The sequence below is a fragment of the Medicago sativa genome, chromosome 2 (genome assembly GCF_051527215.1).
Source record: "Medicago sativa cultivar Bolivia chromosome 2, Bolivia_mono, whole genome shotgun sequence".
NCBI classification, from domain to species: Eukaryota; Viridiplantae; Streptophyta; class Magnoliopsida; order Fabales; family Fabaceae; genus Medicago; species Medicago sativa.
The window spans coordinates 29,407,737-29,479,825 of record NC_140750.1 but is presented as its reverse complement, the minus strand read 5'-3'; the positions used below and the strand labels follow the sequence as shown (position 1 = coordinate 29,479,825).

At 35.9% G+C, this 72,089-nt stretch overlaps 2 protein-coding genes, 4 long non-coding RNA genes and 2 other non-coding genes across 9 annotated transcripts; 1 reads left to right on the top strand and 7 right to left on the bottom strand.

Annotated features, from left to right (window-relative positions):
• Positions 1 to 831: 831 nt before the first annotated feature.
• On the bottom strand, positions 832 to 2,573 carry LOC146946072 (uncharacterized). Its single transcript, XR_015028222.1, has 2 exons — positions 2,283 to 2,573; positions 832 to 1,250 (listed from the first exon to the last, which is right to left on the bottom strand). It is a non-coding gene; the product is annotated as an uncharacterized LOC146946072 (long non-coding RNA).
• A 19,679-nt stretch (positions 2,574 to 22,252) lies between these two features.
• On the top strand, positions 22,253 to 22,359 carry LOC146946071 (small nucleolar RNA R71). Its single transcript, XR_015029529.1, has one exon. It is a non-coding gene; the product is annotated as a small nucleolar RNA R71 (small nucleolar RNA).
• Positions 22,360 to 33,390: 11,031 nt separating this feature from the next.
• On the bottom strand, positions 33,391 to 35,164 carry LOC146946070 (uncharacterized). Its single transcript, XR_015028221.1, has 2 exons — positions 34,871 to 35,164; positions 33,391 to 33,798 (listed from the first exon to the last, which is right to left on the bottom strand). It is a non-coding gene; the product is annotated as an uncharacterized LOC146946070 (long non-coding RNA).
• A 4,099-nt stretch (positions 35,165 to 39,263) lies between these two features.
• LOC146946069 (uncharacterized) lies at positions 39,264 to 40,069 on the bottom strand. Its single transcript, XM_085748139.1, has 2 exons — positions 39,728 to 40,069; positions 39,264 to 39,617 (listed from the first exon to the last, which is right to left on the bottom strand). Exons 1-2 carry the CDS (start codon positions 40,067 to 40,069, stop codon positions 39,264 to 39,266), a joined length of 696 nt encoding a protein of 231 aa, XP_085604265.1.
• A 2,862-nt stretch (positions 40,070 to 42,931) lies between these two features.
• Positions 42,932 to 48,629, bottom strand: ALDH7B4 (aldehyde dehydrogenase 7B4). The gene is made up of 14 exons (XM_085744285.1): positions 48,440 to 48,629; positions 47,820 to 47,906; positions 47,574 to 47,705; positions 46,492 to 46,564; positions 46,292 to 46,314; positions 46,134 to 46,197; positions 45,885 to 45,930; positions 44,874 to 45,054; positions 44,334 to 44,510; positions 44,072 to 44,236; positions 43,771 to 43,911; positions 43,590 to 43,687; positions 43,277 to 43,426; positions 42,932 to 43,154 (listed from the first exon to the last, which is right to left on the bottom strand). Exons 1-14 carry the CDS (start codon positions 48,575 to 48,577, stop codon positions 43,100 to 43,102), a joined length of 1,530 nt encoding a protein of 509 aa, XP_085600411.1. The 5' UTR covers positions 48,578 to 48,629; the 3' UTR covers positions 42,932 to 43,099.
• A 2,832-nt stretch (positions 48,630 to 51,461) lies between these two features.
• LOC146946066 (uncharacterized) lies at positions 51,462 to 64,486 on the bottom strand. Its single transcript, XR_015026602.1, has 2 exons — positions 63,408 to 64,486; positions 51,462 to 51,960 (listed from the first exon to the last, which is right to left on the bottom strand). It is a non-coding gene; the product is annotated as an uncharacterized LOC146946066 (long non-coding RNA).
• On the bottom strand, positions 58,688 to 61,709 carry LOC146946067 (uncharacterized). 2 transcript variants are annotated; one of them, XR_015026601.1, is made up of 3 exons: positions 61,161 to 61,709; positions 60,443 to 60,904; positions 58,688 to 58,923 (listed from the first exon to the last, which is right to left on the bottom strand). It is a non-coding gene; the product is annotated as an uncharacterized LOC146946067 (long non-coding RNA). The 2 variants fall into 2 exon arrangements; XR_015026600.1 differs by lacking the exon at positions 61,161 to 61,709 and having other exon boundaries at positions 60,443 to 61,154.
• Positions 64,487 to 70,265: 5,779 nt separating the features above from the next.
• LOC146946065 (small nucleolar RNA R71) lies at positions 70,266 to 70,372 on the bottom strand. Its single transcript, XR_015029396.1, has one exon. It is a non-coding gene; the product is annotated as a small nucleolar RNA R71 (small nucleolar RNA).
• Between the last annotated feature and the right edge of the window lie 1,717 nt (positions 70,373 to 72,089).

Sequence of the window (72,089 nt, the reverse complement as noted above, 5' to 3'; positions counted from 1 at the left end):
GTGTTACAATAAACATATTCACGATGTATTGTTCCTCTACTCTCTACTCTCCCTATTCTTTTATTTTGTCATTTGGTTCAATTGTGAACAGGGATGGCAAAGTGGACCGCCTTGCCCCGTCTAAGCCTGCTTAAAATGGGACGAGACGAACTGAGTCAAATTAGGTGACCGTGTTCAAAATCTCGCCCCGCCTCGTTTAGTGGCGGACATACGAGTTGGTGGGCTGGCCCGCCAAACAAAAAAAATTATTGAGAAAAAAAAATTAATGCATTTTTTTACAACATTATTGTTACAAAAAAAAAACTATGTTGCTTTTATCATAAAAAAGAATAGGTAACAAATAAATTTGTGTTAAAAACATGATTATTAATAAATTTTTGAACTCAACATCATACTTAATAGCAATATAAGGAAAATCCGTCAACATAAAACAAGTCATAAAATAATTCGAACAACCAAAATAAATCCACAAGGATAAAATAAGTCTAAAAAAAAAGCATTTAAGCGGGCTAGTCCGCCCTACCCCATGCCCGCCCCGTTTTTACAATGAGATAAGCGGGCCGAGCCAACTATAAAAAGCGAGTTCAAAACTTTGACTCAACCCGCCAAAAATAACGGACTAAACACCCGGCTTGACGAATTGAGCTCGTTTTGCCACCCCTAATTGTGAATATGTTTTCCATTGCTGTTATATATGTTTTTGTCGTTGTTGCTTAAGACTGTTTTGATTATTGATAATCAATAAAATTTTCTCTACACATCTAAATTTACTGTTATGATTTGAGTCTGAATTCACAACGTAATAAATTTGTTTTAGGACTTAGAAAATTGACTTAATGATTTCTCACATTTTATTGAACGGACGAATATTGAAATTCACACTTTGTACAATACATTGAGTCTTATTTAAGCAATCAAAACAGTTCAAACTAACTGAAAATAGAAAACTACACCTTCCAGTCATTATTATAAGTAAAAATTACATTTTATCTTCATTCATTTAATGATATATGTGGTCTTTATTATAGACCACGTATATCATTTAACAAATAATTCTAAAATGTTGATTTTAGCTTATCATAGTAACATGAAGGTGTAACTCTCAATAACAAACTAACTATAATAAGCTGAATTAATATTACAATACAACAACATTTTTTTTTTTTGAAAGGATACAACAACAATTATAAACAAGAGAATTTGCTGCTGTAAATTTTATTCCCATGTGAAATTTGCACGCGCCAAAGGTCCTGCAATTTTCTTAAATGATGAATGTCCAGATACAAAATATAAAGGTTTAATAGTTAAACGATAAAACATTCCTTAAAAAGCTTAATTAATAAACTATGTCGGTGTACGATTAATTTGCATATGTAATGATGTGTTACGACATTAATCGATGAATATGACAATTCAAGTGTTTTCATACTTATTAATTGACGTTCCTTCAAAAAAATATTCATTAAAACGTGACAACCTATCACCAGATACATGTGTAAAATAATTGTACATCGATAAAATATACTAATTAAATTCTTCCTTGAATTAGTTGAGAATGTTTTATTAAATTTTCAAACTAAAATTCATTATGATTGAATCCTTGAACTTGCAAAAAAAAAAAAAAATTGTAAGACTTTCTTTTGACAATAAATAAAATGTAAAGTTGAATATTTGTATTTTTATAATGTTTTTATAAGCTTTAGCTTAAAAAAAATTACGCCCATCGTTTACTTTTAATTGATTTAAAAATTCTGTTTTTCTTAATTTCTTAATATCTTTTATGATTTTAAGTTTATTAAAATAAAATAAAAACTAAAGCAATTTTGCAACGTTAATTTGTTTGTAAGAATGAGATTCGTTAGCAACAAACAAATCAAAACTTTTATTGAAATAACACAAATCGAAGTAGAAACTTTTTGTTTTTTAAAAAAACACAAATCGAAACTTAGATGTCGCTATTTCTTTGACGACTCATTTCAAAATCATTATAATCAATGATTATTTTTTTTTTTTAAATTCAAACTTTTTAAAAAATTTAAAACATCTAGGAAACAGGTCAATCCTATGTTGAGATAAGTCTTGCATCATTCACAAATTAGTTTTAATTATTGGATCTTTAAATCCTACCATTAAATCACATGGTATGACGAGATTTACTGATCCAATGATAAAAAAACAAACTTGAACATATGCAAAACTATTTTAATTGTGCATATGTTCGACAAGTCTCAAAATATACATAGGAAAGAAAAATCAAATACAATCATAGTGTCTTGATATACCTCTTGGCCATATCAAGTGTTCCTATAAGACTGATTTTGAGCACTTAGTGGCTGACTTCTTTGAGAACCATTGTTTGCATTAGGAGGAGGACCAGAATAGCCCAAACTTTGCCCTTGGTTTGAGATAGGAGAATTTGTATTTCTCGAATTATTTGCATCAGGAGGAGGACCCGAATAACCCATATCATTATTGCTAATTGTACTCATTTTTTTGTATGTTAATGCAAATATTAGGTTCAAGTAAAATGTGCTAGATAAAAATAATAATGTATTTTTTCTATGTCTTGGATTGGATAAATATGATTCAGTCTGGTATTTATAGGCATTGTGATCCTGGCTGCATTATACAAGAAATGTACCATGTATTTCATGGTAAGTTTAAGCAATATTCATTTAAGGGTTTTACAGACCACACGTAACAGATTATAGTTGATGGTTGAATGACATGAACTTAGTCAAAATGATTTAAATTATTAGTGTTAGATTGCAATGTTAACTTCTTTAATTTTTTTTTTTTTTGGAGAAGGCAAGATTATTATATTAATAACGATGTTACTATCACCATTTTATAATTGTCTCCGGTGAGATTTGAACTCGATTATAAAAGTTAAGTTCTTACTACCGATACCACTCGGACAAATTGCAATGTAACCCTTCATTTGATCTACGAAGTTTGTAGTACAATTTTTTTTTTCTTCAGATACTTAGGAAATTATCTGTTTTGTTCATAAGGAATTTCTCTGCCTGTTTTAATTTTGTTTATCGATTACACGTTAGTCATTTTGAAATGTTCAAATTTTAATCAATAAAAAAAAGAGGGAAAAGATTGGAGAGATTTTGCACATGGAAGTAAGAAGAAAAAAGGATTGGAAACCAATAGCCAATTTCGATATAATATCCATGGATTTTCACTCTTTATTGTTGAGAAATGCTGGTGATTAGTTCCTTAATAAAAAATAAAATAAAAAAAAAACTTAGTTGGGATTGAATATTGGACCTCCTATAAGATATTTTTTAACGTTTCAACTCAAATCCTCTAAAAAAAAAAGTTTCAACTCATATAGATAGGATACCTTAAAAAAAATCATATAGATATTTCCGGTAATTTACTTGGGGATCTTTATATAATGCAAGAAAAAGTATGGAAATAGATTATTTCATATGCACGAACAAGTAATGTGTGATCTATTTTTGGTATAATAGAGGGCAAGTGGCTCAAAAGAAAATTAATAAGTCAAATGCACATTTTTACGCATGCAAGTTCCAGCAATATCATCGAAAAGAAGTATGTGAAGATATCTAAGAGTGGACTACAAAACAAGAAGATTCCAAAAATCTATAAAAAAAAAAAAAAAGACTAAAGTATGTGCTAGCCTTTCTGAAGAAAATCTTGAATACGCCGAATCAATGAGGGGATGTTCTCATTGATTTTTCACTTGTTAGTGACCATTTTTTTAAGGGAACTTGTTAGTGACCATGTCGACTAGAATATTTGAGCCACTCTTTAATTAGATGAGAGATACATTTTCTCTCCAAATCATGTCAAGCCCCAATTACATACCCCACATCTTAACATGCAGAGCATCAAAAGCTCCAATTTTGCGCCTTAACCTCTTAAGTTCCAATTTTGATTCCTTGTTTTGGTAAAATCGTAACTTTGGCTCCCCATTTTTAACATGCAAATTTGGTCTCGCATCTCACAAGATCAATTGAAATAAGCATGAACAATTTATTACCACATCATCAAATTAGATGGTCAAAATCATGAATTGGTAAACTTTTTAGAAATGGGTATCAAAATTGCGCAATTAAAAAAGGAGGGGTCAACATTGCAATTTTTGTCATAATAGGGGATCAAAACTGCGTTTAAGCCTAAAAATTTATAAAAACGCTGTATTGTTCCTCCGTAAGACCTACCTCAATTGACAATGGCAGCATTGTTATACCGGACACTTTCACCCAAGTTTTAACCCGAGTATCATAGTAGCATCAAAATTTAGCTAGTATAATTGAAATAAAAAAAAGTCAACCCAAAATCTCCAAAAACCACTTATTCTCTTTATATATAGATATGCCCCTTCATCTAGGGACAAAAAATTTATGACATCTTATCCCATTTTTTCAATATTATAAACGGCACAATTTTATTATAAACATCAAAAGTCCACCTTTAACTCTGTTTTCGGAAGAATTGCTAATATGATAGAGTTATTTCATTCAATAGCGTGTAACAAGAGATTATCAAGGAAGAATTGGGGTTAACAATTTCGAAGTTCCCCTCAAAACAATTTCGAAGTTAGTTTATGAATTGATTTTGCCGGTGAGAAATTTGATTTGACCATGTCGCTACCGTGCTGATATAATTGCGTGTAACTTGAAAGAAGCTCAGATTGTAAAATTCATGTTATGTTCTGAGAAGAAGAACATATATGCAATATATCAATAAACAACGTATATCAAAATTTTGACGGTTTCTGCTGTTCATTTCTGAATAAATATTTTATAAATAATAAAATCTCTTTTTGCAGAAATTCACCATTGCTTTTATTTTGAATCACCTGTAGAGCTATGGTTTTAATGTTTTATATTAGCTCCGTTTGTAAATACACATCGCATTTTGACAATGTACACTACTTATATAACTTCAAAATATAAATAGTTAAAGTTGTGTTTTGACAATCTACTTAGGTTGTCCTAGTGGTTTTGACTTCAGACTTTAAAGTATGTTCCTCTCAAAGCGTGTCAGATTCGATTCTCCACAAGGACAATATTAGATTCAATTTCTCCACGGTAAAAAATTGGATCAGATAATTTTAAGCAGTCCAAAGTGCACCATCAATCTATCTCATTTAAAATTTAAATATGAAATTTATATTGATGAAACTGATGACACACGTCGTAAGTGAGTGAACTCACTTAAGACGTGCAGACTTCAGGACCAACTCGTCATTGGCGAGCTTGGGGCGAGTTGTAAACCTTTTTCTAAAAAAATTTAGTGACTCGTCCTGTGGTTCTGCAGTACCGTTATGGTCTCGGTTTCGCAATGTCCTTTTTAAAAGTCATGCATCTATTCGTTCCAAGAACCCGTATACCAATGTTTAGAAAATTTCTTGAAGCAAGATGTTAGAACAAGTATCATTATTACCTAACAAGATGTGACACTTGAGAGTATGTACGACACCATGGAAGTTAAGGTTTGATGAAGTGAACAACAATGTTCGCTTAAAGATCGTATGGAATGTACGGATTTTTGCTATTGATGTTCAAGTGCAAGTGTGATAAGTGTTTAAAAGTGATATATTTCATATAGGAGTTTAGGCATTTTAGTGACTTGTTTTGCAAGATTCTCTATGGAAAACTCCAATTATTGTGTAAATATGTCATTTATGCTTTTAAACCTTATTCTACCCTTTTTGTGCAGGAAAATACAAGCAAGGAGCAAGAAACGTCAAAGTTCAAGGTCCCACGCTATTAGCGTGTCCTACGCTATTAGCGTGATGAAGAAATGGCCAAGGTCAGAGAGATACGCCATTAGCGTACCTGGGGCGTAGGATCTGGAGCACTCTTGAAGGCTACGCTATTAGCGTATACTGCGCTATTAGCGTACATTGTCCAGAGAGCTACGCCATATGCGTACCTGGAGCGTAGCAACCATGAAGAACTACGCTATTGGCGTAACCTACGCTATTAGCGTAAATACTCCAGAGAGCTACGCTAATGGCGTGGCTGGAGCGTAGCATCAGGGCAGGGCCAACGTGGCACACTCCTATTGGCCAGAAAATAGGCCGCCTTACCACGCTATTAGCGTGAGTTGCGCTATTAGCGCAGGTGCAAAAATGCAGGCCCATTTAAATAGCATGCTTCCCTCTCTCTAACATTATTCACTATTCCATTAAAACATTTTATACATTTCTAGAGAGAGGTTAGAGCTATTTCATAGAGAGAAACACAAAGCAAGTGATTAAGGAGTAGATTCAACCCTAGATTCATTGAGACATCAAGGATCTTGGCATGGAATCTTCATCTTTCCTTCATTCCTTGCATTAGTTTACATGTCTATATGTAACTATCACCTTCTTTGTAGTATTGAGGTAACTATCAAGCTATTATGTAATCTTTTGATCTTTTAATATATAAGGTTCTAGCTTAATGATTCAATATTGTTGTTATTCTTGCTTTTAATGCTTTCAAAGAGATTCAAGATGATTTGGACACAAACTCTTGAATCTAGAACTAGAATAACAATCTATCTTATGTTATATCACTCTTGACAAGTTTGTAAACCTTTGATAATTACTTTTAATCAAGATTTTAATGCTTTCGGATACTTAATCAGGCTGGACACGGTCGATTAAGTTATCCGATCGACTTTGTTATCGTTTAAGGAATTTGGACACGAATGTTTAAACACTAACTTGGAAATAACGATGTCGCTTTGGACACGAAGGATATTGTAGAAATGATTGTAATAATATTGGTTATAAAGCTAGAGTCTGTTAATCGATCGAGAGATTGCTGCTGTTATGCTTGCTCGTTATCTTATACCGCAAGCGAAATAGTTCGATCCCCTCTCGTTTTTACTTTAGTGTCAAATATGGATATAGTGTTACAAACAAACAAATTATATCCAAACCCTTAACTTGAACGATTGTGAAAATGCTTATGATTAACGTAACTCCCTGTGGAAACGATCCTATATATACTCACGTGTACATAGTTATATGACATGTAGGAAAAATCTTACATCAAAATGGCGCCGTTGCCGGGGAGTAACGGAAATTTTTGTCATAAGTATTGAAACAATTTTGTCATGTTAAGTCAATTTTGCACAAAATTCTTTCATGCATATACATATACACATATATCATTCATTATTTTTTATGCTAACCACTTGGTATAGTCTTGGTGAACTTTGTTTATGCGAGGTACCGTTGCTCACGAAGACCTACAATTTGATCCAGAGATTGAGAAAACTGCTAGGTTACTTAGAAAGCAAGCAAAGGAAGCTAGGAGATTAGCCAGGCTGGCTCAGCCGGAATCTTTACTTTTTATTCCTTCTCCGTCAGGTTCGGTGCATACTATTTCACTAGGTGATTCTTCACATTCTTCTGCACATTCATCTCCGAGGAGTGAACCAGAAGTAGACATGGCTAATGAAGATGAGAATGCTCTACCTATGTGGGTTAGTCCGAGGAGGCTAGCTAATCTTGGCAATCGTAATGCCAAATCAATTGAGCTGAAGTCGGGGTTGATAAACTTGATAACTCATAACCAGTTTACCGGTATGGATCATGAGGATCCATATAAACACCTTACCAACTTCTATGTTACCGCCGGTACACTTGGTATGAAGGAAGATGAGGAAGAGGGTGTGTTTGTGCAATTGTTTCCTCATTCTTTGATCGGGAAGGCTAAGGAGTGGTATCTTGATCAACCAACTTCTTTGATGGAAAATTGGGGTGAGCTAGAGAAAGCATTTCAAGAAAGGTTCTTTCCGGAAGATAGGCATCTTGAGGCTAAAACTTCAATTACAACTTTTGCTCAAGGCCAAAGTGAGACTCTTTGTGAAGCTTGGGAGCGTTATAAATCATTGCTAAGGAATTGTCCAAAGCATGGTTTTGATAGCCAAATGCAACTATATCTTTTTCGTCAAGGGCTTCAAGACATGTCCAAGACGATGCTAGATGCAAGTGCTGGAGGTTCTATTGCTATGAAAAATCCAGCTGATGCTGTCAAAATCATTAACCAAATGGCTCTTAACACAAGAAAATCCTCTCACAACCGGAATCCTAATCAAAGGAAAGTCGGTATTCTGGAACTAGAAGCAAATGAGCGGTCTTAGCTCAAAATAAGCTCCTCACTCAACAAATAGAAGCTATGCAAAAGGAGATGAGAGCTATGCCTAAACAAATTCTTGAATCTCTCAAGCAAGAAGGAGGAACCGCTCAAGTCAATACTTGTGGACTTTGTACGGGGGATCATCCCACCGGCTATTGTCCCGAACCCGGTTCTTTTGAAGAGGAAGAGGTCAACTATGTGGGAAACCAACAAAGGCCTAACCAACCACAACATGCCGGAACCTCACAACAATCCCAAAATCCGGGTACTTCCAATTCTCAAGGAAGATATCCGGCCAATCAAAACTTTCAGAGACCGTGGAGAGCACCTTACAACAATAACTACCAATATCCTCAATCAAATTTCTACCAACAACCTTTCCCCCAATTCCAACAACCCTTCAATAATCAATACCAATTCCCACCACCAAATAACCCCCAACAACCTAACAATTCCCAAAGCACCGAGGAGGTCTTGAAACAATTCATGCAAGTGTCCATGGCTAACCAGAAAAACACCGACGCGTCGATCAAAGGCCTTGAGACACAAGTTGGTCAGTTAGCACAACAAATGGCTCAAGGTCCTCCGCAATTGGGAGCTTTCACCGCTAACACTCAACCAAATCCTAAGGAGCACCACAAAGCATAGCAGTCAAAAGCTATAGCTACAAGGAGTGGGAGAGTAGTAGGTAAAGGGGTAGGTGATGATATTGTTGTTGAAGAGAAGGATGATGAAGTTGTTAACGAGGAGGATATAGAGAAGTTCGAGGAGGATAGTGTAGAGATAGAGGAGGAAGTGTATATAAAGAATAAAGAAGCATTAGTTGAAAAAGAAAAAAATCAAAAAAGAGATCTAGAGGTACAAGAGGAGATGGAGAGGAAGAATAAAGATGTGGGGAAAGATAAAGGGAAGAAACAAGTAGTTGAGAAGCAAGTGGTGGCTCAACGCTTACCATACCCACATGCTCCATCGAAGAAAGACAAAGAGCGGCAATACGCAAGGTTTCTTGAACTCTTCAAGAAGTTGCAAATTGATATACCATTCTCAGAAGCCTTGGAGCAAATGCCGGTCTATGCGAAGTTCATGAAAGATATCCTTTCCAAGAAAAGAAGAATCAACGATGAAGAGACGATCCAAATCGATGCCAATTGTAGTGCTATTATTCAAAGAACGTTGCCTAAGAAAGAGCAAGATTCGGGAAGAGTCACTCTACCGGTAGCTATTGGCGCAACACATGTAGGTAAAACACTACTTGATCTTGGATCAAGCATCAATCTTATGCCTTTGTCCGTTGCCAAAAGAGTTGGTGACCTTTGTATAAAGCGGACTAGGATGATGTTGCAATTGGCCGACAAATCCTTTGCAAAATCACTAGGTATGGCCGAAGATGTTCTTGTAAAAGTGGACAAATTTATTTTTCCGGCTGATTTTGTGGTTATGGATGTCGAAGAAGATGAGGATGTGCCTATCTTAATGGGAAGGAATTTCATGCAAAAGGCTCGGATGATGATTGATCTTGATGATAATATCATGAAGGTCAAGGTAAATGATGAAGAGGTTACCTTCAACATCCGAGAAGCTTTGAAGTACTCGAAAGACAAGGGTGCATGTTTCAAAATGGATGCAACCGAAGAAGTCATCTTGACTACTCGGAAGCAAATGCACAAAAGAACACCCCTTGAGAGTGCTTTGGTGGACGCACTCAATGCTATTGATGAAGACGAAGCAAGTGCCATTGAAGAGTGTTTGAAGGAGCTAGATTCCTTGAAGGAAGTTCTTCCTAATCAAGCCATACTTGAAGATTTGAAAGAAGAATCCAAGGAAGAAGCGAAAGTTGATGACACCAAGGTAGAATTAAATGTTTTACCATCTAATTTGAAGTATGTTTTTCTTGAGAAAGATGGTACAAAACCGGTGATCATTAGTAGCTCCTTGTCCATCAATGATGAAACCAAGTTGGTAGAGGTTCTCAAGGCCAACAAGGAAGCAATAGGGTGGAAGTTATCCGACTTGAAAGGGATAAGTCCATCTTATTGTATGCACAAGATTATGATGGAAGAAAACTTCAAGCCGGTAGCACAACCACAACGCCGCTTAAATCCAAATATGAAAGAGGTGGTGCGAAAGGAAGTAGTGAAGTTGCTTGAAGCCGGCATGATCTATCCTATCTCGGATAGTGCTTGGGTAAGCCCGGTTCAAGTAGTTCCTAAGAAAGGAGGAATGACGGTGATCACTAATGATAAAGATGAGTTGATCCCAACTAGAACCGTCACCGGATGGAGGATGTGTATAGATTATAGAAGACTCAATCAAGCAACAAGGAAGGATCACTTTCCCTTGCCCTTCATGGATCAAATGCTTGAAAGACTCTCCGGTCAATCCTTTTATTGCTTCCTAGATGGTTACTCCGGTTACAATCAAATCGCCATGAACCCAGATGATCACGAGAAGACGGCTTTCACTTGCCCCTTTGGTATTTTTGCTTATCGAAGAATGCCATTTGGCTTGTGTAATGCACCCGCAACTTTTCAACGGTGTGTTCAAGCAATCTTCTCCAAACTTATTGGAAAATGCATGGAGGTGTTCATGGATGATTTCTCGGTTTTCGGTTCGTCATTTGATTTGTGTTGGAATAGCTTGGATACCGTGCTGAAGCGGTGTATTGAAACTAGCTTGGTGCTCAATTGGGAGAAATGTCACTTCATGGTTACCGAGGGTATTGTCCTTGGTCATAAGATTTCTTCAAGGGGTATCGAGGTAGACCAAGCAAAGGTCGATGTCATAGGAAAGCTTCCTCCACCGGTAAATGTCAAAGGTGTGCGGAGTTTTCTTGGTCATGCCGGTTTCTACCGGAGGTTCATCAAAGACTTCTCAAAGATTGCAAAGCCTATGAGCAACTTGCTCAACAAAGATAAGTCTTTTGTTTTTGATAATGAATGTCTTGATGCATTTGAATCTTTAAAAGAAAAGTTGACCACCGCACCAATAATCATTGCTCCTAATTGGGATTTAAATTTTGAATTAATGTGTGATGCAAGTGATTATGCTGTTGGTGCGGTCTTGGGTCAACGTAAGGACAAAATTTTTCATGCTATTCACTATGCAAGTAAGGTTTTAAATGAGGCACAAATTAATTATGCCACAACTGAAAAAGAGTTACTTGCAATAGTATATGCAATGGAGAAATTTCGTTCTTACTTTGTAGGTTCCAAAATTGTTGTTTATACTGACCATGCAGCTATCAAGTATCTCCTTACTAAGTCCAACTCAAAGCCTAGACTCATCCGGTGGATGTTGTTGCTTCAAGAGTTTGACTTAGAGATCAAGGATAAGAAAGGCACGGAGAATCTTGTAGCTGATCACCTTTCAAGGTTGACAAACAATGAGGTAACCAAGAATGAACCGGAGGTTCGTGAAGAATTTCCAGATGAACGGTTGCTAGCTATCAATGTGAGACCGTGGTTTGCCGACATGGTAAACTACAAAGCAACCGGGTTCATTCCGGAAGATTTTGAATGGCAACAACGCAAGAAGTTCCTTCATGATGCTAACCACTTTGTGTGGGATGAGCCTTATTTGTTCAAAATTGGAGCGGACAATCTCTTGCGTAGGTGTGTGGATGATGAAGAGGCAAAGAAGATCCTATGGCAATGTCATAATTCGCCCTATGGAGGTCACTTCAACGGGGAGAGAACAGCCGCAAAGGTACTTCAATCCGGGTTCTATTGGCCAACTTTATTCAAAGATGCCAATTTACATTGCAAGTATTGTGATGAATGCCAAAGAACCGGATCAATGTCAAAAAGAAATGAGATGCCTCTACAACTCATCCTTGAAGTGGAAGTGTTTGATTGTTGGGGTATAGATTTTGTTGGCCCTTTTCCTTCATCATATTCAAATGAGTACATCTTGGTAGCTGTTGATTATGTTTCAAAGTGGGTGGAAGCCGTAGCATCGCCTAAAGCCGATAGCAAGACGGTAGTGAAGTTCCTAAAAAAGAATATTTTCACCCGGTTTGGTACACCAAGAGTTCTCATTAGTGATGGAGGGTCACACTTTTGCAACACACAACTTGCCAAGGCCCTAGATCATTATGGAGTCAAGCACAAAGTAGCATCACCGTATCATCCGTAAACGAATGGACAAGCCGAAGTTTCTAACCGGGAGGTCAAACGCATACTTGAGAAGACGGTCTCTACATCTCGGAAGGATTGGTCGGCTAAACTTGATGAAGCTTTGTGGGCATATAGGACTGCATACAAGTCTCCTATAGGCCTCACTCCTTTCCAAATGGTCTATGGCAAATCTTGTCATTTACCGGTCGAGCTCGAACATAAAGCCTTTTGGGCATTGAAGTTCCTAAACTTTGATCAAGAGAAGGCCGGTGAAAGAAGAAAAGTTCAAATGCATGGGCTTGAAGAATTGCGAAATCAAGCTTATGAATCTTCAAAGCTCTACAAAGAAAGGACCAAGAAGTATCATGACAAGAAGATCATTCTGAGACAATTCATGCCGGGACAAATGGTATTACTTTTCAATTCAAGACTGAGGTTGTTTCCGGGCAAATTGAAGTCTAAGTGGTCCGGACCTTTCATGGTTAAAGAGGTCAAACCGTACGGAGCTGTTGAACTTGAGGACCCAGTCACCAAAGCCAACTGGACTGTTAATGGGCAAAGGCTTAAGCCCTACTTCGGTGGTGAAATTGATCGGTGTTTGACGACGATTTCACTAATCGAGCCATGATTTCTTCAAAATGCGTCAAGCTAAGGACGTAAAACAAGCTCTTGCTGGGAGGTACACCCAATTTTGTAAGTATTTTTATGTTTATTGCATATAGTAGTAGTACATAAGCATTTACAAGCAGAAATGAAAAACTTTGAAAAACTGATCCTGAAGCCTCACGCTATTAGCGTATTTTTCGCTATTAGCGTGAGAGCTCCAGAGAGCCACGCTATTAGCGTGAGTTTGGCGTGGGAGAAAAAAAAATTTGTGGGCCCAGGGGATTAACTCCCCTTAACTTCCCACAACCCCTCATTTTCCCCTTTTACGGTTTCATTACTTCATTTTCTCATAACCACACACAAAAACTTCTCTCCCACTCACTAACCCTAGAAATCAAACCCACTTTTCAATTGGTTTCAAGCATCCATTTTTGCATCATTTCTTCTTGCATTTGTGTTGCTTCTCTCTGCATTAACAAGGTTTGATCTTCTCTTCCTATCTTTGTTCTTGAATTTAAAAAATCCATGTTTTTGACATGATTAGAGATGGTTAGGTTAGGGTTAGAGTTTTGATTTGTGAATAGAGATTGTTCTTCATTGATAATAGTTGGAAAAGGAACAATAATCATAACCCACATGCAACAAACATTCATCTTTTGATTTTGACCCATTTTGTAAATTTGAAAAATAAGGGTTTTGAATGATTTGTGTACCAATGTTGTGATTCTGATTCCTTTTCATGATTCTATTGTGTTTTAGAGACATAGGATGAAACCTAGGGTTGAAATTTGCTGGTTGGTATTGTGAAATTGCAGGAACAAAGATTTTGAAAATTTGAAAATTGCAGGTACGAAGAACTACGCTAATAGCGAAATATACGCTAATAGCGCAACTTTTCCAGAAAAATTTCGCTAATAGCGTACCCTACGCTAATAGCGAAAGTTTCCCAGAAAAATTTCGCTATTAGCGTGGCAGGCGCTAATAGCGTAGATCTTCATACTTGCCCAGATTTTCAAAATTTTTGATGTTTTTAAATAACCAATTCTACTTTGTGCTAATATTTTCTATGCAATATGTTGGTGTTTCCTGGTTTTGTTGCAGATGGCACCGAAAAATGTTGAAAAAACTACCGGGACTAAACGTCCTAGAGGCAAGGGTGCCTCTACCTCTGCTGCACCTGCAATCCCAAACCGTTTCCCCACCCCTGCCCACTCTGCCAGGTTTAAGAAGATGGCACAGTACAAAACCTGGCACGAGAAAACCTTTGACATTCACCCTAGTGGTGAGCATGCTGATATGCTCCACATTTTCACTGGTCGCAAATGGACCAAACTCCTTGTGCCCGCAACTGAGATTAACACCGACCTAATCAGGGAGTTCTATTGTAATGCTGTCCCTGATGCCTCACCCGCTACCTTTGCTGAGACTTTCTCTTGGACATCTTATGTCCGAGGAAAGCAAATCCCATTTGATAGGGATGCAATCAATGATTTCCTTGAAAATGCCTTAAACCTTGAACCATCTGAGGACCCCACAATGCCCACCTTGTGTACCTATGCTAAGAGAAACGCTCAAGGCAATTGGAAATTTCAGCAAATTGAGCGTGATATCATGAACAAGGGTAGGTGCTTTGTAAAGAATGACAAGGGAGAGATTAGGCATGCACTTACCAAGGAGATGACCGCTACTGCCCGCTTAGTTTTCCAATTCCTTGTCCACAATGCCCTTCCTAGAGCCCATACATCCGATGCCCCAAAAGCCGTTCTACCACTCATCTGGTGCATTATGAAAGAAGTGCCTGTTGATATTGCTCGCATCATAGCCAATGAGATGAAGGCTGTGGCTTTGAAAGTTGCCACGGGTGCTAAGAAGGTGGCATTGTTCTACCCGGGTTTGATTATGGGATTGCTTAAGGCTAATGGAGTGCCCATTTCTGGACCCTATGATGAAGATATTGAAGGGGCCATTACTGACACTCATATTCGCACCTGGGAGAAATCAGAGCAGAGGGCAGCCCAATACCATTTCTCTGATGATGAAGGTGGCCCATCTGAGGGTGCTGGTTCTTTTGACTTTTCAGGTTTGCAGACCTTTATGCTGGAGCAGCAGATGCATAACCAGTACGTGAGGGACCAGAACAGCTTCTTAATGGATCAGAATGAGGCAATTTGGAGGAGCAACATGGGCATACACCAGGACCTCTACAATGCTCACATGCATCCGGGAAATGCTGAGTACCCGGTTATGACTCCTGAGCAGTACCAGGCTTATGTTCATTGGCCTGAGGGCAGGCCAAATCCTTATGTGGGGGTGGCTGATGCTGTTGATGATGAGGCGACACCTGATGATGCTGGAGTTGTGGGTGATGATGATGTGTACCAGGATCTTGATATGGATGATGCTGGAGAGGATGATCAGTGATCTGGGTTTTTAGTGATGTTTTTCTTTCTGCTTTCTAACTCTATGTTTTTATTTCATGTTGGAACAGTTGTTTATTTGGTTGTATTTTGTACTCTTCAAGCACTGTGGTTTTAGTGCTTGATTTGTTACTTTGTTACTTTATATTTGGTTTAATAACTTAGCTTTTTGGTTTAATAACTTATGCTTTGGATGAAATTTTTGTTTACATCTTGCTTGTGTCTCTCAAAAGAAAATTGCTCATGAACAATAAATTTTAAAGTGCTCCATGGAGCCATGTTTGAGCAAAAGCAGGTGAGTGATAATGATTGATAGAACTCTGGCAAGTGCACCAATAACTATCGAAGTAGTAAAAATATCGTTCCCACGAGGACTGTTTTTAACTTCAATAAGTCAATTTCGTTATATAATTAGGATGTGTAAAAGTTATTTTTGGTTTGCCACTAGGCAGTAAATTTGGTTTGATTTTAAGAAATCAAATAAAAAAGTGAAGATTTGATTAAGAAAATAGGAGAGAAAGATGAGATCAGATCCTTCGAATCCTCTAAGTTCCCCTAATTGGTCTACTGCACCTATTTGTTATGAACCCTCTTCTAGTTTACGATGATTAACAAAATAGCCCTAATCAATCCCTTGAGTTAGGACCCTCTTCTTAAACTACAGCCCCTAATTCCTTAGGTGGCCTAATAATTCTTGAAGGTTTTACCGAACGTTAACCTATTATCACTAACAAACGATTATCTATTCCTAGACTAACCCTGTTTATTAGAACAATTCAATTAGGTCTAAGTTGAAAGCCATGGTCAGTGGTCATTCATTCTCACGAAAACAAGTTATATGTGATCAAGATATAAAAAGCATTAAGAACAATTGAATTGAATAAACTAGAATTGAATTCATAAACAAAATAGAGTTTCACAGCAACATGTGTCAATTAGGGTTACAAAGATTCATCTCGGATCTAATCTCTAAGAGATTTAGCTACTCATAATCGAGTTTACAAATAGCATAATCAATGAAATAATTAAAACATACATGAATTGGTAAAAGGATGAAGAAATCGCCCTTCTAGCCGTCTCCGATGTCTCAAAATCGCACTTTGCTCTCCAAAATCGTAACCCTTGTTCTTCAGATTGAGTGCAGTATTTATAGAAGTCATGGGCTTGACCCATCAAAATCGCGCCGCGCCTTGTTAATTGGCGTGCCGCGATTTCCCCTTTACAGGAAGTGTGTATTTTTTGCTTCAAAAATCGCAGCACGGCTTGAAATTGGCGTGGCGCGATTTCCTTCGAACAGACTTCAAATTTTAAGCTTTTTGCACTCCAGAACAGTATAAATTGCATGAGAACTCTATCAAAATGTCACAATAAGTCCCTAATATTACGTAATGACAGAATGTCATCACAACCCCAAACTTAAACCATTCCTTGTCCTCAAGGAATTTGCTTGCAATAGTGACAAACGACAGTAAAATAACAGTTACCTGACAAAACGATAGTACCCAAAAGTTCATTCTCCTTCTAGCTAAAGATGAGCTAGTTTGACTTGTTCGCATCCACCAATTCACAACTCCACGCAACAATATGAAATAGGGTTCTACCAGTCGACATGCAGGTCTACATATTACCATACGCTTGAAAAGTTTCTAAATATCAATCAAAGTCAATATCATTACACACTTTTGAGGTCTTTAGGGTTATAACGGGGCTTAGGTGAAAGGTGGGATATATTTGGATAAGTAGGCTACACAAAATTTGAGTTAGGCATTCCTACGGAAGTTATAGCACAAAATTCAATCCTTCATTCATTCACCTTGTGGAAATACAATCAATGCAAAGGTACTAGAGAATACTTTTAACATTTAGGGACAATCGAGTTTGAAGTTACTCGGATTTTAAATGTTTTGTCCCTTTTTCATCATTCAATTTCCTTCTTTTTTTTTTTTTTTTTTTTTGATACACCATTTTTGTGTATATTTTGCATGACAATTTCATAATTCTTTTCATTTTTGTTCTCTAATTCTCTAGTACCCCCACCCCAAACTTAGTTGGTTGCAAATTCCAATAGCAACCCCAAACTTAATCTTTAGCAACATACTACAATGCCTTAACTCAGAAAATACATTAAGGGACAAATCCTAAAAGTCTCTAGGCTTGTAATGTAGTTTGTCACCGAACAAAAAGTTCTAATCCTACCGGCTCACATTTGGTTAAGAAAGGATAAATTTAACAAATTAAAACAGGGTAGGCTTCAAAAAGGCTCACAGGACCAAGCACTTTTGCCTCAGTGTGTAATTGACAAAGACCAATCAATAATAGAGAAACAATGCAAGTTCTAGAAATGTAGTTGCATGGAAAACTAATCTAAATATAAGTAAATTGAAAAACAAGATTTGGCAATGAACCTTATGGCTGAGATTTCTGGGAGTATGTGACTACCTAGCAACGCCGTACACTTCGCCTTTGAATCAAGTCACCCCTCCTTGAGAACTTTTGGAATACCGTTTCATCAAACAACTGTTACTAAACTGGAATAGGTCACATGAAACAAAACAAATTCATTAATAAAACAAGTGCAGGAGCAATTACAATAGGGAAATAAGTTCAATGGACTTTGACATTAAAAAGAAAATAAAAAGAAAATACATCAAAAGAAAAATGACTGAAAAATAAAATACAAAGCAGAAAATGCTAATCCATCAGTAGATCAGCCCATGTCTTGATCATCATCCGAGTGTCCAGCCCCCGGTGTCCTCAATCCTTCGAAGATGCCATCCCCTTGATCTTGCTCGGTGGTGTTGAAATCATCAGTGATTTCCCTCCTCATGCGCAACCCATACTCTTCTTGATGTGTAAAATATTGCTCCATGCGCTAACGGGAGCCTCCAAACCTCTCATAAGACCCACGAATCGGACCCATATGCAATTGAGCCTCCGCAGCAAACGCAGCTGAGAACCTAGGACGGTTCACCCACAGCTGGTCCGAAGTCTCATTCATCCAATTAGCTTGCACATGCATGAATTCCTCAAGCTTTGGATGAAGAGGAGCATAACCCCCTTGGCTACTACTCCCTCCTTGCTCCATTTGTTGTTGCCTTGCTGCCTCCCTCTCTCTCTCCTTGATGTAGCCTTCATATTTCTTGACAAACCCATCCATGACCGAGTCGGTGATCGGCTTCATATTGCTTGTGTTGAGATCACTATCATAAGCCGGCACCAACTGTTGTTCACACAACCAATTAATTAAGCTTCCATGTCCCAATTGTGTGGTGTTCCCGGTTGCTAGATCATGAAGACTATTGGCCAAGAGGCGGCCAATATCTATAGGGTGCCCCTTGATGATGGCATAGGCAGCAAGCACCCTCTTGAGAGGAATTTCAGAAGTGCAAGATGCACTCTCAAGAGTCTGGACCACATATGATACCCACGCCTTGGGTACCGGCAGCATCTCCGCATAGGTAAGCATCCGGGACTTTTTCCAAGTCGACCCAGGCCTACACATGGTGGTGATGATCTCATCAAAAGTATCCTCCGTAATAGCAAATCTCTCCCTCCTCAATTTTTCAACCCAACACTCCTCCGGTGCTTGAACATTCAGCCATGCGTTGAGAGCATCCGGGCTGAAATCAATGTATTTGCCTCGAACAAAAGATTGAAAGGGTGTATCGGACACCCTTGCATTTGCAAAGAATTCGACGATCACCGTTTTGTTGTTTGCCTCGTCGATCATCTCATTCAATCTCGTCCACCCCCTCCTTCTTAATTCAGACTCAAAGAAAGGATATTTCACAAGCTTCGTGAAATCAAACTTCCTCTCCCCTATGACTTCAAAACTCTTCATAGATTGATGGAATTCTTGGGCTAAGTCATTGATGAAATGGATGGCGTTTTCGGGTGGTTCGGATGCGGCACGAGGGCGTTTGGATTTGCTTGTGGATGGTTTTGGGTTGGTGGCTTTCTTTGAGCGGGTGTTTCTTTGGTTGGAGGCCATTTGTGAGTGAAAGGAAGATGGTGAATGGAAAATTTGTGGAGTTTTGGAAAATTGGTGAATTGTGGAGATTTAGGTTGATGAATGGATGATGAATTTGTGGTTTGATGATGTTTATGGAGTGATTAAGATGATGATAATTAAGGAATTTCGTGGTTAGGTTTGTAGGGAAATTTTGACAGAGTAACGGTAGGAAAATGGGAATGGGAAGAATGGTGAAAAAGGCTGGTTTTATAGGCCTGTTTGGTGAAAATCGCGGCACGCCATAATGCAAGGCGCGGCGCGATTTTATGTTGTAACGGCTAGTAACGGCTAGTTTTGCAACGGTTGGGAAATGGGTGGTTGAGTAACGGTCAAATTTTTTAAAAAAAATCTGGGCAGATACCATTCAAAATCGCGCTGCGGCCAAAGGATAGGCGCGGCGCGATTTCCTTCAATCAGGGAGGCTGCCTTTCTGTTCCTCAAAATCGCAGCACGCCTAAATACACAGAGCGGCGCGATTTTGAGCAAACAGGGAGTGTGTTTGGCTTTCTCAGGCCAAAAATTTTGTTTTCTTGAAAAATGCCTGAGTTCCTTTAAGTTCTGAAAATTTTTGAGGAGAGAATCATGCAAGACATCAGTACCTTGCATGATTTTCTTGGCAAGAGTTATATTTTGAACAAATTTTTAAACTTTCCTGCCTTGTATTAAAAGAAAAGAAAAATATTTTTGTGTTTTTATTTTTGAAAGCAATAAAATCATACCTGAAAAATAAATAGTGGGTTGCCTCCCACTCAGCGCTTCTTTACCGTCACTAGCTTGACTGATGACCATCCCTAAGGATTAGTTGATGTGGCTCCCTCTTCATTGTTTTGGAGTCCTCCTTCACGGTACCGTTTCAGCTTTTGTTCCTTACCCTTGAAAGTTCCTTGTGCACCAGACTTCTTGATGTCTATAGCTTCATCAACAGGCTTGTTTCTTGCCATCCCTTCGTCACAGTACCTCCTAATTCTTTCCAAAGTATCAGAGAGAGTTGAATGCATACACCATCGAAAAGCAGCCGGCCCATTACGCATCCCATAGGGAATCCTTCTATAAGCCAATTTACCACCTGGACCAGTGGTAGTAGTCTTTATTTCATTTTTACCAGTTGTCAATCCCCCATACTTGTTGTCACGGATGTCTCCTGATGATTGTTGGTGCATCTGTTCTTTGCTTACTTCCAGTTGTTTAACACCCTCTATCTTTCCAAGATCTTCAATCACTTCTTGTCTATCTATAGATTCCACACTTTCCACCTCCGTAGATTGAATAGATTGAGATTCAAGTGTTTTATCTTCGACAGTTTCTTCCACAACATCAATCCGGTAACACTTGGGATTCTCATCCTGGTGTTTCATTGCCTCAAAGATATTGAAGACTACCTGCTCCTTATGGAATCTCAACATTAGCTCTCCACGTTCAACATCAATCAAAGCACGACCAGTTGCAAGGAAAGGTCTTCCTAGAATGAGTGGCATGTCTTCATCTTCAGCCATATCTAGGACCACAAAATCTGCTGGGAACACCAAGTCATTAACCTTGACTAGCACATCTTCAAGTATACCGAAAGGGTAAGAGATTGACCGATCAGCTAAAGTAATGGTCATTCTTGTTGGTTTTGGTTCCCCACACTTAAGCTTCTTCATCATTGAAAGAGGCATCAGATTTATACTTGCTCCCAAGTCACATAAAGCTCTTCCAATGTCTACCGGTCCAATTGAACAAGGGATAGTAAAAGCACCAGGATCCTTCAGCTTAGGTGGCAGCTTCTTTTGAAGAATAGCACTACAATTCTCAGAAAGTGCTATGTTCTCATCATCCTTAGGCTTCCTTCTTTTGGTTAACAAGTCTTTCATGAACTTAGCATACAACGGCATTTGATCAAGAGCTTCACCGAAAGGAATATTCACCTGAAGTTGTGAGAAAAGTTGCATGAACTTCTTGAATTGGCCTTCATCCTTTTCTTTCTTCTTCGAAAGGTGAGGGTATGGAAGCTTCACATATGATGGAATGACCTGTGGTTTGTCTCCATCTTTCAAAATTTGACTCTTCGACTTCCTCAAGATTGAATCTTCATCAATTAATCTCTCACTTTTTTCTCCCTCTATTTTTTTCTTCCTTTCGTTTTCAACTACTCCATGATCATTTTCTTTTTCAACTACACCATTCTCCTCCACCTCTACTACTTCATCAACCTTCTTTGGAGCTTTTGGAACTAAAGGTGTCAAAACCTTTTTGCTCCTCAGTTCAATAGCATTACAAGACTCATTCTTAGGGTTATCTTCAGTGTTACCTGAGAATCCGCCTTTGTTTTGTTCAGCCAACTGCTTAGCTAATTGCCCCAGTTGAGTTTCAAGCATCTTCCTAGAAGCTTCATTGTTCTTTCTTTCAGCTTCTTGACTCTTCTTCATCTCTTCAAAGTTGCCTTGAGTCATCTTCATGAAGTTCATCATAGTTTCCTCAAGAGCGGATGGCTTCCTTTGTTGTTGTTGAGGAGGAGTTAGCATCTGAGAGTTCAAAGCATTGTTGTTTGAGTAGCTTAGATTTGGATGCTTATTAATGCCTGAATTGTAGTATTGGTTCTGCCTTTGATATCCTCCCATGAAGTTAGCTTCTTCACTTGATCCTTCCGGAACACATTCACCGTTTGGATGTTCTTCACCACATAAGTCACATTTGATTGCAGCCACTTGTTGTTGCTTATGAGCCAAAGTGAAGCCTTGAAACTCCTTAGTTAGAGCTTCGATTTGTTTGTTCATAGCTGCTTGGTTAGCAAGGATAGCAGTTTGTTCACTCACCCCAAACACTCCTCTTTCTTTCTTTTTAGCTTGATCACGATACTCATTGCCAGCCATGTTTTCAATTAGAGCTTGAACTTCATGATCAGTTTTACTTTTGAGACTACCTCCCGCGGAAGCATCTAAGAACATTCGAGTGTTTGGTGTTACCCCCTCAGTGAAGATTTGGAGGTATTGCTTCTCGGTGAACTCATGATTAGGGCATCTCTTGAGAAGCAAGTTGAATCGCTCCCAAGCATCATACAATGATTCACCTTCTCCTTGCTTGAAGTTAGAGATCTCCATCTTCTTGTCCCAATACTTAGACATAGGGAAGTATTTCTCCAAGAACTTCAGCTCTAACTCTTCCCATGTTTGGACAGTCCCGTTTGGAATTGTTAGCAACCAATCTTTTGCTCTTCCCGTCAAGGTGAAAGGAAACAGCCTTAGCTTCTTTTGTGCTTCAGTCACGGTGGCTGGTTGCACACAAAACTCACAGGTTTCAGCAAAACGGCTCAAGTGTTCATGAGGACTCATAGCTTCAGTCCCATCGAATTGCTTGTCCCTCAAACCATTGAGGACAGTTGTCTTGATGTCGAACGCTACGGGGTTAGCTGGTTGAAAAGTGTGGGTCAGTTGACCGCGATGAGTGGCTAACCCGTAGTCTCCAAGCTTAGGTCTTGGTGGTACAACTCCTTCTCCTTCCATAGTTGCAGATTTAGGAGAAGAGATTGTTTCAGATTCACTTGAGAGTTGCTCCGGTACTTGTTCTCGAACACCCGGTGGAACGGATTGAGCTAACCTTTGCGATCGGACAGCTTTCCGAAGTGCTCTAGCAGTTCTTTCAATCTCCGGATCGTACTCTAAGTCGTCAGAGCTCTGTTTACCTCGCATAAACAGCAAAATACCTTAGTAGCACTGCACAACGCAAAGTAATCAAGTGAATATGAAAACAGAAAAATAAAAATTAAAAACAGAAAATTAAATTGCAAAAACCCTAAACTATAACGTAATTGCCTTGTTGAAATAATTCAACAGTCCCCGGCAACGGCGCCAAAAACTTGATAGAACTCTGGCAAGTGCACCAATAACTATCGAAGTAGTAAAAATATCGTTCCCACGAGGACTGTTTTTAACTTCAATAAGTCAATTTCGTTATATAATTAGGATGTGTAAAAGTTATTTTTGGTTTGCCACTAGGCAGTAAATTTGGTTTGATTTTAAGAAATCAAATAAAAAAGTGAAGATTTGATTAAGAAAATAGGAGAGAAAGATGAGATCAGATCCTTCGAATCCTCTAAGTTCCCCTAATTGGTCTACTGCACCTATTTGTTATGAACCCTCTTCTAGTTTACGATGATTAACAAAATAGCCCTAATCAATCCCTTGAGTTAGGACCCTCTTCTTAAACTACAGCCCCTAATTCCTTAGGTGGCCTAATAATTCTTGAAGGTTTTACCGAACGTTAACCTATTATCACTAACAAACGATTATCTATTCCTAGACTAACCCTGTTTATTAGAACAATTCAATTAGGTCTAAGTTGAAAGCCATGGTCAGTGGTCATTCATTCTCACGAAAACAAGTTATATGTGATCAAGATATAAAAAGCATTAAGAACAATTGAATTGAATAAACTAGAATTGAATTCATAAACAAAATAGAGTTTCACAGCAACATGTGTCAATTAGGGTTACAAAGATTCATCTCGGATCTAATCTCTAAGAGATTTAGCTACTCATAATCGAGTTTACAAATAGCATAATCAATGAAATAATTAAAACATACATGAATTGGTAAAAGGATGAAGAAATCGCCCTTCTAGCCGTCTCCGATGTCTCAAAATCGCACTTTGCTCTCCAAAATCGTAACCCTTGTTCTTCAGATTGAGTGCAGTATTTATAGAAGTCATGGGCCTGACCCATCAAAATCGCGCCGCGCCTTGTTAATTGGCGTGCCGCGATTTCCCCTTTACAGGAAGTGTGTATTTTTTGCTTCAAAAATCGCAGCACGGCTTGAAATTGGCGTGGCGCGATTTCCTTCGAACAGACTTCAAATTTTAAGCTTTTTGCACTCCAGAACAGTATAAATTGCATGAGAACTCTATCAAAATGTCACAATAAGTCCCTAATATTACGTAATGACAGAATGTCATCAATGATATTACTTGTGATAAAGCGTAAGGCCAAGGTATTGGTTTCCTGATATTCTAGGTTTTTAATAAGAATTTGAAACTTGTACTTTGCACAAAATATATATCATGTAAGTCTTTTCATAAACATAAATATCTTTGAACCACTTAGTACTTAACCTAAATGTGAGGTAGCTTCAATCTGTTGTATATATGCTGGAGACCGATAATCATCGTCTAACTTGTTTTAGTTATGTTAAATCTGATAATTATTTTGAATTGTTTGAAAGCATGGAAAGGATCAAGGCACTTTTTGAATTGAGAGTAACCTACTTGACCACATAAAGCCTACCTGTGAGAAGAACGAGTATCCGATACCCCAATCTGAGCCAAATGAATCAAGTCCTCAAACATGAACTGTCAATATTCATAAGCACAATGCTTGTTGAATTTGCCTGAAATTTTTCAAAAATCCAGTTCATGGTTGAATCTTATAGGACTTTGATAATTTTACTTTGTTGAACCCTTAACCTTTTTGTACTTTGTCCCTTGCCTTAGGATAGGGGAACAGTCAATTAGAGTTTTGTTGTATTCAAGTTGGGGAGGAAAAGGAGGCATTATATGTTAAGTTATGGTGAAGTTGTAAAATAACCTGACAACATTGAATCAAAGAAAAAAAAAATTGTACATTTGAAAAAGAAAAGAAAAGAAAAGAAAAAGAAAGAGAAAAATCAAAAAGAGAATAAGTTGTCAAGGTTATAAGTTTGATTGTTAATCACCAAAGGTTTTAATTCTTGGTAGGGAAGTATATGGATTTCAAGTTGTGATACAAAAAAATGTTCCTCTTTGATAGGCTTTCTGATCAATTGTCCCACATATGACATTTATTTTGTAGCCCGGCCAAGTTATAACCCTTGCAAGACCTTTTGATCCATGCTTTTATGCTTTTTGAGACGATATTTGGATGGACACCTAACTTAAATAGGATGTTAGCATGATTGTTGGATGTGTGTTCATTACCTCATTCATTGTTATCATTATATTGCATTTACTTTCAAAGAAGTGTGTTAGGTGTGGTTCATAGATAGATATGTTTATGTTTTGAAGTTTATGATGTATAGTTTGTGCTTAGGACATTTTTCGCATTCTTAGTTTGAACCTAGAGTAGCGGAGGACTTCATGCTTATCCACGCGATCATATTTGAATCACCATTTGTTTATTTTTGTTTTGAATTGTTTGACACCATGTTGAAAACCTTGTCCAAAGCCTTGTTAGTTTCCTTTTCAATTGATTTGTTTGAGGACAAACAAAAAGCCAAGTTGGGGAGAGTTTGATAAGTGTTTAAAAGTGATATATTTCATATAGGAGTTTAGGCATTTTAGTGACTTGTTTTGCAACATTCTCTATGGAAAACTCCAATTATTGTGTAAATATGTCATTTATGCTTTTAAACCTTATTCTACCCTTTTTGTGCAGGAAAATACAAGCAAGGAGCAAGAAACGTCAAAGTTCAAGGTCCCACGCTATTAGCGTGTCCTACGCTATTAGCGTGATGAAGAAATGGCCAAGGTCAGAGAGATACGCCATTAGCGTACCTGGGGCGTAGGATCTGGAGCACTCTTGAAGGCTACGCTATTAGCGTATACTGCGCTATTAGCGTACATTGTCCAGAGAGCTACGCCATATGCGTACCTGGAGCGTAGCAACCATGAAGAACTACGCTATTGGCGTAACCTACGCTATTAGCGTAAATACTCCAGAGAGCTACGCTAATGGCGTGGCTGGAGCGTAGCATCAGGGCAGGGCCAACGTGGCACACTCCTATTGGCCAGAAAATAGGCCGCCTTACCACGCTATTAGCGTGAGTTGCGCTATTAGCGCAGGTGCAAAAATGCAGGCCCATTTAAATAGCATTCTTCCCTCTCTCTAACATTATTCACTATTCCATTAAAACATTTTATACATTTCTAGAGAGAGGTTAGAGCTATTTCATAGAGAGAAACACAAAGCAAGTGATTAAGGAGTAGATTCAACCCTAGATTCATTGAGACATCAAGGATCTTGGCATGGAATCTTCATCTTTCCTTCATTCCTTGCATTAGTTTACATGTCTATATGTAACTATCACCTTCTTTGTAGTATTGAGGTAACTATCAAGCTATTATGTAATCTTTTGATCTTTTAATATATAAGGTTCTAGCTTAATGATTCAATATTGTTGTTATTCTTGCTTTTAATGCTTTCAAAGAGATTCAAGATGATTTGGACACAAACTCTTGAATCTAGAACTAGAATAACAATCTATCTTATGTTATATCACTCTTGACAAGTTTGTAAACCTTTGATAATTACTTTTAATCAAGATTTTAATGCTTTCGGATACTTAATCAGGCTGGACACGGTCGATTAAGTTATCCGATCGACTTTGTTATCGTTTAAGGAATTTGGACACGAATGTTTAAACGCTAACTTGGAAATAACGATGTCGCTTTGGACACGAAGGATATTGTAGAAATGATTGTAATAATATTGGTTATAAAGCTAGAGTCTGTTAATCGATCGAGAGATTGCTGCTGTTATGCTTGCTCGTTATCTTATACCGCAAGCGAAATAGTTCGATCCCCTCTCGTTTTTACTTTAGTGTCAAATATGGATATAGTGTTACAAACAAACAAATTATATCCAAACCCTTAACTTGAACGATTGTGAAAATGCTTATGATTAACGTAACTCCCTGTGGAAACGATCCTATATATACTCACGTGTACATAGTTATATGACATGTAGGAAAAATCTTACATCAAAGTGGTCTAAGTCGGAAGATTTCTTAAGACTCTGAGAAAAGATATGAGAATTGCGGAATCATTGGATAACCAACGTAAGTAAGAGGCATGAGCCTCAAGGTTCAGTAAGGAAGATTATGTATTGAGGATGTGTATGCACGATAAGATGCCTTAGATGCAATCGAGCACTGCAGGGCAAACCTGGTTTCCGGTAGGACCCCAGTAGAAAGGCAAATCCTGAGTGTTCCAGTTAATGATAAGTTAATTTATACGAATGGTCTATGTTAAGCGGATCAAATATGGACCCGAAGAACTAGTCCGGCACATAGCAAGGATAAGTTTCGACCACAACACTTTAAGATAAAGTTAGGTTTTAATTAGATCACTTCCGATGATATGAGAGTTACCTCAAGATGTTATGTACTAGACTTGATATTTGTTAAGCAATCCTTAAATTTCGAGGACGAAATTTCTTTTAAGGGGGGTAGAGTGTAACACCCCGCTCGTCCACATTGGATTCTAGTAATCAAATGTGTATCAGAGTATGAATGTCCAGTAAGGTTATGGTAAAACGAAAGATACTTTTATGCATGTCAGTTAAACAAGGGTTGAAATATCAGTGTCAGAGAAAGAACCATTAAGACCAAAGGCATTTTGGGTATTTGGACGTAAGGGGTATTTATAGGTGTTTGGTTACAAAATTCTCATTCTTCACTTGATTTTCTCTCTCTAGGTTTGAAACAAAAGAATTCTCTCCTCCTTCTCTCTAGAATAGCGCCCCTTTCCCTCAATCTTTTCCCTCAAGTCTTCCAAATTCATACAATTGGTGAATCAAGCATGAATTATGGTGTCTTAGCAAGCAAGAAAGCAACAAGAATTGGAATGGAAATCCTTTGGAACATCATGAGTAAGGACATCAAGGGCTAGGGTTTGGTGTACAAGAGGAACTTGAAGATTGAAGCTTGTTATTGCTAAATCATGATAAGGTGAGTTCTATAGATAGATTACCTACCTATGGGTTTGTGCAATCTTATGAAGGAAACATGATTTGTGTTAGTTTAGTTATGATGAAACTTTAGTACCCCAAAGCTAATCTTGTTGATTATATGTTAAAATTGCCATGAAATATGTTTAATATTGTCTCTATATGTTGCTGGATGTGTATGGTGCATTACAGGATCGAATTGGACGAGTTTTGGGTCAAAATTGCAAATTCTGCACCTCAGACCCGAAGAAACTCGCTAATAGCGAAATAATTTCGCTAATAGCAAAATTACCCAGATGGATTTCGCTAATACCTAAAAAATTTCGCTATTAGCTAAACTCTCTGCACATGCCAAATTTTTTTTTGCTTGTTAGCTCATCTTGGGGTCGGTGGTGCATCCTGAATGCCTTTCTTTCATCGATTTATAACTTTATAACCCCAAAACAACATCTAAGCAATGCACATAACATCAAACGATTCATGAAACGAAAATCATGGCAATCTTAGCTTATATGGAAAGAACGGCTTATGAGAGTTTTTACGAACATGATGGAGTAGCAATGAACTAAGAAAGGGAATGAAGAACTAGAATGCTAAGCATGAATCCTAAGTATGTTAAGACGCGAAGTGTTTATAGTATTCTCTTCGCACATGAACAAGAATGTCTATACAAGCATGTTAAGCCGTGGATTGATAAGTTAATCTCTCCACTATAAATAAGTATGAACATGAATGAGCTTATGTATGATAAGACATGAATGAACAAGTATGTAGTTTACCACTAATCGGATCGATCAAGGATCCGAGGTAAATGAGAAAGCATGTATAGGTTTAACCTTTCATGAATGAATAAGACCAAGACTATGATGTATGATGTAGGTGCTGTGTCTCTTGTGATCCACGCCAGGTTGGGATCTCAAGGGGTTTCTCGCAAGGGGAATGGGATAAGCTCAGCAAGGGGGGCCCGCACGTCACTGAGGGAGTCCGATGTACCTTAGCTAGGTTTTCATCGGTCATGTATGGGATTGTACTCGGGGTTACTCCACCCAGGGCTCTCCGTAAAATGAATCAAGATAATGATTGTTTGTTCAACGCTAACATCTAACCTAATGAATGAATGTATGAATGAACGAATGAATGTATAAATGAATGAATGAATATGACTATGTATGATACGATATGATCATGATATGATATGATGTTAGACATGAGCAGGTTATGCATTAGAGCAAGTTATAAATCTAATACCGATGACGATCTTAGGTTCCCCTAATAATTCGATTTAGGATCGTGTCATGAATATGTTATGTTTAGGCCTCGATGTGTTTAGCATATCTTGGCATAGCGGACTTAGGTTCCCATTTTTCCGCCATGACACGTATGATGTAAGCAAGACCTATGGCAAGTTAAGATGAACGTACGACGGATCTAGTATGCACGACCGTCTAGGCAAGCATGACCACACACGTATACTCAACCGTCAGGTTGTATTGTAGACACGTGGTGACCGTAGGTTTCCCCGAGGTTACCTATAGCCTAGGATTAGGTAGAACTCACTGAGACATTATGTCTCATCCCAATCCTTATTTGTTTCAGATAAGCAGGAAGGCATTGCAAGCTTGTAGCCGGATGGATATTTCAGCAAGTGCTCGTTCGTACCCGCTGCAGGATGTCATGGGTGTTAAGAATGCATTTACTATTTTTTAGACGAGTAGTGTTGCATTGTTGTTTGTACGAACGTGATTTGTTGTATATATTATTCATTCGAAGATTTATTGTTGTAAATTCTAATGTATCCAGTATCAAGTTAATGCACATGCTAAACTTTCGAGATATGTTTAGTATGAGTGTTACAGGTTATTCAATATCAATTGACAAATGATACTTATCAAATGCTTTCTGAAAAGTTCTTAAAATAAACTCTTAGTCAAATTTGTTGACATGATGCTTTCTGGTTGTGGATATACATGTGATCATTTAGTTATAATATCCAAGTGATTCACATGATCAATGTATTAATTTAAATATCACCCTATATAAGTGAGAGACTCATTCTTATTGTCAACTTTCTATGGGAACTAGTAACACAATAATTACTAGATTGAAGAATCTTCTGACTCTTCAACATATATCCAAAAAAAATTCCAACTAATTTATGCATCATAATAGATCCGGGATAACCCAACCGGTCTTGCCAACGATAAATTTAATACAATTTGTAAACTTCTGGTTTACAATAATACATGTTTCCATTGCACTAAAAATTTAATATGTAAACTTCTGGTTTACAATAATATGTGCTTCCATTGCACTAATATAAGTGCAGTATAAATCAACCTTTTTTTTTCACTACACTTATTTTCTCCAGAGTAATCTCGTAATATAGAGATATTTAACTTCTTTTTTTCTTCAATATGATATCCTTGAAAAGTAGGAAATTTCTATGAAATTAGTTTCATATAATGCTCTACTGGATATCATATAATGCACCTCAGTACGTAATTTTATTATTCCATATAACAATATATTTGCTCTTCTAGGGCCTTCTATAATTTTTATAGTGTCAAATATAATACTAAAATTGATTTCACAAAAGAAAATATATTTGCTCTTCTGGAGCCTTCAATAATTATAGCATCCTTTGTAGTCTTTCACAAAACACATCTTTCGTTCACAAACAAAATCCAACAAAATATACATAAAATTATTGTGATCCTTAGTGAGGTCAAGTTCTAGGAGCAATACTTGCTTGAGACCTCAAAATATCATAGACATACTTTTTAGAAGGAATTAGTACTACAAAATTCATATATAGTTCTACTGTCAACTAACAAGGTTCCCAATTCAAAATAATGTTACTCTTAAACTTAATATTTTCAAAAGAAATAATAACATCCATTCACAACCACAATAATTAAAATTTCATTGGAAAAGCAATTATATAGAGCATTCTACCAAAAAATATATAATAATACGTGGAGCACAAATTATAAGTATCAAGTATGTAAAGATATGACATTACCTTTAATTTCTATGCTTTGATCATTTCATCATTGATTGTACTCTTACGTTCCATCACAAATGTGATTTATCAGCCAAAATTTTCTTGATATTGTTTTCTTGATTTTGCTACTTCAAGAACAAGAGGCATAAATAAATTTTCATTTCTTAGAATTTTTACTAAGATCAAATAGATCTTATATATTTGAATTGTGGTCAAGAACTCTACAACCATCTATGAACAATAAGCAAGTAAAATCACAATTTTGCAATCCTTCAAGGATGATTTAATATTAAATCCCAGCTCTTCAGGAACTATATTTCAAATCTTCATAACAATAATCAAGAAAATTCTTTATTTGAGCGAGAACTATATTAACTCTTCGAGAACTATATTACATTCTCAACATGTAACTCTTCAATACTTTCATTTTAAAAATTATACAAAGATAAAATAGATTTGCTATCCTTCAAGGATGCTTGATATTTAAATATTTAGTTCTTCAAGAACTATATACATCTCAAGGGGCATAAATAATTTTTCTTTAATTTCTTTTGTATAACTTGTACTAGGATCAAATAGATCTCATATTTCAATTGTGAATAAAGATATAGTTCTTCAAGAACTCAACCACAAACCTCTATCGACAATGATAAAGAAAAATCACAATTATATTTTATCATTCATGAATGTTGGATGTTAAATCATTAGTTCTTCTAGAACTATATCTCAAATCTTCATAAACAATGGGGAAAAAAATCATTCTTTGAGCAATCATTTAGGGATGCTTTAATATTAAATTTTAGTCCTTCAAGAACTATATATATCTCAAACTTTTATAAACAATGATAAAAATTTGATTGTTTGCTTGTACCAAAAAAAAAAAAAAAATTTGATTGTTTGCAATCCTTCAGGGACAAATCATTTGTTCTTCATATATATTTAGTTCTTAAGGAATTATATTACACATGATCTTCATAATAATGAAGAACAATTCTTTCGTTATGCAATCCTTCAGGGATGCTCTATATTAAATTATTCCAAAATTTGACAAGAATAAACAAAGAACTATATTATAACGGTACAAATCAAAGAAATTTTTCAACAAAAATTATATGCAAAAATATAAATATAAATATAGATCAATCAAGTTAATTATACAAAAAAACTGGTTAAACAAAATACAATCAAGTTAAACTTGAAAAATAATTTCACATATGATTCAAGACTAAATAAGGAATTGTGATAAAATATATAATTGTGATAGAGATGCACACAATAATCAAAATAAAATAAACTTGGCCAATGGTTAAATTTTGTAGAGATGCACACAATAAGTACTAATCAATATATCGAGTTTGGCAATTTTGTAGAGATTACGAATTCAAAAACTCAGTATTACCAAATAAATTGCCGGCTCATGTTAAGGTAAAGAATACCGGTTGAAATTCAGTTGCGACATCAAGCAGGTACCAAAGAAATTGAACCCAAACCCAAGGACAATAACTAGCTATTTGTGTGCTTAAGTGCTTGTTATAATCATATAATAACATCATGCAACATTGACCTTATTAAATATCAACATCTATAGAAATGATCTGCAAAGCATCAGATGCTCCTGCCTCTATTGATAGAGCTTCGTGCTGATAACGTGTTATGAAATTAATCCAAAACATTGCAAGATATTGTACAACATAGAATATTGTACAACATAGAAAGTAGAGAGAAAGAGATAAAGAGATAACAAAAGAGTATGTTGCATTGCTTCTCAAGTGTATCTTTACATGACAATGTAGGTCCTATTTATAGGATACAAAAGTGATAACTTACAATTACAATGAAGAGCCATGAGACTAAATATCAATAAAGTCATTTAGTCATAGTAGTTAAGGAATATAGAAGGTCTAGGGACAATGGACATCCACATCATATTTTCATTTATGCATAGCAGGTAACAAATAAATTTGTGGTAAAAACAAGATAATTAATAAATTGTTGAACTCAACATCATACTTAATAGCAATATAAGGAAAATCCGTCAACATAAAACAAATCATAAAATAATTCGAACAACCAAAATAAATCCAAAAGGATAAAATAAGTATAAAAAAAAGCAATTTAAGCAGGCCAGTCCGCCCTGCCCCATGTCCGCCCCGTTTTTTCAACGAGATAAGCCGGCCGAGCCAACTATAAAAAGCGAGTTCAAAACTTTGACTTAACCTGCCAAAAATAATGGACTAAACGCCCGGCTCGACGAATTGAGCTCATTTTGCCACCCCTGATTGTGAATATGTTTTACATTGCTGTTATATATGTTGTTGTCGTTGCTTAAGAATGTTTTGATTATTGATAATCATTAAAATTTTCTCAACACATCTAAATTTACTGTTATGATTTGAGTCTGATTTCACAACAGATAATAAATTTGTTTCAGGACTTATAAAATGGACTTAATGATTTCTCACATTTTATTGAACGGACGAATATTGAAATTCACACTTTGTACAATACATTGAGTCTTATCTAAACAATCATAACAGTTGCAACTAAAAGAAAATAGAAAACTACACCATCCGATCACTATTATAATTAAAAATTACATTTTATCTTCATTGAATTAATGATATATGTAGTCTTTATTATATACCACATATATCATTTAACAAATAAATCTAAAATGTTGATTTTAACTTATCATAGTAACATGAAGGTAACTCTCAGTAACAAACTAACTATAATAAGATTAATTAATATTACAATACAACAATTATAAACAAACGGTGAGTCTGGCAAACAAGAGAATTTGCTGTTGTAAATATTATTCCCATGTGAAATTTGCACACGCCAAAGGTCCTGCAATTTTTTTAAATGATGAATGTCCAGATACAAAATATAAAGGTTTTTTTTTTAAGGAAAAATATAAAGGTTTAATAGTTAAACAATAAAACATTCCTTAAAAAGCTTAATTAATAAACTATGTCGGTGTACAATTAATTTGCATATGTATTCGATGTGTTACCACATTAATCGATGAATATGACAATTCAAGTGTTTTCATATTTATTAATTGACGTTCCTTCAAAAAAAATATTCATTATTGACATGACAACCTATCACCAGATACACGTGTAAAATAATTATACATTGATAAAATATACTAATTAAATTCTTCCTTGAATTAGTTGAGAATGTTTTATTAAATTTTCAAACTAAAATTCATTATGATTGAATACTTGAACTTGCAAAAAAAAAAAAAAAAAATGTATGACTTTTTTTTTAAAATAAACAAAATGTAAAGTTGAATATTTGTATTTTTAATATGTTTTTATAAGCTTTAGTTTAAAAAAAAATTACGCCCATCGTTTACTTTTAATTGATTTAAAAATTATGCTTTGCTTAATATATTTTAAGTTTATTAAAAAAATAAAATTATTTGTACCCAAAAAAAAAAAAATGAGAGGCGATTTTGCAACGGTTAATTTGTTTGTAAGAATGAGATTCGTTAGCAACAAACAAATCAAAATTTTTATTGAAATAACACAAATCGAAGTAGAAACTTTTTTTTTTTTTGAAAAAACACAAATCGAAACTTAGATGTCGCTACTTCTTTGACGACTCATTTTAAAATTATTATAATCATTGATTATTTTTTTTTTAAGTTCAAACTTTTTAAAAAATTTAAAACATCTAGGAAACATGTCAATCCTATGTTGAGATAAGTCTTGCATCATTCACAAATTAGTTTTAATTATTGGATTTTTAAATCCTACCATTAAATCACATGGTATGACGAGATTTACTGATCCAATGATAAAAAAACAAACTTGAACATATGCAAAACTATTTTAATTGTGCATATGTTCGACAAGTCTCAAAATATACATAGGAGAGAAAAATCAAATACAATCATAGTGTCTTGATATACCTCTTGGCCATATCAAGTGTAGTTGCTATAAGACTGATTTTGAGCCCTTAGTGTCTGACTTCTTTGAGAACCATTGTTTGCATTAGGAGGAGGATCCGAATAACCCATACTTCGCACTTGGGTTGAGATAGGAGAATTTGTATTTCTCGAATTATTTGCATCAGGAGGAGGACCCGAATAGCCCATATCATTATTTCTAATTGTACTCATTTTTTTGTATGTTAATGCAAATATTAGGTTCAAGCAAAATGTGTTAGATAAAAATAATAATGTATTTTTTCTATGTCTTGGATTGGATAAATATGATTCAGTCTGGTATTTATAGGCATTGTGATCCTGGCTGCATTATACAAGAAATGTACCATGTATTTCATGGTAAGTTTAAGCAATATTCATTTAAGGGTTTTACAGACCACACGTAACAGATTGTAGTTGATGGTTGAATGACATGAACTTAGTCAAAATGGTTTAAATTATTAGTGTTAGATTGCAATGTTACCCTTCTTTAATTTTTTTTTTTTTTTGGAGAAGGCAAGATTATTATATTAATAACGATGTTACTATCACCATTTTATAATTGTCTCCGGTGAGATTTGAACTCGATTATAAAAGTTAAGTTCTTACTACCGATACCACTCGGACAAATTGCAATGTAACCCTTCATTTGATCTACGAAGTTTGTAGTACAATTTTTTTTTTCTTTTTCAGATACTTAGGAAATTATCTGTTTTGTTCATAAGGAATTTCTCTGCCTGTTTTAATTTTGTTTATCGATTACACGTTAATCATTTTGAAATGTTCAAATTTTAATCAATAAAAAAAAGAGGGAAAAGATTGGAGAGATTTTGCACATGGAAGTAAGAAGAAAAAAGGATTGGAAACCAATAGCCAATTTCGATATAATATCCATGGATTTTCACTCTTTATTGTTGAGAAAAGCTGGTGATTAGTTCCTAAAATAAAGAAAAAATAAAAAAAACTTAGTTGGGATTGAATATTGGACCTCCTATAAGATATTTTTAACGTTTCAACTCAAATCCTCTAAAAAAAAGGTTCAACTCAAAACCAATAGCCAATTTCGATATAATATCCATGGATTTTCACTCTTTATTGTTGAGAAAAGCTGGTGATTAGTTCCTAAAATAAAAAAAAAAATAAAAAAAACTTAGTTGGGATTGAATATTGGACCTCCTATAAGATATTTTTAACGTTTCAACTCAAATCCTCTAAAAAAAAGGTTCAACTCATATAGATAGGATACCTTAAAAAAAAATCATACAGATAGATATTTCCGGTATTTTACCTGGGGATCTTTATATAATGCAAGAAAAAGTATGGAAATAGATTATTGGTTAAACTACACTAGAAGACTTTAAGTTTGAGGTTTGTAATAGATTGATTTTAAGTTATTTTGATCACACATAAGTCTTTTAAGTTTGTAAAAAAAAATAATTTAGTCCTTCTGTTAACCAAAACGGTGACGTGTCAGAAGGACTAAATTGAAAACATTTACAAACTTAAAGGACTTATGTGTGACCAAAATAACTTAAAGGACCAATCGGTTACAAACCTCAAACTTGACTTATGTGTGACAAAAATAACTTAAATGACCAATTTGTTACAAACCTCAAACTTAAAGGATCCCTAGAGTAATTTTTGGTATGTAATTCATACAGGAACAAGTAATGTGTGATCTATTTTTGGTATAATAGAGGGAAAGTGGCTCAAAAGAAGCATGCAAGCTCCAACAATATCATCAAAAAAGAAGTATGTGAAATATCTAAGAGGGGACTACAAAACAAGAAGATTCCAAGAATCTCTAAAAAAAAGAGACTTAAGTATGTGTCAGCCCTTCAGAAGAAAATCTTGAATACGTCGAATCAATGAGGGGATGTTCCCATTGATTTTTCACTTGTTAGTTTTTCACTTGTTAGTGACCATTTCGACTAAAATCTTTGAGTCAGTCTATAATTAGATGAGAGATACATTTTCTCTCCGAGTCATGTCAAGCCCCAATTACATGTCCCACATCTTCACATGCAGAGCATCAAAACTCTAATCTTGCTGCTTAACCTCTTAAGTTTCAATTTTGATTCCAGTTTTTAGTAAAACCGTAATTTGGCTCCCCATTTTTAATTGGCAAATTTGGTCTCTCATTTCAAAAAATTTTAACTAACCCATAATTTTGATCACACAAATTGATGACAAGACTAACTATACAAAGACAAAAGAAGATCAATTGAAATAAGCGTGAACAATTTATTACCACATCATCAAATTATATGGTCAAAACCATGAATTGGTAAAAATTTTAGAAATGGGTATCAAAATTGCACAATTAAAAATGGAGTGATCAAAATTGCGATTTTTGTCAAAATATGAGGATCAACACTGTGTTTAAGGCTAAAAAAAATTTAAAACATTGTATCGTTTCCTCCTTAAACCCTAACTCAACTGACAACGACATCATTGTTATGCCGGACACTTTCACCCAAGTTTTAACCCAAATATCATAGTAGCATCAAAATTTAAACGCAGTCACTAGGGACAAAAAATTTATGACATCTCTTCCCATTTTTTCAATATTATAAAAGACACAATTTTATTATATACATCAAAAGTCTACCTTCAACTCTGTTTTCAGAAGAATGGCTAATATGATAGAGTTATTTCATTCAACAGCGTGTAACAAGAGATTTTCATAGAAGAATTGTGGTTAACAATTTCGAAGTTCCCCTCAAAACAATTTCGAAGTTAGTTTATGAATTGATTTTGCCGGTGAGAAATTTGACCATGTCGCTACCGTGCTGATCTAAAGGCGTGTAAGAAGCTCAGATTGTAAAGTTCATGCTATGTTCTCAGAAGAACAACATATTTGCAATATATTAATAAACAACATATTTCAAAATTTTGACGGTTTCTGTTCTTCATTTCTGAATAAATATTTCATGAATAATAAAACAGAGATTTTGCAGAAATTCATCATTGCTTTTGCTTTGAATCAACTCTATAGCTATGGTTTTAATGTTTTCTATTCGCTCTGTTTCTAATTACATATCGCATTTTGACAATGTGCATTATTTATAGGGTTAAATATGTTTTTGGTCCCTATAAATATGTCAACTTTTCGTTTTAGTCCCTCTAAAATTTTTCTTCAACTTTTAGTCCCTATAAAATTTTCAATCACTACTTTTGGTCCCCATTTTTAATTTAATTTTTGTATTTTTTAATGAAATTGTGCAGAAATGTGTAAAATATTCTAAAAAAATTTCCTAAAAAAAATTAGAATTTTTTAACAACACAAAAATTAAATATGAATTTTTAACCTCAAAACATATAAAAATTCATATTAAATCCATGTTTTGTTAAAAAATTCTGAATTTTTTTTGGAGTGATTCTAATAATATTTTGAATTTTTCTGGAAAATTTTATTAAATAATATGAATTCTACATATGAGTTTACTTTAAAAGAGGGACCAAAAGTGAAGATTGAAAATTTTATAGGGACTAAAAGTTGAAGGAAAGTTTTAGAGGGACTAAAACTAAAAGTTGACATATTTATAGAGACCAAAAACATATTTAACCCTTATTTATATAACATCAATATATTAATAGTCAAAGTTGTGTTTTGGCAATCCACTTGGGTTGTTATGATGGTTTTGGCTTCAGACTTTGGAGTGTGCTCCTCTCAAAAGGGTCATATTTGGTTCTCCACACTGACAATTTCGGTAAGTTAGTTTAACTTTAAAAAAAAATATTGTATTTTGGCATGTGTGAAGTGGTTGACCGTGACATTAGGGTGGGAATAGGCTAGGCCGAGCTAGACTTTGCAAGGTCTGAGCCTGGTCTGCCAAATTTTGTGAAGACCTAAGCCTGGATTGCGGCCTGTCATAGGCTTACTTTTTAGGTCTGAGTCTGGCCTTCTGAAAGCCTGATACGACCTGCTAGCTTGTTTAAAAGCCTATTTCATATGAACATCTTTTAATAAGCAATGTGATCTAAATTTAAATGGACTAGCGAACTAATATATATCTATTAGATTAAACTCTCTTTTGATAATCAAGATGAGTTTTTAGGGAATTTGACTATATATTGTATCATATTTCAATTCTATTTTGTAATAATACATTTAAATATGCAAAAAATTAATGTATACTAATAAGCTTAAATTACTGAAAAAGTTAACAAATTTTTATTTTAATTCAAAGTACAAAATATAATATAATAATAAATAATATTATTCATATTTACTTAAATAGACCGACTTACTTTTTTTTTTTATAAAGCTAAAATGTATTAAAAAGTCAGGAGCTGCCTCAACCTCTTACATCAATTCAATACAAAACAAAAACAATGAAAGAAACAAGTTAACAACAAAAAAAGGGGACCACTATCAATTCACAATAAGCCTAGAAAATGACAACCCTAAACTATCCCTGTAGAGAAAGGGGTAAAGGAAAGAAGGTGGAGAAGGCCACCACTGTGATGAGTACATGGCCAGGCCCTGACCATTCTTTGCCAAAGCATCAACAACTTGATTGCTCTCTCTAAGGACATGCACACAAACACAAGCAATAGTTTTACAAAACTTCATGCAATTGTACCACCTAGCTCTCATCTTCCATGGCACTCCAACATTCTTGTTGTAGGCAGAAACCACACTGATGGAGTCAGTTTCTAAACATATACTAGTCAGATGCATATATATCTCTAGCTTTCTCAATGGCCGATAAGCATGCACAGAATTCTGCCTCCAGGACAGAAGCATGACCAATATTGCTGGAAATGGCTCCAAGAAAAAAAAGAGTTGGAGTCTCTAATGACAATGCCAATAGCTCTACAAGGCTGTGTCCCTACAGCTGATCCATCACAATTAAACTTCACCACATCAGTAGGAGGAGGGCACCAGTGAATTTCATGGCTCACCTTGACTCTTTTGGTCTTGAGAGGAATGTTGAACAACCTTGAGATTTTGTAATCAAGCATGTCAGAATTACCTTTAGCTAAATCCAAGTTATAGCTCAGTTTAACCTCAACCAAAACAGTGTTGAATAGAGAGTTCATGGATTGGGCTTTGTTCTGAAAACGTCTCTGGTTTCTTTCAATCCATATGGCCCAGATGGTGTGGATAATAGCTGAGTTCAAAACCTGTTGAATCAGTTTGCTTCCTCTACCAACAGATCCCAGAAGCAGAGGCATAAAATTAGAGTGATCCAAAGATATATCAGTGCCTTTGCCAAGCCAATCCCAAAGGATAGATGTGACAGGGCATTCAAAAAAGATGTGATTAGAAGATTCATCATGTTTTAAACAAAAACAGCAAATAGAGACAATGAAGCATCCTCTCTTCCTGAGATTATCATCTGTAGGAAGTTTATTATGAATTAGCCTCCATATGAAATAGACCGGCTTAATAGGTCAAAGAGGCTTTTTGAATGGCCTGTGACCTGGCCTGTTGAGCTAAATAGGCTTCTAAAAACGCCTAGGCCTTCTCTGTTTAAGAAAAAGCCTGGTCTAGCATGTCGTAGGCTAGACCGTAGGCCCCTGTAGGCCGGCCTGACCTATTCCCATCCCTACGAGACATGTATTATAAAACGGATAGATCAAATACTATGGTTAAGTTTCATCATTACTCATTATATTAAAAGTCTTACATTGGATCAAATAAACAAACAAAGAAGTTCTGACTTTAAGTGATACCAACACAAGTTGATGATAAGATTGTACATCTTGGATTAGTCGTTTTTTAGATCATATACTGAACTTAAAAATGAAAAAAAAGAACATTGGATCAAATAATTTGAAGTCAATCCAAAGTGTACCATCGACCTCTCTCATTTAAAATTTAAATATGAAATTTTGGATATCTAATTCTTGTGTATTAGCTATTTCTAATTTTTGGGATTATTTTGGATATCTATTTCTAATTTAAATATGATTTTGTATTAAGAGTATATATATCATTGTTCATTCACTAAAGGTTTGCTTTAGATGTTGATTTGGTACTACAAATGTTAGGCAACATATAATAATAAGATTCATATACTCATGTCTTATAGTTTTTTCTTTAAGATATGATGTTAAGATCATTGGTGTAGTTAGTTATTGTCTAGTGTGATGATTCTCAGATCTTTCATAACTTATGAAGCACAGACTCCAACACAGACATTTGATACAACATAGATATGTCAACATTGTTAATATTTTCAAACAATTGAGAAATACGGAACACCAACACCGCTACATATATGTTAACTTATCTGTTATAATTATTAAATAAGATATTATAATTGTTTATAAAAAACTCAATTGAAAACCAAAGTATATAAAAAAATAATTTAAAACAAAATTATATAGTATACCACATATCTTTATTCCAAGTAGATGTATTTGAGATTGTCCAACAATATTTGTCGGCGAAAATAAATAGAAAATATTTTCAAACAATTGTCTTAGTGTGTTTGACATTTGTAGTATAATGTCATATGGGTATCCGACACCGGTCTAAGGAGTGTCGTAGCAAAGAAATAAATAAATACTTTTGAGACACTTGTCTGAGAATTTTTAGGACAAAACTTAAATGTATTTCCTTAGGTGTTTTTTGTATGATTCATAACTAAATATAACAAACTCCGAGAAAATTAAGAGTTTGAAAAAAGAGTAGTTTAGTTAAGAACTATACAAAAAATATCTAAGAAAATGCACCTAACTTTTTTGACAAGTGTCATACTGTCATACAAATGTCATACAAGTATCGACACCGACGTGTGCCAGGCACCGCAAACACCTGATCCTACAAAGGTATTCATACTTCATAGCTCATAACCAAACATACATTCCAATGGTTCATTCTAACTTCATGTTGTTGATGTCTATAACACTACAGATCCGTTCCAATAGCTCGAAAGTTTGAAGAAAGGGATCGATTGCACAAAATTGACGGAGCCAGAGCTCAAGGGTTGAATTCTCCTACCATCTTGGTATGCAAAGAAACAACAGAAGAATAATGGTTCTTCATTGATGAAAGTGAGAAAATGGTACAATCTACTTAAAAAATTGAACACTAGAACAATACAATGGAAAAAGGGTGAACTATTATTTTTATTTATAACAAGAGGGCCTACGGCCAACAAAGAAAGAAACTACCGCCTAACAATTCTCAGAGTACAAACAACTTTTAAATCAGCTAAAGACGACATACTAATTTGAGCAGGATAATGCTCATATAACATCAAAATGAAATCTCTGCACAAGCTATATTTGCAAGTACGTCAACACAAGCATTAACTTCTCTATACAAATGACAAATTCGAACCTCCCAATTCATATCCAACAACCATCGAATATGTTGCAATAAATTCTAACTTGTTGCCGCTCCTATTTTTGAGAAAGAGAGAGTAGTGGCCACTACCCAAGAATCAACATGAAACTCCACTCTATTAAAACCACAAACTCTAGTCAACTTCAAACTTTCAAAGGCACCCCAAAACTCATCTACATAAGAATCACAACTCCCTAATCCTTTTGAGAAACCACAAAGGGCTAACTATTTAGAGAAACTGTAACCAACTATTTCTAATCTAACTGAAGTAATGAAAGACTAACTCTAGTTTAATGTAACTAACTATAGTTAAATACAAAGAGTAAAAAAAGTAATATTTTACAGCAAGTCGTTTTTTAAGATAGTAATGATACTTTTGTCAGAAAAAAAAATACAAATAATGCTATAAAATTTATATATGATTCATATTTTTTCTTTTCGTAGTAAGTATCTTCAAATGAATTTTAAAAGGTTGTTTCTTGGTGTACATTTTAAAAGGTTGTTTACTAAAACACTTTAATTTTATTCAAATAAACTTAGAATAATAATTAATAGTCAAATAAGTTATAAATTTGTTGAAATGATTAGCAAGACAATTTTAGTGTAAGATAAAACCAGATTAAGATGATATTGAATCACAGCCTGCTTTCTAGAGTGTGAATTCAAGAGTGTATCCAAAATTTTAGAAAAAATAAACATAATAAAATTTGATAAGCATGCATATCTAAACATACAAAACATTTTATTAGGAAATAAGAATTTTGGCCCTCAATTTATTGGATATTTCTAATACATTAATGCTATCAAGTCAAGGGGCCACTTTTACAACATATCTTGTTGAAACAACCATTTGAGCCCATGTCAACCAGGACTTGAAAACTGCATCTGATCATCTTTATGTCCAAGGATTAGCCAAAGTTTATTCCCTGAGCTAATGGTAGTTCACTTCCATAATTGATAGTACTGCACAAGACAACAATTAAAATATCATTAAGAACATGTAAAGTAAAGGAAGATGTATTTATGTGATTAACAGAACTTATAAGTAAGGGACATGCAACATCTTAAATTCAACTAAGACTTGCCATGTAGAACGGCGCATGTATTGCTTCCACGAGTCACTCCCTGCTTCGCGACCACCACCAGTTGCCTTTTCTCCACCAAAAGCTCCTCCAATCTCAGCTCCATTTGTTGGTATGTTCACATTTACAATACCACAATCACTCCCTCTTGGCCTGCACAGCAATCACACTCATGAATATGCAAAATATACCGTTTATATACTAAAAAACACGACAGACATCTTTTAAGGGGTTTTGGTTAGTAGACAAGTTCCTAAGCTGAAGTCATTAGAAGGTATCTAGAGGAAATGACGAAAAAAGAAGTCCAGATAGTTACCCGATCCATTTGAATATAGTATCAGGTCTTTGTGTAAAGATTGAACTACTCAGTCCTTGAGGAACAGAATTGTTCAAGGCAATTGCTTCTTCGAGATTCTATATAGAAAAATCGTGAGTGAAATCAGAAACTAAATTTGTAAGGAAATAAGTTCAATAAAAAGATTTAGATAATATACTACCTGAAATTTCATAACATAGAGAACTGGAGCGAACAGTTCTTCTTTAACAACAGCAGCATCTGCAGAAATCTCAACAATTGTTGGCTGTACAAAATTTCCGTCTGACTCCACTACAGACCCCCCTGTTAGGATCTTCCCACCCTGATAATCAGAGTATCGAGTAAGCATCTTGGCACAAAGAATACACACCCATCATATTTGACCAAAAGTTGCTTACAATACCGTGCAAAATTGGACATAACACATGGGAAGTTACATGCCGACCATATTTAACTTAACTAGAAAAGAGTGCATGACATGCCTGAGATTTTATCGCTGCAATGCCCTTCTTGAAGTTTTCCACGGAAGAACGAGTATGAAGGGGCCCAACCAGAGTCCCTTTCTCCAGGGGATTCCCAATTTTGACTTGTTTGTAAAGTCCGGCAAGTTGATCTAGTACATTTGCGTAAATACTCTCATGCAGAAACTGCATGCAAAGCCAAAATTGAATATTAAATACCTTACGGAAACAACATGGATGCTTTACAATTGTGAACTCAAGTTTTCAAAATTGGTTTTAATACCAGTCTACGGCAGGTTGTGCACCGCTGACCAGCAGTACCCACAGCTGCAAAGAAAATAGAGCGTACAGCCAGTTTTATATCTGCATCATCCATGACTATAATTGCATTGTTACCACTTAACTCCAGTAAGCATTTGCCAAATCTTTCATTCACTGTTTTCTGTACCTCCGCACCCACCTACAATAGGAGCATTTCATTATCAGCTCAATACGTATAGATTTTAATCTACAAATCATACTGAAGTGAACATTCGGCACTGTATCTCAACGTAGCATGTTTGAATAGGAGGCCAGATATACATGATTACACAATTTCTGACAAATAGAGGTATATGTACTACCAAGATGATGCTATAGGGTGTTAAATATTACATATCTTTATAAATAGTTATTGTAATAAGACCTAATGCCAGAGAAACTTGGGTGATAACTACATTTTTAATAAAAAGAGGAAAACTGTACATCCAATTCAATTTGGTTAATTAATTATGTCACCTGTTAAAAACATTATGTTTAGAGATCAAGTACTCAAAGAAACTACCTTTGAGCTTCCGGTAAATGAAACCAGTGGAATGCGTCTGTCTTTCGATATTGCCTGCCCAATATCAGCACCTCCACAGAAAGAGGTGAATATTGCCCCAGGTAATTTGTTCCTCTCAAGAACTTCAGATATTAGCATTGTAATAGCAATAGTTATCAATGGTGTAGTTGGAGCTCCCTTCCTGTAATTCGTGTGGTAGTAAGAAAAAATTGTAATGAAAAGACGACAAAATTTTTATTGAAAATTTGAAACACACTAGAAGAAGAAGAAGCTGACAAGATATCACATAAAATTTTAACAAAGATTTGCATAAAAGTCATGAAGTTCATCATGGTCAGCAACAATCAAGATAATTTTTTTTCATTTTAATCCCTTTTGATAACCCTCCTTTCTAAGCCATTTATACATATTATACAGAATACAGATACATATATTGTATTGGGAAGAAGTCCATGAAGGCAAGGATAAATTATACAACCATTAAGTAGAGAGATCAGATTACGAGGATGCCACATAAGAGAACAAAAATACATAGCACTTTAACCACTAAAGTATATTTCACGAACAATAACAACCAAGCCAACCACCAACCTTATCTCACTTGGTGGAGTAGGCTATTTTACGGATTGATGTTATTGGAAATTTTGTACTGACTACTAAGTGAAACAAATTCAAAAGAAGTGCAATTGGAGAAATCGGTGGTCAAGTTGTCACCAAAACTTACAGCTGAGTCCTCCAACTGTGTCATTTAAGATATATTCACCCAACACAAATAAGTTGCCTTAACAGTGTGTGCAATTGTAGGAAAGTTAACTTATGCGAGATACCAAATGAAAGATGCTGATAAAACACATACATTAAACAGTACGCGTCAAGAATTGAAGTATTGATCGCATTAAGTTTACAGTATAAATACCATTCAAGTCAAGAGAAAATAGTAGACAAAAGAAGATCAAGATAATTGGTCTGAAATCTACACACACACACATGCCTAGTAATATGTAAACTTACCAGACCACACAGTTACCACAGACTAATGCAATGCAAGCATTCCATCCTGAGACAACAGAAATGAACAGGTTATACAACATTGTAATCACCCGAATAAGCTCGAAGTATAAAAAGTAAGCGCAGATAGTTTTCTTGATGTTTGGAATACATTCCTAAGAAATTTTCTTTCGACAAGCAATGCATTCTTAATAATAGAATGACCAGAAATTTATCACTGCGTGTGTTGAGATAGATGAAGAAAAAGTATACCTAGAACAGCACATGGAAAGTTGAAAGCAGTGATTACGCCAACTATTCCTAGTGGGTTCCATACCTGTAGTGTAAGAGCACACAATAGAGTTCATAACTAAACTCCCTATGATATAATGGTGAAGAAGTTACAAAATAATCACAGTTTAATATCGAACCTCAAACATCATATGATCTGGACCTGTAAAAAAAGAAAGTTTAATGAAAAAATTAACTCAGAACGAGAACATCATGAAAAGAAATTAGCATCGAATTCGAAACAAAAGTGTCTGTGAACAAAATTTTATTAAACAACTTTATAACCCTGAGTATTATTATAAAGAAACGATGAACAATTGATAAAGATAAAAAATCTTACGTTCTGATGGGATAATTGATCCATTCAATTGTCGGCTTAGCCCAACAGCGTAATCACACATATCAATAATTTCCTGTAACAAGTAGAATGAAAGGTTACAAACTATATCACATACAAATGTTCAGGGCAGACAACAAATATTATATATAATATATTTTTCTCTTTTAGATTATATGATTATTTTTAACTGTGTGTACTCAGAAAAAGCACTAGATTGCATCATATAGCAGTCCGCCTGTACACACACCAAAGTTTATGCAATGCCCTGAGAATGAAAATGAAGGAACTTTTAAAAGTGACTATTCTCGGAGAAACAAATACAGGACATAAGCCATGAAAATGCAGTTAACGCGGCTCAATTCTAAAATGAGTAAATAGTTAAATTTATCCTTAAAAAGATATAGGGTTGGTGATAGTAAAACTAGTATTTAAAAGATGGCACTGGCAAAATTGGTTACTAAATTAGCAGTGCAGGAAAATTTGAAGAGCTCCCAACATTACATTTCATATTACATAATCAACCATTCATGATGGTCACTCTACCCAATCACATATCAGTTTCAGATTTTCCCCCTGAAATAGCTAAGTCGACGTGGTTATACTCGAAAATGTAGAGTATAACATGAAAAAAGTTCATTACAATTCTTAAACATTCTGAATAACGGGAAGCCTTTTCACTCTCCAGTATGTCCACTTATTTTTTACCAAGTTAACAATTTTCAAAAGTACGGTTCCAGTTAACCTTGTTGACTGCAATGGATTTCAGGATTTTTATGCAACCAGTTACATTTTAGATGCCCATACTGGAAGGCTTTTTTTTTTTCTTTGTCGTGAATGAAAATTGATGGAAAGAATGCAACTATGCAGAAAATGCTTCATTGGACGAAGCTTTAGAGACGCATTTGTCGGCCCTAACAGCAAAAACAAACCCACGTTTTGGGCCAAGATTTGGATGACATTACACCAAAATAGTACAAGGTAATTAGTTCATGATATCTGACAATGCATTACTTGGTTACCACTGATGTACTGTCAAACGCAACATGTTCCAAAAAATTGCTTAATAAAGAGATTTGGCATACCTGAACTTCCCCAATTCCTTCTGCGAGAATTTTTCCCATCTCAAGAGCCACCAACCTACCCAGCGGATCCAATTTAGCCCTCAATGCATCCCCAATCTGCCTTACAATCTCACCTCTCTTGGGTGCCGGAATCTGCAAGAACGTCACAAGTTCATCCTCATTTAGTTTCTAACTGTACCTAAATTCAGTATGAGCTATCGGCTATCGCAAATTCACAATTATATCAAAAAAGAGAGAAAAACTCACAGTCATCCATGTCTTGGCTGCTTCACTACAAGCTTGCAATCCCTCTTCATAATCAACCACAGTTGCTTCGGTCACCGTAGCAATAGTCTAAATTCAAAGCAACAACAATCAGATTCATAAAAATGAAATCCAAAATCGCCAAAAACCATGAAAACAACTAACTGCTTGTTTGTATTGATTTGAAATCCAACTAATTTTGGCAAAAACTACAATTATGAGCTTCAATAATGCTATAAAAACACCATGATTTTGCTAAATTCATCGCAAATCCAAATATGTACTTCTATTTCAATCATCAATCAAGATCAAATTCGAATTCACTAAACTTTCATTCATCACTCAGGTTTAGTAAAAAAAAAAAAAAAATCCCCTTTTAAAAAACAAAATTAGGCAAGAAAGACTTTTTATTAATTAAGATAACATCAATGATAATTTTACAAAGCTATACTCACCAAGCTATCTAAATTTAACAAAGATCTTTACTCGTAACAGTTTCATTTCAGTTTTAACATCAAAGTTTCATAATTCAACAGTTCTTTCATGCATGCAAAGTTGCAAAAAAAACGTTTACAAAAAATTTAAAAAAAAGTAAAAAAAAAAAAAGTGAAAAAAATTGTGACCTGATTGGTGGAAGGATTAACAGAAGTAACAGAAGAACCATTGGCTTTCCACTGACCATTTATGAAACAACCGATGTTAGTTGAACCTAAACCGATCTCTTTCAAAAATTCCAAATTGTTGCTTTGATCAGAACCCATTTTGTTGAAACCCAAATTGACGATGAAATTGATGAAACAATAGCTTGAGTGTAAGAATATGACAGTACTTGTGTTGTTGTTATTATAGTCACGGTTTGAGATTGAGACAGGACAGTGAGTTGTGTTGTGTGGACCCCACTTTTGAGACGGACGAGGTGATGATGATGATGATGATTATGATGATGATGTCTATTCATCCATATCTACATACGTTGCTTTTTGATTGGTGGGGGGTGGGTGCATGTCTAAAAACAAAATTTGTTCTAATTTTACATCTCATTTTTGAAGTTTAGTAGACTAAAGAATACTTTTTCTCCGTAAGTTTTAAAAAGTTGTGATTTTAGTTTCATATATACAAAAACTATAATTTTGATCCTCTAAGATTTAGCCCCTTTTGCATCTTTGGTTCTTTTGGCGTAATTATTGAATTAAAAAAATATTAAAAAATCACATAATCATTTTTAAAATAAATAAATTTTAAAAAATATTAAAAATCAGAAAAAATTAAAAATCTAGATATTTTTTTTAAAAACTCATCCTCTTCCTCATACATTCATCTTCCTCATTCTTCGTACATTCATCATCAATTTTTCTTTCTATCAATTTTTCCAAATCAGAGATTGATTGGGAGATTTTGTCGAAGTGTGATTTGAGGTGAGATGGATCCGAGAAGGAAATGGATTGGGATTCAGAGAGATGAGATTTGATGGAGGAATTGAGTTGGGAGAAGCGAGAGAGGAAGGAGGAAGTTGACTCGGTGGGTGGTTCGGTGGAGGTGGTGGTTGATTTGGTTTGGTGGCGTTTGAAGAGTCCGTCTAGCATTGATAAGTGCTTTTTTTGTAAAGCTGCTCATGCTTCTTCATTATTCGAACTTGTCACTTTCTCCATTTCGTCCTCCATTTTTCTGACCCCGTGAAGAGGCGTGATGGGGTTTTTAAATCTAAAGATGCTTTGCTTTTCGTTCACCAGGTTCAAACAAACTTGACGGCACTATCGCCTTGGGCTTTCTTGCTAGGTGTGTACAACATTGCTGGGTGTGAGAATCCTGAGATTTTAGAGAGAGAAAATTGATAGAAAGAAAAATTGACGATGAATGTATGAAGAATGAGGAAGATGAATGTATGAAGAAGAGGATGAGTTTTTTAAAAAAATTCTGGATTTATAATTTTTTTTCTAATTTTTAATATTTTTTAAATTTATTTAATTTAAAAAATGATTATATGATTTTTTTAATATTTTTTAATTCAATAATTACACACGTGGCGTGCCACATAGACATTGACCGGTCAAAATTGTCCAAAAGGACGAAAGATGCAAATGGGCCAAATCTTGGGGGCCAAAATTGTAGTTTTTATACATAGGGGACCAAAATCACAACTTTTTGAAACTTAGCGGGGGAAAAGTGCACTTTAGCCTTTAGTTTAATGATGTGTTTGATCTATTAAAAAAAAAAAATAAATACTCCCTCCGTCCCATAATACTTGACTGATGTAATATTTTTCTATCAATCAAAAGTAAGTATTGTACATCGTCTCCACAGGGACTAGCGCGATATTCAAGTCATTCAACAATCAATATTGTTCTAAGTGTATGGATTTAAAATGTGTGTTTGTGTAAACCTATATAAACTATTTGACATAAAATAAATAGAGAAGAGATAGAACCATTTCGCTTGGGGTCAAAGACACTCAACCAAGCGTAACAACTGCAATCTCACGATCAAATAACGGATTCTAGTTTTTTAAACGATATTATCACAATCACTCGACAACATCATTCATGTCCAAATGATGTCGTGATTTCTAATAGACTATTCAAAAGTCGATTTCCCAAACTATTAAACAATCACAAAGTCAATCGGATCGTTTAATCGACGATTTTCCAATCTATTAAATGACCCAAAAGCATTAAGTTCTTGATTACAAAGTGATTATCAAAGATTAACATCTATGTCTAGAGTGATAACTTCAGATAGATTGTTATTCTATTTCTTAGATCCAAAAGTATTTGTCAATATCATTTTGAATCTCAATAAAGCATTAAACACAAGAATAACAACAATATTGAATAAATAGCTAGAATCATATATTAAAAGATCAAGAGTTTACATAATGACTTGTTTGAATACCTCAAAACCCACAAGGGTAGATGTAGCTACATATGTCTATGCAAGCTTGGCAAATGATGAAAGAAAGATGAAGATTCCATGTCTAGACTCATGATGTCTCAACAAATCTTGGGTAGAATCTACTCTTAACAACCTTGCTTTGTGTCTCTCTCTAAAAATGCCATCTCTCTATCTCTCCAAAAATGATGTACTTCTCCAAAAAAAACCCTTCCACTTTCTGCTGAAGAACGTTAATCCCCTGTAGTGTGCGCTGCTTCCTCTCTCTCTCCCTCTCTTTCTCTCTCTCTCTCTCTCTCTCTCTATATATATATATATATATATATATATATATATATGCTAACCCTCTTTTATCATAATGTGGCTTTGAATGGGGGGAAAATTTCGAAGTTGGGAAGTTGGAGAAATGAGGGAAATGTGTTTATGTGTTGGTGATATATGAGTTAAGTAGCGCTGCATGAGTTAACTCACACAACGCTACTTAAGTCACGCATAAGCTATAACGTGCGCAAGTTAAGATGCGCAGCGTGGCTTAACTTGCGCAGGGGTTATTTAGGAACGGCTGCAGGGCGCGAGAAAAATGTGCAGGGTGAAGAGCAAAATTCAACTTGCTTCACGTGTAGCCACACTTCAATTAAGTTATGATTTTAGTCATTTTAACCTCATTGTACCACACTTCAAAGTAGGCCACCCTTTGTTATATCATATAATCATTGATCCATGGTAATAATAGGTAGTAATATATTAGTTGACTCAATAAGAAAATGACAATTTATTTAAAATGACTCTAAATTAAATACTAAATAAATAAAAATAGAATTAAAACTTAATTAAAAAGACTAAAAAAATGTGATATGACGGACTGTCATCACAACCCCAAACTTGAATCATTCCTTGCCCTCAAGGAATTCACTTGTAACATTGACAATTGACGGTTAAATAACAATTACCTAATCAAGCGATAATACCCAAAAGTTCATCTTCAATGTAACACCCATACTAAATGTATCTAGAATATTTAGCATGTGTGTTAACTTAGTACTGGATACATTAAAATTACAACATAATTTCGACCGAATGAATATATACACCAAAATATAAGTTCTTCGTACATCTGATAAAAATATCAACTGCCAAATACATATATCTATTAAGTATTTGAAAACATAGAATATCTTCATCTGGCACGACACGAGCTCTTGACGATAATCCATTCGACCACATATTTGCCACCTCTTGATACAAGCAACCTGCTAATCTGTAAAATAAATAAAAGGATTGGGATGAGACAGGATGTCTCAGTGAGTTCCACCTATCCTAGGCTCTAGGCAATCTCGAGGGAAACCTATGATCGCCATCTGACTATACTCAACCCATTTCAGGTTTATACGTGCGTGTGTGGTCTACATACCTGAACGATCATGAGATACTAAGATCATTATCTGAACTATCTAACATATTCCTGTAAACTGGACGATCAAGGGTAGACTAGGATCGTCAACTGTGTGCTATTATAAACTTGTTCTGATGCGTATGCATATACATGTTCTGTGTAATGAGCCCAATTGAAATAACAGCCCAAACAAATAGTAGTAGCAAGGAAAGTGGCCCAAATAAGTTGCAGGCCCATTCTGAAAACAACAAGAACTCTACACAACACTATAGCAGTGAGAAGAAACATGTGGAAGGCGAACCACGTTTACAGGGAGTGCGGAAGAGTTCGAGACAGCGGTTTGGAAATTCTCAACTGAAGGATTTTGAGTGGGGATGATTGGATATAACTATGAAGAGAAAAGTGGAGGAGGTTATGTGAATTGTGGTATCTAACTTCTTCTCTGAAACTTCTTTCTTTCTTCTTGAATGCTTATTCTTCTTTACATTGTAATTTCAATTCCTCCAATCTGTCAAACTATATGTGACAGTATCTATTACTTGTAATAATTCCATTGTCTTGGTGTTAATTAACAAGTATTTAGATAATAGTGTTGTTATCTCTGTCGAATTAATTTTGTTCCTTACAATTTGGTGCTTTCATTCCCACCATGGCTGACAACACTAGACTAAAAGAGCTTTCTGCTGATATGAAACGCGTCTTGGAAGGTATGGAGAGACGCGATGCTGAATCTGCGAGGCGCGACGAAGAATACTGGTCTCGTTTTGAACGCATTGAAACAACACTTGCTGACCTTGCCTTTGCCAAGTCCCCTGGTGGTGTGAACTCAAAATTTGAACGCAAAATTGATCAGCCGTTTCAGGTAAGGAACATTAAGCTTGACTTTCCTCGATTTGATGGCAAAGATGTATTAAATTGGATCTTTAAGGCGGAACAGTTTTTTGAGTACTACAAGACTCGGGATGAACATAGGTTGACAATTGCGGCGGTGCACATGGACAAAGATGTGGTGCCTTGGTACCAAATGATGAACAAAACACAACCATTTCATTCATGGGTTGGTTTTATTAGAGCTTTAGAGATGGAATTTGGTCCTTCACCTTATGAAAGTCCCAGGCCAACATTATTCAAACTATCTCAAACAGGTTCTGTCAATGATTTTTATTTGGAATTTATTGCCCTATCTAATAGAGTTTATGGTCTAAGCCCAAAAGCCTTATTAGATTGCTTTCTTAGTGGATTAAAACCAGATATAAAAAGAGATGTTATGTCCCAGAGCCCTGAATCCTTATTGAAAGCAGTTTCTCTTGCCAAATTGTTTGAAGAAAAGTATATAGTCAAGCCGAGAGCCACTTACCCAACCACAAATTCACGTTACCAGACCCCAAACACTACACCCACCTACAACCAAAACAAAAACCAAAACTTGCCACCTCTTTTACCAACACCAACACAAAAACCATTCACTTCACCACCAAAATTTAACAACATTAAGAGGATTTCACCGGCTGAAATGCAAATTCGAAGAGAAAAAGGGTTGTGTTATACCTGTGATGACAAGTTTAGTGTGAACCATAAGTGTCCCAATAAACAACTCCTCTTAATGTTAACCGAAGAGGAAGAGACCTTAACCAATGAACCTGAACCCCCGGACCTTACATCTAACACAGAACCTATAACTGAGACAGAACATCATCTATCATATAATGCACTTAAGGGTGCAAATGCTCTGGGCACCATTAAATTCCAAGGACAAATTAATGGAGTCGATGTGCAGATATTACTGGATGGTGGCAGCAGTGATAGTTTTATTCAGCCAAGAATAGCACATTTTCTCAAGTTACCAATTGAACCGGCGTCGCAGTTCAAGGTTTTGGTGGGTAACAGTAATACAATGACCTCTGAAGGGTGCATTCGAGAATTACAGGTCATGGTGCAGGGCCAGAAATTACAGCTATTGTAATATCCCGCTTATCAGTAACGGAATATTACCCATCAGACGCGTCAGAGGACAAATATTCATGGAAATGTCTATTAATGGCATAAGTCATGTATGAACTAGATATCAGAGATTAAGTGTTACAGAACGTCAAGTACGACGGAAGAATGTTTTTATGAAATATCAGTCAAGCAGGGGTTTATGTATCAGTGTCTGGTTAAGCGCGACCAAGACGAAGGGCATTTAAGTAAACTCGCACAAGGGAGTATATAAGTGTTTTTGGGGCCAAAATATTCATTTTCCCATTTCACTTCTCTCTCTAGGTTTTGGAAAACCTTTCTCTCCCCCTTCTCTCTAAGAATTGCGCCTCCCTCTCCTCTCTAAGTCATCCAAACTTCTTCAATACATGATCAAGCATGGCTTAGCAAGCAAGAAACAAGCGAAAGAAAGGATTTAAGCATGGTTTGGTGGAAAAGGCAAGAATCAAGGATGAAGCCAAAAGCTAGGGTTTGAACTTGATGCTTGAGGAATTGCAAGAAACATGATTTGGTGAGTTCCATAGATAGTTTACCTTCACTTGGTTGTGTAAATTCATGCTAGAAAGTAGTGAATTATGTTTATGAGAGGTTTAGAACCTTAATGTACTTTTGATAAATTCTTGTTGATTACTTGTTAGTTTGCCATGAAAGATGTATAGAAATGTATATATATGTTGCTGGATGTTTTGGTGCATTGCAGGAACCATTAGGATGAGTTTTGGGTCAAAAACTGGAAATTTTGTACCTCAGACCCGAAGAACTACGCTATTAGCGAAATCTACGCTAATAGCGAAATTCTTCAGGATGAACCACGCTATTAGCGAAATCTACGCTAATAGCGAAATTGACAGGATGAGCCACGCCCCAGCTGAGCTATTAGCGCAGCTCTCTGGACTTGGCCAACTTGCTTTGGCCTGTTGGCCCAGTTCAGGGACCGTGGTGCATTCCGTAGCTTTTCTTTCAACGTTTTATAACTTTATAACTCCAAAACAACATCTAGGCAATGCACATAACATCAAACGATTCTTGAAATGAAAATCATGGCAATCTTAACAAGAATGGCAAGAGTGAATCAAGAGAGAGTAAGCCGATATTACTCGGGTAGTGATGAATCAAGTAAGGGCATGAACGTAGAGCCTTGACATAGCTTGTCAAGAACTAGAATAGTTAGTAAGGAATAGAATGCTAGGCATGAGTAGTATGCTTGATTAGATACGAAGTGATATAGAGTATTCTCTTCGTATAGAAACTAGGGAGCCATACGAGTATGGCAAGACGTGAATTGATTAGACATCTCTTCACATAGCAAGCTAAGCAAGCATATAGTTTACCTCTAGTCGGATCGTATAGGCATCCGAGGTAAAAGAAATATAGTGTATAGATTTAGTACTCATGCATTTATAGACCAAGACATTAAGTTAAAGGTGCCATGTCTCTTGAGACCACACTAGGTTGGTGCAAGGGGTTTCCATTAGGTGAAACGGGGTTAGCCGTAAGGAACCCGCATGTCACTTAGTAAGAAAGAGGTAGTGGTCGTGTCTCTTGTGTCCACACTAGGTTGGTGCAAGGGGTTTCCATTAGGTGAAACGGGGTTAGCCGTAAGGATCCCGCACGTCACTGCAGGAGTGCCGTTGGTTATACCTTAGATAGGTTTCCATCGGATAGATAGGGATTGCGCTCGGGGTTACTCCACTCGGGGCTTTCCGTAAAATGAACTCAGATAATGTTTGATTGTTAAACGCTAACTTTATGAATGAACTTGACTATGCATATTTATTAGATATATTTATGTTATGTCATAGAGCCTTGGCGTAGATCGTCAAGAACAGTAGAGCCTTGACGTAGATCGTCAAGAATAGTAGAACATAGACGTAGATCGTCAAAACTAGAATGATAGCAAGAGAAGATACGTTGTTAGAAACATCGTATTATGCACTAGAGCAAATAGATAAAGATATACCGAAGACGATCTTAGGTTTCCCCTAATCGTCCGGTTTAGAATTGTGTCATGATTATAGTATGTTTAGGCCTCGATACGTAGAGAGTATTCTTGGCGTTGCGGTTTTAGATTCCCCTCGACCGCCATGACACATATAGGAAGAGAAGCCTATAACAAGTGAGATGAGACTATGACGGCCCTAGTATGCACGACCGTCTAAGTATGCAAGTCCCCACACACGTATAATCAACCGTCAGGTTGTATTTTAGACACGTGGTGACCGTAGGTTTCCCCTGAGGTTGCCTATAGCCTAGGATTTAGGGGAACTCACTGAGACATTATGTCTCATCCCAATCCTTATTTGTTTCAGATAAACAGGTTGGATTAGCAAGCTAGTAGCCGAATGGATGATGCGTCAAGTGTTCGTTCGTACCCGCTGCAGGACGAGATGGTTATGCAAGGATGCATTCATTATACTTTAGAAAAGTTGAGTTGTATTATTAAGTACGAACACATTTGATTGTATTTATATTCATTCGTAGTTGTATTGTTGTAAATTTTTAATGTATCCAGTACTAAACTAACGCACGTGCTAGACTTTCTAGATACGTCTAGTATGGGTGTTACAGCTATCATCATTTTTATTACCAGTCGCAGGGGCAGATTTGATACTTGGAGCTTCGTGGTTGGCTACCTTAGGCCCTCATGTTGCTGATTATAGCTCATTAACATTGAAATTTTACTTGAATGGAAAATTCATTACCTTAAAGGGTGACATGACTTCAAGTCCTATGCAAGCTCAATTCCATCATTTGAAAAGGATGTGCCATACAAATGCCATTGCTGAATGTTTCACTCTACAGGTCCAGCATCAAGATAGCCTACATGACCATGCAATTGAACTTCCTTCAAACTTGGAACCTGAACTATCGCTTTTATTGGATAATTATCGTATGGTTTTTGAAGTACCATCAGGATTACCCCCTGCAAGAGAGCAGAATCACGCTATTAAATTGGTGGAAGGATCCAACCCAGTCAAAGTCAAGCCGTATAGGTACCCTCATAGTCAAAAAACACAGATTGAAAAACTGGTGGCTGAAATGCTTCAGGAGGGGATTATACAACCTACCAACAGCCCCTTTTCATCCCCAATTCTTTTAGTAAAAAAGAAAGACGGGACTTGGAGGTTTTGTACGGATTATAGAGCACTTAATGCAATTACGGTGAAGGATAGTTTTCCAATTCCAACTGTTGATGAATTGCTAGATGAACTATATGGGGCCCATTTTTTTTCTAAGTTGGTAGAACCTGAAGATAGACACAAGACTGCTTTTAGAACCCACCAAGGTCACTATGAGTGGCTAGTCATGCCATTTGGCCTTACTAATGCTCCAGCTACATTCCAAAGTTTGATGAATAGCATATTTCAAGCACAATTGAGAAAATCAGTTTTGGTTTTTTTTGATGATATTCTGGTCTATAGCCCAAATTGGCTTTCTCATTTGCAACATTTGGAAGAGGTACTGAGGATTCTGCAAGCCAACAATTTGTTCGCTAAACTTTCTAAGTGCTCATTTGGATTATCACAAATAGATTACCTTGGTCACACTGTCTCAGGCAAAGGAGTCGAAATGGATAAAGCCAAAGTTGAAGCTGTCTTAAACTGGCCGGAACCTACTACAGTGAAGCAATTACGAGGATTCTTGGGATTAACTGGGTACTATCGGAAGTTCATCAAAGGTTATGCTGCCATTGCTTCCCCGTTGACTAATTTGCTTAAAAAAGATGCTTTTAAGTGGAATGATACGACGAGTAAATCTTTCAGAGAGCTACAACATGCTATTACTCAAGCCCCAATTTTAGCACTACCGGATTTTTCACAATCCTTTATTCTTGAGACTGATGCTTCAGGTACGGGCATCGGAGCAATTTTAAGTCAACAAAATCATCCAATAGCGTACTTCTCCAAGAAATTATCTCCTAGGCAGCAAAAGCAGTCGGCATATTCTAGAGAATTATATGCCATAACAGAGGCCTTGGCTAAATTCAGACATTACCTATTGGGCCACCATTTTATTATCCGCACAGACCAGAAAAGTTTGAAGAATTTGACTGAACAATCAATCCAAACACCGGAGCAGCAGAATTGGTTACACAAATTTCTGGGGTATGACTTCCAAATTGAGTACAAGCCGGGAAGAGATAATGTGGCAGCAGATGGCTTGTCTCAGTCATTTTTTATGGCTTGGTCTGAGCCAAAAACACAATTTCTAGATAGATTGCAAGCAGCTATGGTAGCAGATCCGCAATTAAACAAAGAAATGGAGTTGTGTGTGGCCAATAAAAATCCAAACGTCAAGTATACAATTAATGACAAGCTTTTATATTGGAAGGGTCGTTTGGTTATTCCTCACAAACATGCATTAGCTACAGAAATTCTTGAGGAATATCATTCAGCTCCAATTGGGGGATATGCGGGTATTGCTAGAACACTTGCAAGAATCAAGAGAGAATTCTATTGGCAAGGTTTAAAAAATGATGTGAAAACTTTTGTGCAGCAATGCAGAATTTGTCAACAAGCTAAGTCAACAACTACATCTCCGGCAGGGTTGTTGCAACCCCTTCCAATCCCCAATCAAATTTGGGAAGATGTGGCTATGGATTTTGTAACGCCCATACTAAACTTATCTAGAATATTTAGAATGTGCGTTAAATTTAGTACTGGATACATTAAAATTACAATAATAAAATTTCGACTGAATAAATATATACATCACTGCAGGATCATACATTTGCTTTCTGAATACATGTCTGGAACCGTGATGAATAATCTGAACTAGTATGACACGAGCATGTGAAAATATATCATTCAGCCTCCTGTATTGTCTCCTTGCCACGTACAACCTTCTGATCTGAAATAAAATAAAAGGGATTGGGGTGAGACGGGATGTCTCAGTGAGTTCCACCTATCCTAGGCTGCAGGCAATCTCAGGGAACCTAGGATCGCCATCTGTCTCTAAACTCAACCCATTCTGGGTTTATACAAATTTGTCATGCATAACTGAGCGATCGGGGGATAACTAGGATTGCTATCTGAAATGCTAAGTCAGCTCTGATACTAATGCTGAAATCATACTCATAATTATATTCATAATGTCTGTCATATTATGTTAGAAATGTTAGCGTTGAACAAACAATATTATCTGAGTTGATTTTACGAATAAACCCAGGTGGAGTAACCCCGGAATTTATTCCTCTGATAACCGGTATATATAAATATTTTCCAACTGCCAGGAAACCCAACTGACGGGGATACCGGACTCCTCTGATTATTGTGGGGTCATCCTCACGGATAGTGCCCGTTCCAACTGGCGGGAACCTTTCGTATCCAACTGGCGGGATAGCGAAAGCCACAATTTAATAAATCAATTAATGTCATATCTGTTAGTGAGAATTAAACTCTCGTCTCTAACTGAAAATGTGTCAATAACTATTCTCTTCTCAAAAATGGTATTTTACCCGGGTTAGTGACTTACCCATAACTCTTATTCATGGCCAATTTACTCTAAACATTCTTTTACATAAATAATAATGCTATATGGTAATACGTAATTAGAGGTCATAATAATACATTTCGGCTACACGTTCGGTATAATCAGAATTTATATTCTGAGCCAAACCAAACCATTATATTACCTTAAAAGTGTAAATTACATTAGCTAAGATTTGAAACAAAGTAATAAAACCAACATTTCTCACTTTCCAAAATTATAGCCGAAATGTGCATATTTATTCATACTTGTGCAAAACTTGTCATAAAATTTTTTCCTCTAACTCATACACTACCATAACCATAATTATCAATATAAAACCATTTTAGAGTACACTAGTAAGGGTAAATATCTTAAGTCATAATGTCTCTATGTTATGTCCTAACACACTAGATCATAATCTATAATTTCTAAAGGCATAATTTATTCTAAACATTCTTTTATATTAATACACATAGCAATATGGTAGTATTTGGTTGGAGGTTCTTATAATACTTTTCGGCTACATATCCGGAAAAATGAAAGTTCAATCCGTAACCACCATTAGTCGTGTATTCATTTAAAAGTTTTTCATTCCCATTAGCCAAAGATAGAAAAATACCAAATATTTAACAAATTTCTAATTTCCGGAATCTAGCCGAAATCATACACATATTTCAAAAATGTATTGAATCCTTACCTAATAATTTTCCTCCAACTTCTATACTAACATAAGCATGGCAATTAACATAAAAGCAAATTCTAGAATATATTAGCAAGGGGTATTTAGCCTAAACATAATAGCACTAACTATGTCCTAATGCTCAAAATCATAATTTATCAATCTAATAGCATAATTGAACTACCCAAAAGGGAAGGTTTACTAACTAAAGGAACTCACCTTGATAATTTGAATTCTCCAAAACAACTTATGCTCTGCTTAAAGCTTCCGCCAAATTCTTATATCTTTCGTGCTATGTTGTTCTGCGTCCAATCCTTTCAAGCATTCAAGAACCTCCATAAAATTAGGGTAACTTAGTTAGGCGATATTCCTGACCTGAACTCCTCATGTGCCATCTCGAATAGCTCCCGTACATCAAAACCCGCAGGGTGCACATCTGAAATTTCCAGCATCAGTACCCTCAACTTCAAAATTGTCTACAGACTTCAATACTGGACCAAAATCAGTGAAACCGGTGCCAAAACGACGGCAATTTCGTTAGCTAACCATAGCAACAAGAACCACCTGATTCGGAGTTACAGAGAGAAAGTTATGACCGTTTTAGTAAAGCCCTGTACCAAAATCCGTAACCAGAATCCAGCAGAAATTACCAAACTTTAAACATGTTTTCCGACTTCATTCCTATTCCGAATTACATGAAATTTATATCCGAATTGAAGGGAATTGAGTGTACAATCCAAAACTTCAATAATTACTCAATTTCAGGTTACACAAACAACACAGTGACGAAAATACCAGATATATTCTATACGAATTTTGACTCAATTCCATGAAACAAAGTCATATATGGCTTAACCCTCACATCAGTTCCAGCACCAATATAAATGCCATTAAGCTATAAGTTAACATTCTTAAAACAACTTATTTTTTTTATTACCTTGCAAATCTCCAAGCAAAACACAAAATCACAATCTTAAAACCCAAGCTCCAATCTTGATCCTTTCCTCCACTTCTTGCTTCTAATTTACCATATTAAGTCATAATCTGTTCCATTCCAACATGTATGTATTTAAGCTTGAATTCAAACAAAACCCCAACTGGTGGATTGATGGTAAGGATCGGTTTGGGGAGGAAAAGAGGAGAAGGTGATTTTTTGAAGTTTCATTATAGGTCAATCTTACATGAGGAAAGTGAAATTGACTTTGCAAGTGGGTTTAACCATTGATTGGTAAGGATTTGAAGATTATGGTGAGGAGGAAGATAGAACCGTGAGAGAAGAAGAAAGAATGAAGGGGAAAATTCTAATGGACAAGGAAGAAATGGAAAGAGTGAGAGAAAAAGGAGGATTTGGCTTAAAAAAAATCTCAAGTCCCAAATGACCAAAATGCCCTTCAAGGGAATAGACGTGATTATCCTCCGTTAATTTGTAACCTTTTAATTCCTCAAGTTCGTACGAATAACATGTAGGATATTTACCGAATATCTTCGTTTTTCTCAATAAATAATTAATCCTATGAAAATTATTTCCATTCCGACATGTAACTGGTACGACAATTTATTTAAAATTAAGCGAGATATTACAGATTTCATTACGGGACTGCCTATGTCTTTTGGTTGTACAGTCATCATGGTAGTGGTGGACAGATTGTCTAAGTACGGTCATTTTGCAGCCTTAAAAAGTGATTATACAAGTAAACAAGTGGCTGAGTTGTTTATGAGCACTATTGTCAAATTGCATGGTATGCCTAAATCAATAGTTTCAGACAGAGATAAGGCCTTCACAAGTAATTTCTGGCAACAACTATTCAAACTACAAGGCACTACACTAGCTATGACTTCTGCTTATCATCCACAGTCTGATGGGCAATCAGAAGTTCTTAACAAATGCTTGGAGATGTATCTTAGATGCGTCACCTTTCAGAATCCAAAAAACTGGTTAAAAGTGTTACCGTGGGCTGAATACTGGTATAACACTGCCTTTCACAGTAGTTTACAAATGACTCCCTTCAAGGCAGTCTATGGCAGAGAGCCACCAACTTTAACCAAGTACACGCTGGATAATAATGATCCACCTGCCTTACAAGATTTGTTGCAGCAAAGGGACCAATTACTAGCACAGTTGCGTGTTAATTTGACCAAGGCTCAAAATCAGATGAGGGTTCAAGCGGATAAGAAGCGAAGACACATCGAGTTTCAAGTAGGAGATATGGTGTTGGTTAAGCTCCAACCTTATAAGCAGAACTCTCTAGCTTTGCGAAAAAATCAGAAGCTCGGAATGCGCTATTTTGGACCTTTTCAAGTCATTGAAAGAATTGGATTGGTGGCGTATAAGTTGCAGTTACCACCATCAACAAAAATTCACCCTGTATTTCATGTCTCTTTGCTTAAGCCATTCAAGGGCGAGACAAGTGAACCATACATTCCAATGCCGCTGCTGTCCACTGAACAAGGTCCTATCTTGCAGCCTTTAGCTATTTTACAATCACGAAGCATCTTCAGGAACACTACGGCAATTCCGCAAGTGCTGGTGCAGTGGGAAGGTTTGGGAACTGAGGCCGCAACATGGGAGGACATAGAAATAATGAATCAGTATTACCCAAATCTAAACCTTGAGGACAAGGTTTGTTTCAATGGGGGGAGAAATGTAATGAGCCCAATTGAAATAACAGCCCAAACAAATAGTAGTAGCAAGGAAAGTGGCCCAAATAAGTTGCAGGCCCATTCAGAAAACAACAAGAACTCCACACAACACTATAGCAGTGAGAAGAAACACGTGGAAGGCGAACCGCGTTTACAAGGAGTGCGGAAGAGTTCGAGACAGCGGTTTGGAAATTCTCAACTGAAGGATTTTGAGTGGGGATGATTGGATATAACTGTGAAGAGAAAAGTGGAGGAGGTTATGTGAATTGTGGTATCTAACTTCTTCTCTGAAACTTCTTTCTTTCTTGTTGAATGCTTATTCTTCTTTACATTGTAATTTCAATTCCTCCAATCTGTCAAACTATATGTGACAGTATCTATTACTTGTAATAATTCCATTGTCTTGGTGTTAATTAACAAGTATTTAGATAATAGTGTTGTTATCTCTGTCGAATAAACTATTCATGTAAAACAACTTAAAGTTCATAATTTCTCACACAAAGTCATAGCTACCCCATGGTGGGAACTAACTAAAGGAACTCACATTTACTCCTGCAATCTTTCTACAGCTCCAAGGATAACTCAAACTCCACTTCTGCACCTCCTCTCTAGGCGAGGCTTCATGCTTGCTTCGGCGAGCTATCGCAATGAACCCAGATTTTCCACAAATTCTGCATCAGGTCTCATACTTCGAAGTTGTCTCCAGACCTCAATACTTAACCGAAATTAGTGAAACTAGTACCAAAACGTCGGCGATTTCGTTAGCTATCCATAGAAACAACAACCACTTGATTCCGAGTTATACAGAGAGAGTTCTTACCATTTAAGTGGAGCCCTGTCCCAAAACCCGTAAACAAATTCCAGCAAAATTTACCAAACTTCAAATGCATTTTCCGAATTCATCACTAATCCAAACCACATGAAATTTATATCTAAACTGAAGAAAATTAAGCGTAGGATCCAAATATTCAATAATCACTTAATTTTGATCAACACAACAAAATATACGACCTAAAAACCACAACCTGCCCCTTAAGAATTTTAACCCTTTTCTCAGAAAGTTCAAGCATAATCATACTTTTAACCATAACAACTCATTTAAGCCAACAACTCAGCCATACAAAAATCCATAACAGCCAGATATTATCACTAAATTCCAACAATTGTGAACATCACTAAGCTATAATTTAACATTCTTAAAAATAGCTTATTTTCTTATTACCTTGTAAATTCTCTAGCAAACCCAATATCACAAGCTTAAATCCCCACTTCCACACACACAAGCTTCTAACTTCAAACTCCTCTTGACATTCCCTTAACCTTCTTGCTTCTAAACACCACAAGAAAATATAAACAAAGCTTCAATCGAACATGCAGACACCACGTGAAATCATTCAGATAAAATTTCCAATGAACCAAAAAGGGGAGGATGCTTGGCTGAGAAGTGGAAGAAAGTAAAATTGAACTTGCTTATAGAGCTTAAATGTGATAATAAACAAGCTAGTACATTTGCATGTAGGATAAATTGAACTTAAATGGATGAATTTGTGAAGTTGAGAGAAAAGAGGGTGGGGTCGAGAGATAGTATGGAGAGAGAAGGGGAAAACGTTTTCTGATGGTGAGAAATAGTGGAAGGGAAAAATGAAGATAAGAGGGTAATTGTCCCCTTAAATATATGCTTTCTCATCATTTACCAATTTGCCCTTTTTAAAAAAGAATTGTTTAGCTACCGATAAATGACACAACGATCTAAGAATTTACGCCGCATATTACACTAGCCATATGATGAGCCAGTTTAACTTGCTTGCATTCACCATTCACAACTCCATGCAACAATTTGATAAGGGTTCACACACAGTCGACGTGCAGGTCTACATATTATCATACGCTTGAAAAGTTTTTAAACGTCAATCAAAATCAATGTCATTACACACTTTGAGGTATTTTAGGGTTATAACAAGGTTTAGGTAAAGGTGGGTAATATTTGGATAAGTAGGCTACACAAAATTTGAGTTAGGAACTACTGCGAAAACTAAAGCAAAGATTAAATCCCTCATTCACCCTTTGAAACAACAATTGTAAAGGTACTAAAGATTATTTGTAACTATCGAGACAATCGAGTTTGAAATTACTCAGATTTTTCATTGTTTGTCCCCTTCTTCTTTTCATTCTATTTTGCACTTTTTTTTTGATACACCATTTTTGTGTATCTTTTTCATACTTTGTTCTTTGTTCTCTAGTACCCCACCCCAAAATTAGTTGGTTGCAAATTTCAAAAGCAACCCCAAACTTATTGTTTAGCAACACCCTACTTAGCCTAACTAAAATATAACATTTTGGGTTAAATCCTAAAAGTCTCTAGGCTAAATATGCAGTTTGTCACCGAACAAAAAGATCTAAACCTACCGGCTCAATTTGGCTTTCAAAAAGGATAATGTCAAATTAAATAAGGGTAGACTTCAAAGGTTCACATGACCAAGCACTTTCGCCTCAGTGTGTAAATGACAAAGACCAATCAACAATAAAGAAGCAATGCAAGTTCTAGAAATGTAGTTGCACGGAACACTCTATATAAGTAAATTGAAAAAAAAAATTGGTTATGAACCTTACAGTGTTAGATTTCTGGCAGTTGTGACTACCTATCACATATGCCGTACACTTCACCTTTGAATTTCAAGTCACTACCTCCTTATGAACTTTTGGAATACCGCTTGACTACACAATAGTTACTAAACTGAAAAAAGTCAATAAACAAGCAAATTCATCAATAATAAACAAGTTTAGATTCAATTACATAACAGGGGGTACACTGAGTTATCCAAATAAATAACACAACAATTAAAAGTTCAACTGACACAACTGACAAATACGGGTTATTGAAAAAAAAGAATTGATGTGGACTTTGATTTATTTTTTTTTTGTGTCCATCTTTTCACTTTTTTTTTTTACCAAATAGAAATACCTTCTTCCCCTTTTGTTCACATAATTCTTCCTTGCTAAATAACCGTTCCTTTTTCTCTACAACCAACATCACTTCTTCAATCTGAAACGGATATAACTAGCAAGAAATTTTTCTTTATATACCAAAGGGGGGTTAGTGCAAACAACTATACAACAGCGAAAAATATGTACAGATTATATACAAATACTCAAAACAATACAAATTGTCGTAATGCTTAAAATATCTAAACGCCAGTCCCCGACAACGGCGCCATTTTGATGTAATATTTTTCTATCAATCAAAAGTAAGTATTGTATATCGTCTCCACAGGGAGTAGCGCGATATTCAAGCCATTCAACAATCAATATTGTTCTAAGTGTATGGATTTAAAATGTGTGTTTGTGTAAACCTATATAAACTATTTGTGATAAAATAAATAGAGAAGAGATAGGACCATTTCGCTTGGGGTTAGAGACACTTGTAACGCCCTATTTTATAATTTATTTATTTGATGAGTGATATTTTTGTTGTGTATTGATATTTATTACTAGCCCCTATTTTATTATTTAGTGGAAGAATATATTTAGTCGAGAAATATAATTATTTAGAATAAAGAGGCTTTGGGGCAGAATTGGAATTGAGAGAAAATAAATAGGTTAAGGTTTATATAAAAAGGAGAGCTAGAGTTAGAAAATTATATTACGTGCAAAACTGTTTTGGAGAAAGAGGAGAAACCTAGAGAAAGGGGAGAAACCTAGAGAAGAGAAGAGTCAGAGAAGATAAGTCTGTAGAACCTTGTTGTCAACCAATCTAAAGTAAAGGTGGGACTAACCTTCTTTAATCATAAGTATATGATTCTGAAATAGGGATTAACATGTTTGTTGTTGCTTTATTTTGATGATTAGAAAAGTTAGGGTTTTGAAAAGAAGTTAGGGTTTTGAAAAGAAGTTAGGATTCTGAAATTGATTGTTGAAAAAGTAGATAATCCAATGAATTCATGATTAACTGCTGTTGTTGTTATTGTGACATGTTGTCGTTGATTTTTGGTTGAATACATGATTATAAGTGTTTATTACGAGTGTTATGATTATGGGTAATGTTTTGATTTAAATTGGGAGTCTTGTGTTTAAGTCTAGTGATTTAAGGGTGATTCTTAAGTGAAAAAACGCATTGTTAAACTGATTTCTTAACTGCCGTGAAGCCCAAAATCGGCCACCGAATTGTCAAAATCAGCCACCAATTTCTGATATGATTTTCCAGTTTCAGTTCTGCAAAAATCGGCCCCCGATTTGTCAAAATCGGCCACCGATTTTCTGTCAGGAAAATCTGGAAAACATTTACATTTTTCACCCTTTTCCATTTTGAACTTGCTTTTGGTGTAAACATGAAAGTTAGAGATAATTGTGTTAGCTTTCCAGTGGCTTTGGTTTGACTTGAAAATGATTTTTAGTTTTGGAGTTATGATGAAAATACTCCAAGGAGGTCTTAGTGACAGCATACCCTGTTTCCTGCTTATGTGTCTTTTTCACACGTTTCTGTTTTAAATTGGTCTTTGGTATAAACATGAAAGTTGTTGATAATTGTGATATCTTTCCAGTAGCCTTGGTTTGACATGAAAATCTGTTGTAGATAATCTATTATGTTTTTACAAAGATGCATGATGAATTATTGTTGTTTAAATACGATGTTATATGATGTTGTTCATGATCGATGAATTATTATGTGAATGTATATGTTGTTGAATATGATGTTATGTGTTGTTCATGATTGATGAAGTATTATATGAATGTATATGTTATTGAATATGATGTTATGTATTGTTCATGATTGATGAAGTATTTATATGAATGTATATGTTGTTGAATATGATGTTGTAATATCCCACTCGTCAGATAAAGGAAATTTTATCTGTTAAATGTATCAGAGGACTGATATTCATGGAAAGCTAGTATGATGGAAAATGTTAAGTACGACAGAGATATTATAATGTAATATCAGTCAAGTATGGACTTATGTATCAGTGTCAAGCTAGGCACGATTAAAATGAAGGGTATTTTGGGTATTCGCACGCAAGGGGTATTTAAGTACGTTTGGACCCAAAATATTCATTTCTCATTTCACTTTCTCTCTCTAGGGTTGAGAGAAAGAAAGCTTCTCCTCCTTCTCTCTACTTAGCCGCCCCCTTCCCTCAATCTTTCTCCATCAAGCCTTCCAAAAATCATGGTATTAGTGATCAAGCATGGATCAAAGAAGCTTCATGGGCAAGAAACAACAAAAAGAATGGATTGAGCTTGGATTCTTGAGTTAGGGTTTGATCTTGAGGAAGCTAGAAACTTGAAGGAAATGCAAGAAACATGTTAGATGAGTTCTTTAGCTAGTTCTGCTACCTTGGGTTGTGCAATTTCTTGTGAGAAAAACATGAATTTTGCTAAGTTATGTTAGTTATGGAAATTAGGGTTTTAGTACCCCTTTGTTTCATTTATGATCAAAACATGTTAATGATGCCATGTATTCCCTTTTTAACTGTTTTTATGTGTTCTAGAAGTACCAGGTAGCTTATGATGCTTGGATTTGAGGTTTTGATGAAAAAATACGTTTTCTGCAGAATTCTGGACTGCTATAGTTCGCCAGGCGAGCTGGGGATCAGTGCTTGATGAGTCATAGATAGTCTAATTTATTGCCTTATTTAGTTTAGTTTTATTTTAGATTTAGTTTTATTTTATTGCATTTTATTTTCTTTTAGAATATTTTACTTTAAATTGTCTTTTATTTTATTTTAGGAATGAATATATGGTGGAAGGTGCCTTGGAGCGAAAGAAAGAGGACTGGAGCAAATACAGCGCAAGAATACGAAGATACGAGGCAAAAATACAAATCCCCCTTACCAGAAGCTTGGCACGGCCTGTGCCAACATGTGGCACGGCCGTGCCCGTCCCCAGAGTCCTGTTTTGCTGCTTTTCTTCGGGCCCAAGTTAGCCTGTTGCAGCTTTACCGTTTTACCCTTTTAGTTGCTTAGTTTCTAAGTCAATTGTAAAGCTATAAATAGAGTAGCTCTCCACCATAAACATTCACCTTTTACTTTGCTTAGAATATTTCTATTTTCAATAAAAGTCTTTATTTCTTTTACTTTCCTTGCAATTTATTTTACTGTTTTTTTCTCTTCTTCCCCCATGTCTACAATGAACATGAGTGAGTAGACTTCTCTGTCTTGGGATTGTTGGGAAGTCTAATGACATAATCCCCAACAAACCAAGCTTAAACCCTAAATTTATGTAACCCTAATTTCTAATCTAGATTCATCGTCTTAACGTGGATTAACAATTATCAAACTGTGGAAGCGAAAGCGGAGGGTTTGATAATCGTTAATCCATCATCCCAAACATCAATTCATAAAGCGAGAGCGGAACTTTGATGTTGGAACAAGTGAATCTAGACAATAATTGCAAAACAGTGAAATAGTCTTTGCAATTATTGAGACAAAGAGTAGTTTCAATCCTCTATGCATCTTCTAGTAACCAAGTCAGCCAAATAGGCTTAGTTACTAGAAGTAAACTCTCACCGGACTTTCATTGGAAAGGTGAGGGGCTAAGGGAAACCGGTCTTTAGAAATTAGTGTGTAAACCATGAAATTAGATGTTTAAGTCTTGTCTAGTGAAGGATTTGTCATTATGATGAACCAATGATCCCGAGGCCCTTTATTAATATTGTTTTTACCTTCAGCAATCAAAACCCCCCTTTTCACTAAACTTTCTCCTCTCTAATCATTTTCTAAAAGTTGATTGAATTAAACAACTCCCTAGCGGAACGATACTCTACTTACTACTATTACTTCGATAGGCCGTGCACTTGCGGTTTGGCCCTATCAAGTTTTTGGCGCCGTTGCCGGGGAGTTAACTAATTTAATTAGCTTTTTCTTAATGATTAGAACTCTCTCTCTTCTTCTCTTTCTTTTTCTGTTTTTCTTTTTATTTTTCTGTTATCACTAACTTCTTGGGTTCTCAATTTTTTATGCGAAAAACCAGAAATTGAGTTGTAACAATCAACGAGATCGAAAGGTATTTGGATAAACGAAAGAGAGACGCACGAAATAATAGCATCATGGCCAATCGCACTCTCAAAGAGTATGCAACGCCGTCTACGGCTGAGCCATAAGCTGTTATTGTGTACCCAACGGTTGAGGATGACAATTTCAAAATAAAGCCTGCCCTACTTAACTTGGTGCAGCAAAACCAATTCTCGGGATCCCCCACTGAGGATCCCAATCTTCACATATCTGTTTTTCTACGGATTAGTGGAACCATGAAGGAGAACCAAGAGGCCGTAAGACTTCATCTCTTTCCCTTTTCCTTAAGGGATAGAGCTAGAGCTTGGTTCCATTCCCTCGATGTCGGTTCCATTACTTCATGGGATCAGATGAGGCAAGCATTCCTTGCCCGATTCTTTCCACCATCTAAAACCGCTAAACTTAGAGACCAAATCACTCGGTTCAACCAAAAAGATGGGGAATCTCTCTATGAGGCGTGGGAGCGTTTCAAAGAAATGCTAAGACTTTGTCCCCACCATGGCCTAGAGAAGTGGCTTATAGTCCACACTTTTTATAATGGCTTGTCTTATACCACTAAGATGTCTGTTGATGCAGCTGCAGGTGGAGCACTTATGAACAAAAACTACACGGAGGCGTATGCCTTGATTGAAGACATGACTCAAAATCACTACAAATGGACCGACGAGAGAGCCATCACTAGTTCTTCACCCTCCAAAAAGGAGGCAGGTATACACGAAGTCTCTTACTATGATCACCTTGCTTCTAAAATTGATACACTAACTGAAAAACTTGAAAAACTCAATGGTAGTGCTATCAATTCTGCTTCTACTCCTTCATGTGAAATATGTGGTATAACTGGTCATGCTGGTGTTAATTGCCAACTAGGTAGTGCTATTAATGGTGTTGAGCATATGAACTATGCTCAATACAACCAAGGGATGAGACAAAATCAAAATTTTTACAAAAACCAAAATCCCTATGGACAAGTAGCACCACCCGGTTATGCAAACAACCAAAGATTCACTCAGAAATCCAATTTGGAAATTTTGTTGGAAAATTCTATTGCCAACCAAAACAAACAACTTCAAGAACTTAAAAACCAAACCGGATTTCTGAATGATTCTCTTTCCAAGCTCAATACCAAGGTTGATTCTATTGTTACACGCTCTAAAATGCTTGAAACTCAAATCGTCCAAATAGCCCAACAAGTGGCTACATCTTCCCAAACACCGGGAGTCTTTCCCGGTCAAACCGAAGCCAATCCCAAAGCCCAAGTTAATGTCATATCTTTTGGGGGTAGTAAGTTAGGCGAAACTTTTTCTAAGGTTAGAAACATTGGGAAAGAAATTGTCAAGCCTTTAGGTGATAAAGTTGTGATAGAAGAAGCAAAACCACTTGAAGAAAACAAAACTCCATCCCCCTTAAATCCTGATAAGCTTAAACTAGAGGGTAAGTTTGAAAAATTTGTCAACATACTTAGGAAGATTTGCATTAAACTTCCCTTTGCTGAAGATTTGTCTAGGATGCCTCTATATGCCAAGTTTTTAAAGGAAATTTTTTCAAAGAAAAGGACTATAGAGCATAATGAGACAATAGCCTTGGCCAAGGAAACTAGTGCAATCATTCAAGAGGCACCCCCTAAGCTTAGAGATCCAGGTAGCTTTTCCATACCATGTGAAATTGGGAATGAAACCATAAACAAAGCCTTATGTGACTTAGGAGCTAGTGTTAGTTTGCTGCCTTTGTCTCTTCTTAAAAGGATAGGGATAGGAGAATTGAAACCTACCGAGATGGAATTGAAAATTGCTGATCGTTCTACCATGAAACTTGTAGGATTTGTTGAGGACATACCTGTTAAGATAGAAGGGATATACATCCCAACTGATTTTGTAGTCGTTGACATTGAAGAGGACGATGACGTCCCTATAATCCTAGGTAGACCTTTCCTCGCAACTGCAGGAGCTCTAGTTGATGTTAAACTTGGTAGGATTGTCTTTCAAGTGTGTGATAAAATGGTAGGATTTGAGTTGGAAAATGTTATGAAAGGTCCCGCTCTTTACTCTTGTTGCATGCTTAACGATCATGTTGTGAAAGGACGTTTTATAGCGTCATCTACACAATATGATATCTTTGATCCATTCTAAGGACTCTTTCTAACCGTCAAGCTAATGACATTAAAAGAGCGCTTCGTGGGAGGCAACCCACGAATAATCATGGGTAATTGTACAAGTGTGATTCGA

Excerpts from the sequence above, each read along its gene's own strand:
- LOC146946069 (XM_085748139.1), bottom strand. The coding sequence starts at position 40,069 with ATGCCTCTGCTTCTGGGATCTGTTGGTAGAGGAAGCAAACTGATTCAA. Across the intron at positions 39,618-39,727 it reads TTAATTGTGATGGATCAGCT|AATTCTGTGCATGCTTATCG; the intron begins GTAGGGACACAG and ends TCCTGGAGGCAG.
- ALDH7B4 (XM_085744285.1), bottom strand. The coding sequence starts at position 48,577 with ATGGGTTCTGATCAAAGCAACAATTTGGAATTTTTGAAAGAGATCGGT. Across the intron at positions 45,931-46,133 it reads CTTTCCATGTGCTGTTCTAG|GATGGAATGCTTGCATTGCA; the intron begins GTATACTTTTTC and ends CTGTTGTCTCAG. Across the intron at positions 43,688-43,770 it reads TCTATGTTATGAAATTTCAG|AATCTCGAAGAAGCAATTGC; the intron begins GTAGTATATTAT and ends TTTTCTATATAG.